At 36.1% G+C, this 64,548-nt stretch overlaps 1 protein-coding gene across 1 annotated transcript; it reads right to left on the minus strand.

The window, feature by feature from the left end:
• Nucleotides 1-32,238: 32,238 nt before the first annotated feature.
• Nucleotides 32,239-40,382, minus strand: LOC136226869 (peroxidase P7-like). Its single transcript, XM_066015543.1, has 4 exons — nucleotides 40,148-40,382; nucleotides 39,180-39,371; nucleotides 38,929-39,094; nucleotides 32,239-32,779 (listed from the first exon to the last, which is right to left on the minus strand). Exons 1-4 carry the CDS (start codon nucleotides 40,355-40,357, stop codon nucleotides 32,370-32,372), a joined length of 978 nt encoding a protein of 325 aa, XP_065871615.1. The 5' UTR covers nucleotides 40,358-40,382; the 3' UTR covers nucleotides 32,239-32,369.
• Between the last annotated feature and the right edge of the window lie 24,166 nt (nucleotides 40,383-64,548).

Raw genomic sequence — 64,548 nt, forward strand, 5'->3', positions numbered from 1 at the left:
TGGTTCGACACTCGTTGGACTCTTCGTCTTTTAATTAAAGCTTTATGTATATGTTAGGATTTGAACTCGAGATCTAATTTAAGCGACTTGAAACCTTTAACCACTTAGTCTAATTTTAATTGGTATTGAAGGTAAGAGGGTGTTTGGTTGCTACTGTTTGCCTTTTCATTTTGAAAATAAGAGTTTTAGGGCCCGTTTGGCTACTTGTTGTTTGTTGTTCTTGTTTGCTTTTTGAAAATGATACTTTTACATAAAAAGTAGAGATTCTCTGCTTTTGTAAAAAGTTGCTTTTCAGCTCTAAAAGGTAAATAGCAAGTATCTAACCAAACACCTAAAACTCTGCCTTTTAGAGCGAAAAGGCAAACCGGAGGTGAAAAGTAGGTAACCAAACACTCTCTTAGGTGTTTGGTTAGACACCTCATGTTTGCCTTTTATAGTTGAAAAGTAGTTTTTTTTATAAAAGTCAAGAATCTCTCCTTTTTGAAAAAACAATATTTTCAAACAGCAAACTGTAACAGGAAACAGGAAACAACAACAGCAATCATAAACAACAGGTAAAACAAACGGGCCCCAGATAGTTAAGTTAGAGACTTTGGGGGGTAAATTTCAATAAAGAAACTATTGGGTAAATTACATCTACGACTTTTTAACTTTTTCGGTTACTTTTATTATGGTCTTAAACTTTAAAATTCGACATCGTGGTCCCTGAACTTTGCCCTTACTAATAGCAGATAACATTCCATTCTAAAGCTGGCAGAAAAGATATTTTAAACAATTTTAATTTTTGAAATTTTGGGGTTTGATGTTATTTATATATTTTTTGGTTATGGGGGAGAAGTTATTTGTTTTGAGAGAGAAATATTTGAAAATACTTATTGAAAATCGAAATCGGTAGTTCCACTGAAAATGTGGTTGTTACCAATTTTAACTCTTCAACTTTTTCATTTTGAGATTGTTATATGTCATTTTGACTTACTCAACTGGAAAAAATGAATCATTGTATTAGTAAAGTGTAAATTTTAGAGATCTTTAATGTTGGATTTTAAATTTCAAAGATCATAATGAAGTTAGAGGCCATAAGTGCAATTTACACTTTTTATTTTGATGAAGATAGCAACTTATATTACCCAGAAATATCAGTTTCAATACAAGAAGCCAAGAAAGCTGGAAAATCATCAACAATAATTTGAGGACAAAGTAAAGTGAGTCCCCATTTTGCCAATTCATGAGCAGCATCATTAAAGCAACGACCCTCGAATACGAATCGCACAACAGAAAAGGAACTAGCTACTGTCAGAATCTGTTGAATCACCACATCATTGTAACTCACATCTCTAGCAACCCGAATTGCCTCAATAGCCAATTTACAATCAGACGCAACCACCAAATTTGCAAATCCACACTCCTTCGCAAAAATTAAACCATTCAAAATGGCTAAAATCTCCACATGAGTCACAGACCAACACGCCCCTAACGGACACGCCCCGCTCATCAAAACATTACCAACAGTATCACGCACCAGAAAACCAGCCGCCCCAGAACCACGATGAGAAGAGAAAGATGCATCACAATTTAATTTGACAAAACCAAGAGGAGGAGGATCCCATTTACCCAAACCATGACTAACAGTAATTAAAGAAGGGGGATGAAGACATACCGATCCAGATGCCTGTTTCACCCCCATTAACAAAAGCCCGATCATCAAGAGATTTTTCTCCATGCGTGATCAGATTATGATCGTACCAAATCATCCAAATGAAACAACAAAAGAGAGAAAATTCAGAATTTGGTAATATTAAAGAAACCTTTTCCATCCATTCCAAACATGACATCCCTTTAACCGAATACACCTTCACAGAGAATCCTCCACACTTCTATCGATCTCTCGTTCGTCGACATAATTTCATCAAATGTATCAGAGAACTACCATCATGTCCGCAAAATGGGCAATAAGGAGCAACATGGATTTTTTTCCGAATGAGATTAGCAGCACACGGTAAAAAATTATGACAACATGCCCACAATAGATGAAGAATCTTCAAAGGTAATTTGAGTTTCCACAACCGTCCAAGCCTAGATGACGAACCCGGAATATCATTGAAAATTCTATTTACCTCAATCGCCATTCTGTAGCCAGATTTTACCTCATAACAGCCATTACGGGAGCCAGGCCAATAGAATCGATCGATAGCAAGTGGTCGTAAAGGAAGACCCAAAATAGAATCAGCCACATCCTCAAAGAATCAATCCTTCACCACTCTAGAATTCCAAAGCCTAGTGCCTGCAATAATTAATGACTCAACAAACTCCGAAGGAGCAGTGCACTTAACAGATAAAAGACAACCACAAGGTAATGAGGGAATCCATCTATCCGACATAATCTGAATAGAAGATCCATTGCCTACACGCCATAGGCCACCCTGCAATAAAACAGGCCTAACGCTTAACAAGCTTCTCCACAAATAACTATTAATAGGTCTCCCTGAAATCTCAAGCCAAGACAGGTTCCTCAAATATTTTCTTCTGGACACTTGAGCACAAAGATAAATGTTGATCAATAATCCTCCAAAGTTGTTTAGCCAATAATGCTTGATTGAAAGAGAATAAGTGCCGGAATCCAAGACCACCAACAGCCTTAAGAGAACACAAAATATCCCATCTAGCCCAGTGAATAATCCGCTTACCATTACAGTCACCCCACCAATAGCCTGCAATCATAGCTTGCATCTCCTCACATAGAGTCTTGGGCAATAGAAAACAACTCATAACATATTGAGGAATAGCAACCGCAACCGTCTTAATAAGCACTTCTTTACCACCCCTAGATAGAAATCTTTCATTCCATCCACTAATTCGCTTAAGAAGACGATCCCTTAAAAATTTGAAAATGAGCTTCTTAGACCTTCCTAATATCGTAGGAAGATCCAAATACTTCGGAAAAGCATCAACAACATTAACCCCCATAAAGCGTCTCAAACTCTCTTTGAATTCCACCGGTAGATTAGAACTAAAGCTGATCTCAGATTTGTCAAAATTCACACATTGTCCTGAAGTCTGCCCATAAAGTGCAATAATCTCTTTAACCACAACCATCTCCTCAAATGATGCTCTGAAAAAAATAAGAGAGTCGCCAGCAAAAAATAAATGAGTAATCATAGGACCACCAGGACCCGGAATAATCCCATATAAACATCTGTCAACTACTGCTTTCTTAATTAAAGATGAAAACTTCTGCGCACAACAAAAAGTAATAGATTTGAAAACATCTAGCCAATAATATAATAATAATAGAAGAAGGAATTACACATCAAGTTAGTTGAATTTCATTAATTTTATTATAAATCAGAAACAATCATTTTCATTTTTCTGGTTGAGAAAATAGATAAATTTGGTCTAACTCACAACTTTAAAGAAAAAAAAAATTGCATCATGCTTATAATTAATTCCATAAAGCTAATGTGAAATATATAATACACCATTTTACATTAGGATTAAATATCTGGAGCATGAAATTTACTGGATTAAATATTCACGGATATGTGGATAATGGATGTTTCAATTTTGGGGCAAAATTAGAGGTTTTGACTAGTCAAACATCTAATAGTTGTGTTTAGTGTAAAGAAGTTTGAAACAATGTTGTTAAACTCGGATCAGGCCGGACGGTCGGATCGGGCACCAGAATTGAGTCCGGTCCGAGCTAAAGGATCCCATTTTGAAGTGGCATTCACGTCGCCTACGTTGTAGGGGTGCACCCCTAACCCGATGATGATTCATGTGCACCTCCCTACGCGTGAGAGAGCCCTTTCTTCCCTAGTAATTTGTTAAAGGCTTATAAATGTCATTTACTTATATACTAGTTAAGATTCTTATGTGGGATGGGAATTCTTAGTTTACTTTTATCTTATTTCAAACTATTTCAAGTGGTCACTTTGAGGATCAATTTCTCCTATTCTCACTTGTCCGTTTTGAGTTATAGTATACCATTTAAAAGATTTCACAGCATAGAATATGTTGACATATTTCAAGTTATTCTAAACTTCATTTATCCGTTATATAATTAAGCCTGAGGTTGACAAAAAAATAACAAATCAAAAGTTGTTTATAATTTATTTTGGATCATTTATAAAAATAATTTTAATTAATTATATATATTTAATATATATATATATATATATTATTTAATATAGGGGAGGGATCAAGTGAGAAACCTCCCCTAGGTGAGAACCACCCAAAACTACGTAGTTTTGAGTAGAGAAATTTTAAAAAAATGCTACTGTATAAGGGATTCAAACCTCGCACTCCTCAACTACACTTCACATTGCTTACCACTAAGCCATTTGCTTTCCTTGTGTATATTGTCACGCGCTGTTTAATATACCAGTGCCTTTTAGCTTCTATTGTTTAATATTTGACACATGCACTTCTTAATATCGATTAAATATGCAAAATAATGAATTATTAATAGAAAAAAATAAATTTGTATAATATGAATTATTAATAGAATAATAATGAATTACTAATAGAAAAAAATTCAAGAATATGCTCTAATTTCTTATTTATTTTATTCCTTTATATTTTTATAATTTATGTTATATAAGAAAATATATTTTTTAAAACATACGTTAGAACATATATTTTAACTTTTAAAACACGAACTATGAAGTTTAGAACGTATGACATATTTTTTAGAGCATACGTTATGTTTTTTTAGAACATGCGTTATGTTTTTTCGAACATGAGTTATAAATTATATTATAGAACAAATGAAAAAACGATCCAGATATCTACTGATTGTTTTAGAACATTATACTTAAGTTTTGGAACACAAACTATATATTTTTTAAAACAAACGTTAGAACATATATTTTAACTTTTAAAACACGAACTATGAAGTTTAGAACATACGACATATTTTTTAGAACATACGTTATGTTTTTTTAGAACATGCGTTATGTTTTTTCGAACATGAGTTATAAATTATATTATAGAACAAATGAAAAAACGATTCAGATATTTACCGATTTTTTTCAGAACATTATACTTAATTTTTGGAACAGAAACTATATATTTTTTTAAAACAAACTTTAGAACATATATGTTAACTTTTAAAACATGAACTATGAAGTTTAGAACGTACGGCATATTTTTTAGAACATCCGTTATGTTCTTTAGAACATGTGTTATGTCTTTTAGAACATGTGTTATGTTTTTTCGAACATTAGTTATAAATTATATTATAGAACAAATAGAAAACGATCGAGATATCTACTAATTTTTTTGGAACATTATACTTAATTTTTGGAACACAAAATATAAACTTTAGAACATACGTTATGTTTTTTAGAACATACGGTATGTTATTTAGAATATGTGTTATAAATTATATTATAGAACAAATGAAAAAATGGTACGTATATTTATTATTTTTTTAAAAACACTATATTTAATTTTTAGAACACAAATTATAAAGTTTAAAACATATGTAACAATATTTAGAACATCGTCCTTAACATTTTAAAATATAAATTACAAAAATATAGAGGAATTAAAGAAATAAGAAATTAGAGTATGTTCTTGGATTTTTTTCTATTAATAATTCATTATTATGTACATTTTTTTTCTATTAATAAATTTAGGTGTTCGCTATGGTTACTTTGTTTTTTACAAAGTACCGTTACTTGGCCAAGTAACGGTACTTTGTAAAAAACAAAGTAACCATAGCGGGCACCATTTAATTTATTATTATGCATATTTAATCGATATTAATAAGCGCATGCATCAAATATTAAAAAATAGAAGCTAAAAGGAACTGGTATATTAAACAACGCGTGACAATATACACAAGGAAATCAATTGGCTCAGTGGTAAGCAGTGTGAAGTGTAGTTGAGGAGTGCCAGGTTTGAATCCCCCCTATGCAGCAGCGTTTTTTTAAATTTTCTTACTCAAAACTACGTAGTTTTGGGTGGTTCTCACCTAAGGCGAGTTCTCACAAGAGTCCTCTCCATTTAATATATATATAAATATTATTTAATATATATAAATATTATTTATTTATTACATCATCCGGTTCGACCAATCCAAGCCATTTGGTCCGACCAAATGACCCGTGACCCAGTTACCAATCGGGTTTGATGTCCTGTCCAGTTCTGATAACTTTGGTTTGAAAGAACTTATTGGGTCCAAAAAGCTCATTTTATGAGTTTTTTCAATTAGTTTATTACTTCAGCTTTTTTGAAGGACATGTTTACCTCTATTTATTACCATATAACCTCAAATAAAGACTTTACTATATCCTTATTTGTCATTTTAGACAAACAACTATTAACAATCTGCTAAGTTTTACCAAACAAGTTTACACAATCATCTAGTCAAATCAGCTAACAGCTAATGTAATCAGCTATCACCTAATAACTATTTGCTAAATAGGACCATCATTATAAGACTCTGGTGTTATTTTAAGGCCTAATACTTTTCCAGCCCCCTTAACTTGTCCAAATTGATCATTTTACCACCTCAACTCATTGAATGTCCTATTTACCTTCTTAACTCCATAAAAGTGATATTTCTCATCCCCTCAACTTGTCCATTTCTCCCCCAACTCATAGAATGTTCTATTTACCCTCTTAATTCCATAAAAGTGATATTTTTCACCCCTTACAATCTGTGATTGAAGCCTAAATTGATAAATTTTTTAAACGTTAAACCTATATTTATGCTATTTTGTAAGTGGAACCTAAATTGATACTTCCCCAAAAATCATAGGCCTATTTTGGTACATTATCCCTACATATAATGTATTTAACTTGTTTATATTAATGTGCTTGTTATTTGTATTTTTTATTCGTTCTTTCTCTTTTCAACTTTTTTGACTACTATAAAGGGATAAGAAATACCATTTTTATGGAGTTAAGATGGTAAATAGGATCATAAGTGGTGAGAAATACCCGTTTTATGGAGTTAAGAGGGTAAATAGGATATTCGATGAGTTGAGAAGGGGTAAAATGACAAATTTGGACAAGTTAAGGGGTGAGAAATACTATTTTTATGGAGTTAAGGGGGTAAATAGAACATTCAATGAGTTGGAGGGGTAAAATGACCAATTTGGACAAGTTAAAGGGACTGGAAAAGCATTAAGTCTTATTTTATACTTAAATCAATCCAAGAGGCATTCATCTTAAATGGGAAGATTGTCTCATATGTATATAAAGTCATATAACTCTCATATTAAATAATGTGAGATATTTAATACACTCGCCTCACACTTAGAGCTATATAAAATGTGAAACATCTATTCATTTGTAACATAACATTAAATACAAGATTCTAAATGTAATGACCTGATTCTAAAAAGATGATACCAAAGTAGAAAGACAATGTTGGAGTTAGAGATAGATTGGATTAGGCGTAATACATTACCCGCTTCCTGAACTTGTCTATAAAAGTATATTGGTTTCCTGAACTTTGTTAGTGTTTCACTAGCTCTCTAAACTTGCTTATTTCGTATCACCAACTCCTTAAACTTATCCATAAAAGTAGATTATATCCATGCACTTTGTAAAGTCTCACCAACTTCATGAACTTGCTTATTCCGTACCAACTAAATACAAAAACGATACTACTAACTCTCGATCCTCATCCATTCGAATAGATTGAAGGGTAGGATAAGAGAAAAATTACCTCTCGAATAGATGAAGATGTATTGTTAGAATTTAGATTTAATAAGTTTTTGTGTTTAGTTGTTATGGAATAATTAAGTTTAGGAAGCTGGTGAGACACTTTCAAAGTTCAGAGAGCTAATCTACTTTTATAGACAAGTTTAAGGTGTTGGTGATACGAAATAAGTAAACTTAAGGAGCTGTTGAGACACTAACAAAGTTCAGGAAACCAATATACTTTTATGGATAAGTTCAGGGAGTTGTTGATATATTATGTCATTGGAATACAAATTAGACGAGTTTGAATATTCATGAATTGTGTATTTCGCTTAATTAGGGTTTGATGAAGGTAAAAATGAATTCAATTTCATGTTGGAAACGAAGATGGAGTGACTAAGCTAAATTCGTAAGATGTGTTTCTAATATATATATATATATATAGATGTATGCGTTTTAAAATCGTGGGGTCTAATAAATGAGACTTGGACCAAAGTGGGTAATATCTATATGGTATTAAACTTTGCTGTTATAATTAGTATCAGAGCTGACTCCTGATGTACAATGTGTTCATTCGAAGATGAACTAAGAGAAATCTAGTGGGCTTTTAATGATCTGGTCCTGACATGGCGGCGTTGGAAACAAAGGTATAAGCAAGGAGGATCTTAAAAAGTGACGATGAGAACAAGAATAAATTGAATTCCAGATAAAAGAAATATAAATAAATATGATTGAGTTGTATTAGTGAAGTATATTTCCAATACATGTAGATACATTTTAAAACCGATAAAATCTAAAGAATGAGATTTAGGTCAAGGTGAATAACATCATAAATGATATAGACAGACATTGAAAACAAAAAGATTTTGAATTAAGTCAAATCCATATTTTCAATTAATTCAAAATGAATTAAAAATGGGTAAATAATTTATTAATTCCATACTTTTTTTTTTATGTAAAACACTGTTTAGTCTTTTAGTTTGAAAAGTACATTATAAAGTTTCTATCTTTTACCAATATATATCCTTTGGTCATTTTGTCTATTTTTTTTTAGATTTTTAACTGAATATATTTTAGCTTTTAGTATAACCATAGTATAATACAAAATGATCATGTTTGTTATGTTATATTTGTCTTTTTATATTAAATATAACATTTAAAAGTCTAAAAAAATAGATAAAATGATCAAAAGGTTAATATTGATAAAAGATAGAGATTTTTGATAACCCGCGAAGTCCAAAACGGGTTATATTCATTTCGCAAGCCCAACCCATATTAAAGCCCCATGGGCTAAGATTGGACGGGACCCGAATGAAGGAAGCGGGCGCAGCGAGTAAACCGCCCCGAATTCCTAAACGGAGCGCCAAGACTCCCACTCAGAACCACGTTCGTTGCCATGAAAACCACGAAAGGGACATGGCCTAAAAAGGGGTAACCGCCCTCAGAACGTGGCCCACTAAGGAGTAACCGCCCTCGGCGGTTACCCAAAAAACACCTATAAAAGGCCCTAAGAATAAGGGGGGAGGTACGTTCACATTTTTTCCCACAAAGCTATTGCTAAATTATAGGCTCATCCTTACAAAAACTGACTTGATCGTCGGAGAGTTTTTCCGGAGATCCTGTCTCCGGTTTTGTTTTGCAGGTAACTCCGGCAAAGAACATCAAAGCGGATCCAGCAAGTTATCATTGGTGCGGTGAAGGTGGGCCTTTTTTACCAACATTTGGTTAAAGGTACATGAAGAACATGTCAGAACCATCACGAACGACCGGCGTTACCACTAGATCAACCAGTATGAACTCCAGGGGACCACGGATTGCGAATTCGCAACCTGCAAGTACACAGCCTGTGGTGCCTAGCTCATCGGGTCCTTCGGGACAATTGAGTCCGTTATTGGAGGTCCAAGTGCAAACTGAGATAGAAATGTCCAATAATGATTTCGTACAGATGGCTGGACAAGTCTTGGCTTCGAACATGAGCCAGACGGCTGGAGATCGAATGATTAATTTACTAACGGCCCTCGCCGAACACAATACCGTCGTGGCGGCTGCTCCTCAAGAACCTGTGGTTATCTCAACACAATCACCGACTATCCCTGTCATGTCGGCCCTCCCGCAGCCATCTCAGGCGCCAAATCAAGTGGGCCAGAGTAGTCGCACAAACCCACACAGCCACCCGAGCAACTACTCGCACCCAGATCTCATTACGACGATACATCCGACCTGGCAGCCATCCCAACCGTTGCCAGGAGTACAAGGCACTCTTCCGCAACAGCAAGTGGAACCTTTTCCTCACAGACATTCAGAGTTGATGACTCCTGGGTGGGAGCACACATGGAACTTTGATCCTATAACGGGACAGCGGTTGGTCCCCCAACAGGCACACGTCTCAACACCGATGGGCGGGTGGATGCCACCCAGAATTCACCAGCAGCGGATGGAAGAAGTCCGACGAATACCCGATATTGACTTAGAAGATCAATTACGAAGCATGATGGAGCGAATGGGGTACTCGCCTAGGCCGAGAGCAGAGGTCCAGAGCGATTCACCTTTTGCCCCTTCGTTGCGGGAATTCATTCCAGATCACAGAATCAAAGCACCTGCCATACCAAAATACTATGGGGATCCAAATTCTGACCCTGAGGCTCATGTCAGGAACTACAGAGAGTTAATGGATGTTGCAGGGGCAAGCGAAAGCATAATTTGCAGGTTATTCTCGACAACTTTGGGCGGTGCGGCATCTGATTGGTTTCGATCTTTACCGGCAGAATCTATTCACAATTGGCAACAATATAGTCGGGATTTCTGTGCGAAATTCGTGGGCTGTAAAGCGGCAGATGTGACAGATAGGCGGCTGAAGGAGATCAAACAGAGAAACTATAATTCCCTAAGGGAATTTGTTGTCGCCTTTAACGATATCCTGGTGCGATTGCAGAACCCGGATATCGTGAGTATTCGCAATATCATGGCGGATGGAACCACAGATTGGAGCATGCGGGAAGAAATCATCCGTAACAAACCACGCACTGTAGCCGAGCTTATGAAGATAGCAAAGGAATTCATGGAAGTGGATGATGTCAATAGGGAACATAGGGCCCAAACTCGGCGAGAAAGAGATGCCGCTAGAACCACTTCGGACAGTCGGCGTCAGACCCAGTCCAAAAGTAATTTTGTTCGAAGAGGTGATCATCCCTTTTAAGGTGGAGGACATCACACACCACTAAACACGACTCGCCAAGAGGTGTTACTTTGGATCGAAAAGAGCCCATTGAAGAAGGATGTGCGGTTCTCCGAGGTGAAAGGCCGAACCAGTTTGGGGCGCTATCCCAGTAAGTATTGCAGGTTCCACAGGTTGAATGGCCATGACACAGATGATTGCTACGAACTGAAGAAGGAAATAGAAAAACTGATCGAGAGAGGCAAGCTGAGTCAATTTGTAAGAAAAGAAACAGCTGATGAGAAAACAACGCTCCCGCATGAGGGAGAAACACGGCCAGAAAAGAAGCAGAAGAAAGGGGTGATAAACGTGATAGCAGGCGGAATCTACGAGCCTCCAACAAAAAGAACTCGCCGTGAACGGTGAAAGAGCAACACACATAGGGGGGATGCCCTCAATTACTCATTTGCGAGAATCACGGAGCCACATGCGGATGCCCTGGTGATCACGATGGCCGTTGAAGGATGGGACGTCAAGCGGGTCCTTATCGACACAGGCAGTTCTTGCAACGTCATTACCCGGACAGCATTCAACAAGTTGGGAATCAACGACGAGCGGGTGGAACACACCTTCATGGATGTAACTGGTTTTAGGGGTCAATCCTCCCAAACAAGTGGGCAGGTGGTGTTGGAGGCAGAAATGGGCGATAAGAATCTAAAATGGCGAGGTGATTTAGAATTCGCAATTGTTGATCTCCCACTGGCCTACAACATAATTCTGGGACGGCCATTCCTGTCGGAGACGGAGTCGCTCATCTCAATGAAGCATTTGACGTTACATTTGCCAACACACCAAGGGCGAGTCATAGTTGAAGGTGATCAACTTGTATCTCAACAGGCCTATACATTATCACTTGAACCAAAACCGGAAGAGGAGGATAAAGTCGAAGAGAAGCTGCCGGCGGAAGCATTGGGAGAAACGGAACTATTCGCCATCTCGAATGACAAGAACGTGCGAATAGCGGCTGGACTCTCAGAAGAAACAAAGAAAGCCATTACCGAGGTATTGATCCAATGTGAGTCGGCATTTGCCGCCCCAAATGAAGTGCTAAAAGGAATAAGCCCAGACGTAGCAACCCATCGGTTGAATGTAGACAAAGGGGCAACCCCAGTGCGGCAAAAGAAGAGGGGACATGCTCCTGAGCGGCAAAGGGCGATTGAAAAAGCAGTGGCGGACTTGCTAAGGTCGGATGCGATTCGAGAAGTCACCTATCCGGAATGGCTAGCCAATGTGGTGCTAGTCAAAAAGCCAAATGGAACGTACAGAATGTGCGTCGACTTCAAAGATCTGAACAAGGCATGTCCGAAGGATATGTATCCGCTTCCTAACATTGATATATTGGTAAATGGAACTGCAGGATATGAAGCCTTATCATTCACCAACGTGAAATCCAGTTACCATCAGATACCCATGGAGAAGGCGGATGAAATCAAAACATCGTTCATAACTCACCAGGCGACTTATTGCTTCAAGGTGATGCCCTTTGGATTGAAAAACGTGGGAGCAACATACTAGAGGATGATGAACAAGATATTTTCAGACAAATCCGACGAGAACTTCTCGATCTATGTTGATGACATGATCATCAAAAGCAAGAAAATGCAAGACCACCCGCGGGATATCAAAGAAATCCTAGAAGTGTTGATCAAATATGGCCTCAAATTGAACCCAGAGAAATGCACATTCGGAGCAAGAGCGGGAAAGTTCCTGGGTTTCATTGTTAGCGGCAAAGGGGTTGAGGCGAATCCTGAGAAGGTTAAAGCAGTAATGGAGATGAAGACGCCAAGGAACATAAGGGAAGTACAGAGACTGAACGGGCGGTTGGTGGCATTAGGGCGATTCATATCATGCTCAGCTAGGCGATGTCTACCTTTCTACAATGCCATCAAAAAATCCAAGTCCTTTGAATGGACGCCGGATTGTCAAGAAGCATTTGAGGGGATAAAGCGATTACTATGTTATCCGCCCTTAATGAGCAGGCCGGAAGACGGAGAAGATTTGTTTCTTTATGTATCCATCACCAGCATGGCGATATGCACTGTGATGGTGCGAGAAGAAGAAGGGCAACAATATCCAGTGTACTACGTGAGCAAAGTCCTGAAGGATGCAGAACTCCGGTATTCGAAGTTGGACAAAATGGCCCTCGCAGTGATAACCACGGCGGCTAGATTGAAACCATACTTTCAGGCGCATACTATCATTGTGAGAACTGGCATCCCAATGCGAAAGGTACTGCAGAAACCTGACGCATCCGGCCGGTTGATGGAATGGTCAATTCGCCTGGGCGAATTCGATATCCGCTATGAAGGAAGACCAGCGCTAAAGAGCCAAGTGCTCGCCGACTTCGTGAACGAATTCACCTAGGATGATGATGAATGTCCAAACGCACAAAAAGAAGAGTGGAGCATGTACACAGATGGGGCCTTATCTGCAGACGGAGCTGGGCTAGGATTCGTCATCAAGGGCCCGGAGGTTATTCGCCTGTGCTATGCAGCAAAATTAACTTTCAAAACTACCAATAATGCCGCAGAGTATGAAGCAATGATATGCGGATTGAAGTTGCTCAATGAACTCACCCCAGAAAGAGTGGTAATCTACAGCGATTCCAAACTCATGATAAACCAGATCACAAAAAATTATCTGGTGAAACAGGAGGAGCTCGTAAAATACCATCAGGTAGTCGGCCGATTGACACAAGAGTTAACGCACAAGGGAGTCGTTTGGGAGATGGTGCATGTTCCGCGAGGCCAAAATGCAAAAGCTGACGAATTGGCAAAGGCTGCGGCAAGTAGAGAACCATGGAGTCAAAAAGCATGCAGCTTGGAAATAAAATCGGCACCAGCATTCGAGGTTGATCAGATTATGATCATCGAGGAACTGGAAGACGATGAAGATTGGCGGATGCCAATCTGTCAATATCTGGAGCAGGGAGATTTTCCGGTTGATAAGAGCTTGGCCAGAAAAATAATTGGGCAGTCGGCACGATACTCAATGCGGGATGGAACTTTGTATCGGAAATCGTACACATGTCCATGGTTGAAATGCGTTAATCGCAATGAAGGAGACTATGTGCTGCGAGAACTACACGAAGGAATTTGTGGCGCGCATGAAGCTTCGGCGGCATTGGCAAGAAAGGTCAAACTGATGGGATACTACTGGCCCAAGGTGGTGGAGGATTCCCAGAAGATGGTTGCGGAATGTCACAACTGTCAAATCCATGCGAATGAAAAGCATGTTCCCGGAGCTGAACAAATCACTATAATGACGGCGTGGCCATTCGCAACATGGGGAATTGATATAGTGGGTCCATTCCCAGAAACAACAAAGAAAAGGAAGTATTTGATAGTCGCAGTGGACCACTTCAGCAAATGGGTAGAAGCGGAGGCAGTAACCGCACAAACACCTGAGCGAATGATCGAGTTCTTACGAGAGAACATTATCATGCGAGTTGGGATCCCGCAGAAGCTTATAACCGACAATGGCACCCAGTTCAACTGTGCCAAGTTCAAAACATACTGCGAAAGCATGGGAATCAAGAATCATTTTTCTTCTGTAAACCATCCCCAATCAAATGGTATGACAGAAGTTACCAACAGGGCCATGGTTCAAGGCATCAAGAAGCGGCTAGGTGACAAAAAAACAGGTTGGGCGGATGAGATACCCCATATGTTGTGGGCATACAGAACCTCTGTAAAGGCAGCAACAGGCGAAACACCTTTCTCGCTAGTTTATGGAGCCGAAGCAGTCCTACCTGTTGAAATCAAGTCGCCCACAGATCGGACAATTTATTATTGCGACACATAAAATCCTATCAACATCAGAGATACTTTGGATTCTGTGGAGGAACGAAGAGAGAAAGCTTACATGCGAATGGCAATGTACCGCAATAGAATCAAGAAATACCATGACAGAAGAATGCGAAAAGTAATAATCAACGAAAACGACTTGCTCTTGAAAAAAGCGGATAAAATACAATCCAGAGATGGCAAAGGCAAGCTGGGCGTCAACTGGATCGGACCATACAAAGTATCCAAGAAGCTGGGACCAGCCACTTTTGAAATAGAAGAAATGAGCGGAAAGAAGCTCCCGTGCACCTGGAATCTAGAGAATCTACGCCTATATAGAAAGGCCGAGTAGTTCGAGGAAATGACGAGTACTCTTTTTCCTTTTATGAGTTTTTCCCACTGGGTTTTCTGATAAAAGGTTTTAATGAGGCTTCGATCCCGCACAATTGGTGTACATATGTAATAAACTTTTTCTCGTCATCAATAAAAGTTATTACATTCACTCAGTATGTTACAACAAAATGCGGATTCTTTACAAAAACACATAAATGTGTTGCCTGTTAAAGAAAGGCGGATGCATGATTACGCATCACTCGCAAAAAAACCTTAGGGTTAAAATCAATAACACATAAATGTGTTGCCTCTTAAAGAAAGGCGGATGCATGATTACGCATCACTCGCAAAACCTTATGATTAAAACTTATGATTATTTTCGAAAGAAGAATTATAAGTTAAGGCATAAAATTAAGCGAATAAACGAGTACTCAAAATTGCAAAAAGGGTCTGGCCACCCTAGCTATGAAGAAACACAAATATGGAGTCGGCAAAAAGACAAAGGGCACATATAAAGGGCAAAAAAGTGACAATCACACACATATGAAAAGCAACAACCGAAAGAAAATATTTATATCAGAACGGTTTGTTACATGGTTTTTATATACAAAAGTCCAAATATAAGTTAAGCTATGCTACAGCTTCCTCTCCTTCGCCCCTAATGCCCTCCTGGACTACAGCGACTCCCTCATCTCCTCCGATAGGAGGATCTACTTCAAGGGAATCCTCAACCCTTGAATCGGTAACCGCTTCAGTAACCTCTTCGGCGAGAGGTACCTCTTGCACAGGCTGAGAAACGGCTTGGGGTGCCTCTCCTTTCGCGGGCTGAATAGGGATCTCGCAGCCAATCGGAGGATCCTGAAGACTCTTCCAATCTAAGAAGAGTACCTCATCCATATCAGCATCCTCGGCTTCCAGCTTATCCCACTCCCCAGTTAAATCCTTTTCAGGGATGGGAACTTTGGGGCGGTTAAGTACTAGACCCTGATGCCCGTGCTCATAAGCCGCATGAATCCGCTCCCCATACCAGTAGATGCGGGCGCCATCTTCAGCCAAAATCTCCTCAACCCTCTTCTTTTGGGCCTCCTTGAAAGCAGCTAGGTCGTCGAGGGCTTTTTGCAGTTCATCGGACTTGGCCTGAAGGGATTTAAGGGCCTCCTCCTTCTCGCCCACGGCCTTCTGACAGGTGCCCTCTAGGACCTTCACCTTCCCTTGGACATCATCATAAAGCGACTTCTGAGTCGCCAATTCCGTACCAAGACTTTCCAACTCCTTGGCTCGCTCTGCATCCCTTCGGAGAATGCAGATTATCAATTTCGCTGAGGGCATTCTCCGAAGGGATGCAGAGCGAGCCAAGGAGTTGGAAAGTCTTGGTACGAAATTGGCGACTCAGAAGTCGCTTTATGATGATGTCCAAGGGAAGGTGAAGGTCCTAGAGGGCACCTGTCAGAAGGCCGTGGGCGAGAAGGAGGAGGCCCTTAAATCCCTTCAGGCCAAGTCCGATGAACTGCAAAAAGCCCTCGACGACCTAGCTGCTTTCAAGGAGGCCCAAAAGAAGAGGGTTGAGGAGATTTTGGCTGAAGATGGCGCCCGCATCTACTGGTATGGGGAGCGGATTCATGCGGCTTATGAGCACGGGCATCAGGGTCTAGTACTTAACCGCCCTAAAGTTCCCATCCCTGAAAAGGATTTAACTAGGGAGTGGGATAAGCTGGAAGCCGAGGATGCTGATATGGATGAGGTACTCTTCTTAGATTGGAAGAGTCTTCAGGATCCTCCGATTGGCTGCGAGATCCCTATTCAGCCCGCGGAAGGAGAGGCACCCCAAGCCGTTTCTCAGCCTGTGCAAGAGGTACCTCTCGCCGAAGAGGTTACTGAAGCGGTTACCGATTCAAGGGTTGAGGATTCGCTTGAAGTAGATCCTCCTATCGGAGGAGATGAGGGAGTCGCCGCAGTCCAGGAGGGAATTAGGGGCGAAGGAGAGGAAGCTGTAGCATAGCTTAACTTATATTTGGACTTTTGTATGTAAAAACCATGTAACAAACCGTTCTGATATATATATTTTCTTTCGGTTGTTGCTTTTCATATGTGTGTGATTGTCACTTTTTTGCCCTTTATATGTGCCCTTTGTCTTTTTGCCGACTCCATATTTGTGTTTCTTCATAGCTAGGGTGGCCAGACCCTTTTTGCAATTTTGAGTACTCGTTTATTCGCTTAATCTTATGCCTTAACTTATAATTCTTCTTTCGAAAATAATCATAAGTTTTGATCATAAGGTTTTGCGAGTGATGCGTAATCATGCATCCGCCTTTCTTTAAGAGGCAACACATTTATGTGTTATTGATTTTAACCCTAAGGTTTTTTTGCGAGTGATGCGTAATCATGCATCCGCCTTTCTTTAACAGGCAACACATTTATGTGTTTTTGTAAAGAATCTGCATTTTGTTGTAACATACTGAGTGAATGTAATAACTTTTATTGATGACGAGAAAAAGTTTATTACATATGTACACCAATTGTGCGGGATCGAAGCCCCATTAAAACCTTTTATCAGAAAACCCAGTGGGAAAAACTCATAAAAGGAAAAAGAGTACTCGTCATTTCCTCGAACTACTCGGCCTTTCTATATAGGCATAGATTCTCTAGATTCCAGGTGCGCGGGAGCTTCTTTCCGCTCATTTCTTCTATTTCAAAAGTGGCTGGTCCCAGCTTCTTGGATACTTTGTATGGTCCGATCCAGTTGACGCCCAGCTTGCCTTTGCCATCTCTGGATTGTATTTTTATCCGCTTTTTTCAAGACCAAGTCGTTTTCGTTGATTATTACTTTTCGCATTCTTCTGTCATGGTATTTCTTGATTCTATTGCGGTACATTGCCATTCGCATGTAAGCTTTCTCTCTTCGTTCCTCCACAGAATCCAAAGCATCTCTGATGTTGATAGGATTTTGTGTGTCGCAATAATAAATTGTCCGATCTGTGGGCGACTTGATTTCAACAGGTAGGACTGCTTCGGCTCCATAAACTAGCGAGAAAGGTGTTTCGCCTGTTGCTGCCTTTACAGAGGTTCTGTATGCCCACAACATATGGGGTATCTCATCCGCCCAACCTGTTTTTTTGTCACCTAGCCGCTTCTTGATGCCTTGAACCATGGCCCTGTTGGTAACTTCTGTCATACCATTTGATTGGGGATGGTTTACAGAAGAAAAATGATTCTTGATTCCCATGCTTTCGCAGTATGTTTTGAACTTGGCACAGTTGAACTGGGTGCCATTGTCGGTTATAAGCTTCTGCGGGATCCCAAATCGCATGATAATGTTCTCTCGTAAGAACTCGATCATTCGCTCAGGTGTTTGTGCGGTTACTGCCTCCGCTTCTACCCATTAGCTGAAGTTGTCCACTGCGACTATCAAATACTTCCTTTTCTTTGTTGTTTCTGGGAATGGACCCACTATATCAATTCCCCATGTTGCGAATGGCCACGCCGTCATTATAGTGATTTGTTCAGCTCCGGGAACATGCTTTTCATTCGCATGGATTTGACAGTTGTGACATTCCGCAACCATCTTCTGGGAATCCTCCACCACCTTGGGCCAGTAGTATCCCAGCAGTTTGACCTTTCTTGCCAATGCCGCCGAAGCTTCATGCGCGCCACAAATTCCTTCGTGTAGTTCTCGCAGCACATAGTCTCCTTCATTGCGATTAACGCATTTCAACCATGGACATGTGTACGATTTCCGATACAAAGTTCCATCCCGCATTGAGTATCGTGCCGACTGCCCAATTATTTTTCTGGCCAAGCTCTTATCAACCGGCAAATCTCCCTGCTCCAGATATTGACGGATTGGCATCCGCCAATCTTCATCGTCTTCCAGTTCCTCGATGATCATAATCTGATCAACCTCGAATGCTGGTGCCGATTTTATTTCCAAGCTGCATGCTTTTTGACTCCATGATTCTCTACTTGCCGCTGCCTTTGCCAATTCGTCAGCTTTTGCATTTTGGCCTCGCGGAACATGCACCATCTCCCAAACGACTCCCTTGTGCGTTAACTCTTGTGTCAATCGGCCGACTACCTGATGGTATTTTACGAGCTCCTCCTGTTTCACCAGATAATTTTTTGTGATCTGGTTTATCATGAGTTTGGAATCGCTGTAGATTACTACTCTTTCTGGGGTGAGTTCATTGAGCAACTTCAATCCGCATATCATTGCTTCATACTCTGCGGCATTATTGGTAGTTTTGAAAGTTAATTTTGCTGCATAGCACAGGCGAATAACCTCCGGGCCCTTGATGACGACTCCTAGCCCAGCTCCGGCCCCATCTGTGTACATGCTGCACTCTTCTTTTTGTGCGTTTGGACATTCATCATCATCCCAGGTGAATTCGTTCACGAAGTCGGCGAGCACTTGGCTCTTTAGCGCTGGTCTTCCTTCATAGCGGATATCGAATTCGCCCAGGCGAATTGACCATTCCATCAACCGGCCGGATGCGTCAGGTTTCTGCAGTACCTTTCGCATTGGGATGCCAGTTCTCACAATGATAGTATGCGCCTGAAAGTATGGTTTCAATCTAGCCGCCGTGGTTATCACTGCGAGGGCCATTTTGTCCAACTTCGAATACCGGAGTTCTGCATCCTTCAGGACTTTGCTCACGTAGTACACTGGATATTGTTGCCCTTCTTCTTCTCGCACCATCACAGTGCATATCGCCATGCTGGTGATGGATACATAAAGAAACAAATCTTCTCCGTCTTCCGGCCTGCTCATTAAGGGCGGATAACATAGTAATCGCTTTATCCCCTCAAATGCTTCTTGACAATCCGGCGTCCATTCAAAGGACTTGGATTTTTTGATGGCATTGTAGAAAGGTAGACATCGCCTAGCTGAGCATGATATGAATCGCCCTAATGCCACCAACCGCCCGTTCAGTCTCTGTACTTCCCTTATGTTCCTTGGCGTCTTCATCTCCATTACTGCTTTAACCTTCTCAGGATTCGCCTCAACCCCTTTACCGCTAACAATGAAACCCAAGAACTTTCCCGCTCTTGCTCCGAATGTGCATTTCTCTGGGTTCAATTTGAGGCCATATTTGATCAACACTTCTAGGATTTCTTTGATATCCCGCGGGTGGTCTTGCATTTTCTTGCTTTTGATGATCATGTCATCAACATAGATCGAGAAGTTCTCACCGGATTTGTCTGAAAATATCTTGTTCATCATCCTCTGGTATGTTGCTCCCGCGTTTTTCAATCCAAAGGGCATCACCTTGAAGCAATAAGTCGCCTGGTGAGTTATGAACGATGTTTTGATTTCATCCGCCTTCTCCATGGGTATCTGATGGTAACTGGATTTCACGTCGGTGAATGATAAGGCTTCATATCCTGCAGTTCCATCTACCAATATATCAATGTTAGGAAGCGGATACATATCCTTCGGACATGCCTTGTTCAGATCTTTGAAGTCGACGCACATTCTGTACGTTCCATTTGGCTTTTTGACTAGCACCACATTGGCTAGCCATTCCGGATAGGTGACTTCTCGAATCGCATCCGACCTTAGCAAGTCCGCCACTGCTTTTTCAATCGCCCTTTGCCGCTCTGGAGCATGTCCCCTCTTCTTTTGCCGCACTGGGGTTGCCCCTTTGTCTACATTCAACCGATGGGTTGCTACGTCTGGGCTTATTCCTTTTAGCACTTCATTTGGGGCGGAAAATGCCGACTCACATTGGATCAATACCTCGGTAATGGCTTTCTTTGTTTCTTCTGAGAGTCCAGCCGCTATTCGCACGTTCTTGTCATTCGAGATGGCGAATAGTTCCGTTTCTCCCAATGCTTCCGCCGGCAGCTTCTCTTCGACTTTATCCTCCTCTTCCGGTTTTGGTTCAAGTGATAATGTATAGGCCTGTTGAGATACAAGTTGATCACCTTCAACTATGACTCGCCCTTGGTGTGTTGGCAAATGTAACGTCAAATGCTTCATTGAGATGAGCGACTCCGTCTCCGACAGGAATGGCCGTCCCAGAATTATGTTGTAGGCCAGTGGGAGATCAACAATTGTGAATTCTAAATCACCTCGCCATTTTAGATTCTTATCGCCCATTTCTGCCTCCAACACCACCTGCCCACTTGTTTGGGAGGATTGACCCCCAAAACCAGTTACATCCATGAAGGTGTGTTCCACCCGCTCGTCGTTGATTCCCAACTTGTTGAATGCTGTCCGGGTAATGACATTGCAAGAACTGCCTGTGTCGATAAGGACCCGTTTGACGTCCCATCCTTCAACGGCCATCGTGATCACCAGGGCATCCGCATGTGGCTCCGTGATTCTCGCAAATGAGTAATTGAGGGCATCCCCCCTATGTGTATTGCTCTTTCGCCGTTCACGGCGAGTTTCTCCCTCATGCGGGAGCGTTGTTTTCTCATCAGCTGTATCTTTTCTTACAAATTGACTCAGCTTGCCTCTCTCGATCAGTTTTTCTATTTCCTTCTTCAGTTCGTAGCAATCATCTGTGTCATGGCCATTCAACCTGTGGAACCTGCAATATTTGTTAGGATGTCGCCCCAAACTGGTTCGACCTTTTACCTCGGGGAACCGCACATCCTTCTTCAGGGGGCTCTTTTCGATCCAAAGTAACACCTCCTGACGAGTCGTGTTTAGTGGCGTGTGATATCCTCCACCTTGAAAGGGACGATCGCCTCTTCGAACAAAATTACTTTTGGACTGGGTCTGACGCCGACTGTCCGAAGTGGTTCTAGCGACATCTCTTTCTCGCCGAGTTTGGGCCCTATGTTTCCTGTTGACATCATCCACTTCCATGAATTCCTTTGCTATCTTCATGAGCTCGGCTACAGTGCGTGGTTTGTTACGGATGATTTCTTCCCGCATGCTCCAATCTGTGGTTCCATCCGCCATGATGTTGCGAATACTCACGATATCTGGGTTCTGCAATCGCACTAGGATATCGTTAAAGGCGACAACAAATTCCCTTAGGGAATTATAGTTCCTCTGTTTGATCTCCTTCAGCTGCCTATCTGTCACATCTGCTGCTTTACAGCCCACGAACTTCGCACAGAAATCCCGACTATATTGTTGCCAATTGTGAATAGATTCTGCCGGTAAAGATCGAAACCAATTAGATGCCGCACCGCCCAAAGTTGTCGAGAATAACCTGCAAATTATGCTTTCGCTTGCCCCTGCAACATCCATTAACTCTCTGTAGTTCCTGACATGAGCCTCAGGGTCAGAATTTGGATCCCCATAGTATTTTGGTATGGCAGGCGCTTTGATTCTATGATCTGGAATGAATTCCCGCAACGAAGGGGCAAAAGGTGAATCGCTATGGATCTCTGCTCTCGGCCTAGGCGAGTACCCCATTCGCTCCATCATGCTTCGTAATTGATCTTCTAAGTTAATATCGGGTATTCGCCGGACTTCTTCCATCCGCTGCTGGTGAATTCTGGGTGGCATCCATCCGCCCATCGGTGTTGAGACGTGTGCCTGTTGGGGGACTAACCGCTGTCCCGTTATAGGATCAAAGTTCCATGTGTGCTCTCGCCCAGGAGTCATCAACTCCGAATGTCTGTGAGGAAAAGGTTCCACTTGCTGTAGCGGAAGAGTGCCTTGCACTCCTGGCAACGGTTGGGATGGCTGCCAGGTCGGATGTATCGTCGTAATGAGATCTGGGTGCGAGTAGTTGCTCGGGTGGCTGTGTGGGTTTGTGCGACTACTCTGGCCCACTTGATTTGGCGCCTGAGATGGCTGCGAGAGGGCCGACATGACAGGGATAGTCGGTGATTGTGTTGAGATAACCACAGGTTCTTGAGGAGCAGCCGCCACGGCGGTATTGTGTTCGGCGAGGGCCGTTAGTAAATTAATCATTCGATCTCCAGCCGCCTGGCTCATGTTCGAAGCCAAGACTTGTCCAGCCATCTGTACGAAATCACTATTGGACATTTCCATCTCAGTTTGCACTTTGACCTCCAATAACGGACTCAATTGTCCCGAAGGACCCGATGAGCTAGGCACCACAAATTCGCAATCCGTGGTCCCCTAGAGTTCATACTGGTTGATCTAGTGGTAACGCCGGTCGTTCGTGATGGTTCTGACATGTTCTTCATGTACCTTTAACCAAATGTTGGTAAAAAAGTCCACGCTCACCGCACCAATGATAACTTGCTGGATCCGCTTTAATGTTCTTTGCCGGAGTTACCTGCAAAACAAAACCGGAGACAGGATCTTCGGGAAAACTCTCCGACGATCAAGTCAGTTTTTGTAAGGATGAGTCTATAATTTAGCAATAGCTTTGTAGGAAAAAATGTGAACGTACCTCCCCCCTTATTCTTAAGGACTTTTATAGGTGTTTTTTTGGGTAACCGCCGAAGGCGGTTACTCCTTAGTGGGCCACGTTCTGAGGGCGGTTACCCCTTTTTAGGCCATGTCCCTTTCGTGGTTTTCATGGCAAAACGTGGTTCTGAGTGGGAGTCTTGGCGCTCCGTTTAGGAATTCGGGGCGGTTTACTCGCTGCGCCCGCTTCCTTCATTCGGGTCCTGTCCAATCTTAGCCCATGGGGCTTTAATATGGGCTGGGCTTGCGAAATGAATATAACCCGTTTTGGGCTTCGCGGATTATCAAGGTTAGATTAAGGAGATGAATTAAATGTTTGCCATAATGCAGGGGATATAAATTAACTTAGATTTACTGGGGATCATATTTGAATTTGACGAATTCGAAGAGTATAGATGTAGTTTAGGAGAGGATTAACTGAATTTATTTTTAGACAATTTAGGCCTAATTAGAGTTAAACGGATAAACCTAATTGAATAAGCAAGGTTAGGTTTGTGAATTAATTAAAAACAGTAAGAGAATTTCGGATTTCGTAAGCAGGAATGAGATAAGTTTAACACGAAAAATAAAACCGATTGGTACTGCCGTAATATGATAAGCTATAGCGGACACTTCATGCTTATTTAAATAGCCTACTCTAAACCGCCACAGCTCACAATTAATTTTGGAACGAGTATATTTAATTAATCATTCTTAATTTATCCGTTGAATTGATGCAAAGGTAACGACCACGCTAAATTAATCGACCCGCGGTGTTCATACTCAAAATAACGCGGTTATCGTTGATATAGGCTCAATTGAGCCAATTGGGCCTTTACCAAAACCTCCTAATTTCTAACCCGTAACCACAAGGCTTAAAGCCCATAACCTAATTAACTAACGGGTTACTCATCTTTAGTTAACTATTTACAGTTATGCTATAATTCAAAAAGAAACTCACAAAATGTCAAATTCTTATTAATTAAAACTGTTTTTAGCATTCAACCGTAGTATTTCTTTTCTTTCTAAAAAAAAAGGAATATTTAATAGTTAGAACACATTTCTGAAACTAACCCTTGGATCTCTAGTTTTGGAAGAAATTCATAGTGATAAGTCAGAAATTATACCATTCTCAAATCTTAGAATTTCATAAAACACCTAAAACACAAGGACATGGTTGTAGAAGTGTGAAATCTTTTGATATTTGCACTATAACATTCTACCATTCTCAAATCTTTGAATTTCAAAAACGAAATTGCAGATAAGAGCAAAACTCCATGAATGAAGGTGAATATTCAAGCTTGAATCAAGTTTTCTCTGCAAAACTTGATATACTCTTTTTGCAAATCCTTATAAGATCATATTTAATACTATATTTCAACTTTTAATTTTTGGAGATACTCTGTTTTCTGCAAAACTATCAAATGAAGAACACAAAACAGGATAACATTGGTTGTCACTGCAAATGCCCACTTTAGACCATAAAATTGTATTTAATAAAAAATCGTTTTTCTCTACATTGAATGAGAACATTTTGATTATATTTAAGAATTTAAAGGATAACAATGAAAAACTGGGTAGAAAGTAGATAAAGATGAGTAATTATTAGGATTTGGAATTGAAACAACTTTCCCTTCTCTACTCATTCAGAAAAAATTGTTTGCATTTAACATGAAATTTGCAAAAACCAAATTCAAAAATAAGAAATTCCTAAAAGGAAGGTAGGCATGCATAAAATGGTGGCAAAAGCATGAAATCCGCAAGGTGAAGAAAGTTTGAAACAAATTATTTAATTAAAAGTAAGTAAAAAATAGAAAGGTAACTGAATTTTTGACAAAAGCAAAAATAAAAATTGATATTATGATATGTTATTAATTAAAAATGTGAAGTGATAAAAAACAGAAAAATGAGTTAGATAAATGTAAAATAAAATTCAAATTTGCTTTTAGATGTAATTTCCTCTTAACTAAACCTATCCCCCCTTTTCTTTTTCTTCTCAAGGAATTCATTCCCTTCCCCTTTACGGCTTCTTCCCTTTTTACCCACAAAAGAAAAGCTCTCTCATCTCCCATGGCCGATCCTCTCTCCTCGGTGCGAAATCCGACCGCCTCACCTGCCGCTCACGCCATCACTCTCTCTCGGGTTCCCCTAACTATCTCCTGTAATTTCCGCCGATTTTCAGACCCTTTGGGTCTCGTCGGAAGAAGTTCGGGAATGGCGAGGATTCTCGCCTCCGATGAGGAACTCCGAGTTCCTGAGGAGGTTTAGTCGGTGCGCGATTTACATGCAGAGGTGAGTTTCTTGGGTTTGTGGTTTTTTTTCCTTTTGGCCCTCTCTCTCTCTCTCTCTCTCTCTCATCTCCGGCCCCGTTTTCCTTTGGGTTTGGCACGGGTTCTGGGAATTTTTGTTCTTCGTTGAGATAAATGCTTGTTGTGTTGGTTCAAATGCTAGACAAATGTTTAGGCTATTCGTGTTCGACTCGGTGTTCTTCGGTTCCTAAAGTTCAAATGTGGGATGTATGTTTAGCTGTTCCTGTTTTGGATCGGTACTTTCGATCTCTTGAGTTTCTAGAGCTCAAATGCTAGATGAATGCTTGGCTATTCCTGTTTGTCCTGATTTCAGACGGCTATGATTTCGTTTGCCGTATTGTTTGTTGCTGGGGTTGTGATCGTTGTTTTTTATGATTCTGGTATTTCCTATGGTTCTGAGCTTGAGTTATGTATAAGGGATAAACTTCCGTGCCATTCTAACGGTTCCGAAGACGCAACCAGAGCCGTGGTCGGCTCTGGAGGGTGCTTCGGTTCTCCGTTTGACGTATTCGGAAGTGAACACGGGTCTTAGTTATTGTCTGGTTAATTCCTTATGGCAAAATGAGAAAGGTAAAAGAATGGTAATGATATGGCAATATATATATATATATACACGTATATATATCTGTATGTATGAATGAATTGGGCAAATGAATTACCCTTGCTTTGATTGATTATCTGGCTGTTACAGTGTTTGAGGAAGAACTTCTTCCTGCTTTCCCTCGAGCTCACTCTCTTCTTCTTACAATGCTCTCTATTACAGTGTTGCTGTGTTTTTTTTACTAAGAAGTTGCTCCCCCCTTTTTACAGTAACAGAAACTTCCTATTTATAGTAAGAAGATTCACTGTGAATCATTGCTCATCATTTTTCACTATTGCCTACTGTACCCCTGAGGTCTGTTTCGTCAATCTTCTTGCCTCCATTTTCTCTGCACTTTGAAATTTCTGGATGCCTGCTGGATGAGATCATCTTGTTGAATTATTGATTTTTTTGGTAAAAATGCCAATTGGTCCCTGTAGTTGTGATTTTTGCAGACGGACGCTGTGTTTGATCCGAGTCGGTAAGCTTGTTGTGAGTCGACGGCATTAGTTCCGAATTGAATCGCCTATTTGAACTCCGGGTCCCTGTTGGACTATTGCCGCTCCGGTTTAATTTTGTTTGATTTACCGCAGTTTAATTTGGTAGCCCCGGGTTAAATCTGACGATTCTCGTCTGTCCCGTGTGAATTTAGTTGCCTCGGATGAATTTTGGTTGCCTCGGATATTCGGTTGCCTCGGATGAATTTCGGTTGCCTCGGATTAATTTTGGTTGCCTCGGATATTCGGTTGCCTCGGATTAATTTTGGTTGCCTCGGGTATTCGGTTGCCTCGGATGAATTTTGGTTGCCTCGGGGGACGACATTCTAAAAGCGAATAGGCGCTCCTGGATCGAATGTGGGCTTCGACCCTGCCTTTCGGGGGCGCCAGGTTGCCTCGGTATTCAAAGTGGGGTACAGAATCCCCCGACATTATAAGGCGGGCCTCCGGGTCCGCTACATTTATCCCGCTTTATTTTTATTTATTTATTTTTTTTTTGCTTCCTGCGAACGATGTAATTAGAAAACAAACATTTGTACCAAAATTCGATTGTACTTGTATATTATTACTTTTATTAATAAAAGCTCAATTGTTTTTTTTTTCATACTATTACCTCCATTTTTATTTAATGTAATTAGCCTAATCAGCACGCGATGAGTTGAATAACTAATAAACACGACTCGAGTTACAATAACTTGTGACCGTGAAATTTTACAACAAAATAATTTGAACTCGACTAATCTAAAAAAAAGAAGAATATAGCAATCACCGACTTATTTAATAAAGATACACTTTGGACTGTGACGACGGCTAACATTTTAAGGAAACGTTCAATTTGTTAATTTATTAACTTTTCAATTTTTGGATCCATTTGTCATAATTTGCTATTTAGAAATCAATTATATTCTGAACGTTTAATTATAATATAAATCGTAATCAAAGTCAAAATTAACTCTAACTTTGATATACGATGTCACATTATTATTCGCAATTCAGACTATAGCCGTTTCTAAATATATTTTACGACAAATAAATACGCATTGAAATGTTAATTTGATTGATTGACATTTAAACTTTAATTAATAAATTATAACTCGAATTCAAGCAAATTCAATTTTATTCAAAATATGATGAATATATCTCGAATAAAATTCATAATAGGTCAAAATTATACCTTAATTCTATTAAGTCGCATTTTGAATATAAGTCGATATTTTTACTTATTTATACCGAAATATGACAAAATAGCCTTAATAGCATAATTTTTTTCCAAATAAATTATTTTCGAGATAATACCATATATTCTTAGGAGCGGCCTCTTGCCAATTAAATTGGCAAGGGAAGGCTTGCCCCCAATACACCCTTGTGGTGGGACCCCTCCCCGGACCCTCGCTCAGCGGGGACGCGTAATGCGACCGGGCTGCTTTGAATACCATATATTCTGGATAATTCATGAATTGTTCAAATTTTGAGTGAAATTTATTAAAAACTTAAAAATTGGTCCGGACAAAAATGGATATCTACAGTCAACAGAGCTAGAATTTATTGCATCAATCACTTGTTTAGCATCGGACTCGAATACCACATTCCTTATTCCATCAGCTTCTAACCACTGCATAGCCTGTAATAGAGCTTTAACCTCACATTCTCGTGTTGTTGGACAGTACAACAATCCCGCATACCTTCTTATTACAAACTGCTCATTTGCATCTCGTACTACTGCTCCCATCCCTGCACGCCCATCATCGTTAAAACATGCGGCATCAACACAACACGAGAGAAATCCTTCTGGTGGCGTATGCCACTCCGTGCAAACATCATATGAAATATTTTCTGCTGATGTATTTCCAATCTGTTGTTCTCTCGTACCAGTCTGATTCCTCAAGGCATTAGCTTCTGTCCAATCTTTCAATACAGTGCAAGCTTGAGTCACTATTTGATCTGTTGTGCGAATCTCATACTCCCAAAGACGAATATTTCTTGCTTACCATAAACTCCAGAGGTGCATCAAAAATGTTTTCACAATTTGTTCCGGGGTTGCTCTAATCATATTATGAAACCATGCTGCCAAGTTCTCAGCCACCGCCGCCTCTGCATTACTTCGTTCCAGAAGTCCCGCCTTCTGCCACACTCTTATAGATCCTGCACATTCAATAAACAGATGCCATCCATCCTCCCAAGGTTCATTACATATCACGCAATTACTACATACATGTAACCCGCAGAATTGCAAATTTACCCGTGTTGGAAGACAATTACGTGCTAATTGCCAACCAAAGTGTCGGACCTTGTGTGGAATTTCAGCATACCACAATTTTTTCCAGGCTCCCTGAACATGAAACCTCTCTCCCGCTTCCAACTTTGTAGCCAGTCGGTAAGCGCTTTTCACTGCATATCTTCCTGAAGAATGGAATTGCCATATTAACCGATCCTCACTCCTCAAAGTACCAACAGACAGTTTATGAATTTCTGTAATATCTCTATGCTCGAAAAGTTCCTCCAACAGCTCTTCATCCCAATCCCTGTAATTATGGATAAACAAATCATTTACTTTCAAATACTCCAACCCTTCCACCATAAGAGTTCTTATATAGTCACCCTCTTCATCACGCAACCATCTCTCATTCCACATATTTATTGACTGACCGTTTCCATTTTCCATCTAACTCCTTCTTCATTTACTAAGTTTTATTAATACCTTTTTCCAAATTTTTTTATTGATAATTAATTATACTGTACCTTAAACCTAAAAAAAAAAAAATATTAGTGTACATTTTGATGTATTTCTGGTATATACCGATTTTTTTTCTTTTTTTTGGTAGGAAATTTTTTTTTTTTTTAATTAAAAGGTATATACCGAAATTTTATATATAAATTTTAAAAATTTAAGGTGAATTTTTAATAGGGTAAATTTCAAATAAAACTTCTGTAGTTTCACTAATTTTCAGATAAAAGATTGTGGTTTACTTTTTCTCAAATCGAGATTGAAGTTTCACACTTTTAATAAAACAATGACATTTTGAATTAATGCTATTAAAACCATATTTAACGACCTGAAAATGAAAATTTTCAAGAATTAAAGTTGTTCAATATCATATTTACTATGGAACTACATTTTCGATTTTCAAAAATCTTTTTTAGACTTTCTTTCTCTAAACATTAACTTTTTCTCTTTTTACCAAACATCATCTAAATAATCTCAAAATAAAAAAGTTGAAGAATTAAAGTTGCTTAGAATATTAGTAGTTTTTAAAATATGTCATTTTTGAAGTCGACAATTGTGATTTTAATAATATCAATCGAAAAAGTCCTTATAATAATAATAAAAAATACATTAATTTCTATAATTGATCTTAGGAATCACAAAAGTAACCCTAAATTTAAAATTACACGCCCAATCAAAACTTACACATTTTAATTATTCACAGAATAAAAGTCAATTTCATCCTAAAACTTATTAGAAAAATTCATTTTATCCTTATTACGATAAAGATAAAACTAACCTCTCCTAATAATTTTAGCGACAAATTTAAATCATATCCCATTATTTATTAAATCTGTACTTCTCACTTATACTCTAATTAAACCCCAAACTAATTAGGTCTTCTGCAATTTTCTAATCTCTCATTGAGATCCAGTAAGAGGGCTAATATCACCCAACTGAATCATGGTACAAACAAAGTCAGAAAAGAATGTGTTTTGACCATTGTTGTATGAGCTCACAATGGAACTAGTGGATCCTGATCCAGTGAATAATTGCTGATCAGAGTGAAGAAGACATTTTCGATTGACAAGATTATTAAAATATTTGTGGTCAAATGATGTGTCTATTGTTGTTTCCAATCGACCTGCTAAGCAACATCAGAAACTTAAGAGAGCTGTTTTTATTTTCAATCATTGTAGCTATCGGGAAATCGTTTCGTTAAAAAACAAGTCACTAAGAGCATTTATTTACCACTTTACCCTTTTGAGAACTAATTTCTGTGGCACGTCCGCATTATTTTCACAAATTTTAACTCCACTAACATATCAAAGTTGAAAATTGTAATATTTCGAAAATACCACCAACAAAATCACAAAACCCAAAATAACATCTAAAACAAAAACTTCTATATATATTTGATAATAATTGAAAAAAGATACATTAATTTCTATAATTGATCTTAAGAATCACAAAAGTAATCCTAAATTCAAAATTACACACCCAATCAAAACTGGCACATTTTAATTATGCACAGAATAAAGGCCAATTTTACCCTAAAATTTATTAGAAAATTTTTATTTCATCCTTATTATACAAAATTATTCAATTTTTAAACCCATGTAAAATTCTAACTCAATCACACCCTTTTCCAATAAATTTGGTCCAAAGGAATAAAATTGAGCTAAATTTCCACCATGCGGGCATAAATTTAAACTATTTTATACGATAACAATAAAACGAACCTCCTCTAATAATTTTAGCGACAAATTTAACCGGTATCCCATTAGGATAAAAGCCAATTTTACACTAAAACTTATTAGAAAAATTCAATTTTATCCTTATTGTACAAAACAACTCACCCATGATAGAAATTCCAACTCAATCTAAATTTCCTCGGAAGCAATAAAATTGAGCTAAATTTCCACCACAGCATAAATTTGAACTATTTTCTACGATAAAAAAAAATAACTAACCCCTCCTAACAATTTTAGCGACAAACTTAACCCGTATCCCATTCTTTATTAAATTCTTAATTCTTAATTATATTCCAATTAAACCCCAAATTAATTAGGCCTTCTACGATTTCTTCTAATCTCGTCTTGTGAGCCAGTAAGAGGGCTAATATCAGTCATCTTAATCATGGCAGAAACAAAGTCTGAAAAGAAGGAGTTTTAACCATTGATGTATGAGCTCACAATGGAACTAGTGGATCCCGATCCACTGAATAATTGCTGGTCAGAGTGAAGAAAACTCTTTTGGTTGACAAGATTGTTAAAAATATTTGTTGTAAAATGATGTGTCTATTGTTGTTTCCAATCGACCTGCTAAGCAACATCGGGGACCTAAGAGAACTGTTTTTATTTCCAATCCTTGTAGCTATCGTGCAACCGTTTCGTTAGAAATTAAGTCATTAAGAGCATTTATTTACAACTTTATCCCTTTGAAAACCAGCTTGCGTGTCCGTATTATTTTTATAATTTTTAACTCCATTAACATATGAAAGTTGAAAATTAGGATATTTCGAGAATATCGCCAATAAGATCATAAACCCCAAAATAACATCTAAAACAAAAACTTCTATATATATTTGATAATAATCGGAAAAAAATACATTAATTTCTACAATTGATTTTAGGAATCACAAAAGTAACCCTAAATTCAAAATTACACACCCAATCAAAACTTGCACATTTTAATTATTCATGGAATTAAAGTCAATTTCATCCTAAAACTTATTAGAAAAATTCAATTTCAACCTTATCATACAAAACCACTCAATTTTTCACCCATGGTAAAAAAAATTCTAACTCAATCACACCCTTTAGAGTAAAATTGAGCTAAATTTTCACCGCGGGCACAAAATTTGAACTATTTTATACGATAAAGATAAAACTAACCTCTCCTAATAATCTTAGCGACAAATTTAACCCGTATCCATTATTTATTAAATTCATACTTCTTAATTATACTCCAATTAAAGATCATAAACCCCAAATTTATTAAGCATTCTGCAATTTCTTCTAATCTCTCCTTGAGATCCCGTAAGAGGGCTAATATCACCCATCTTAATCATGGCAGAAATAAAGTCAGAAAAGAAGGTGTTTTGACAATTGCTGTATGAGCTCACAATGGAACTGGTAGATCCTGATCCAGTGAATAATTGCTGGTCAGAATGAAGAAGACCTTTTTGGTTGACTAGATTGTTAAAATATTTGTTGTCAAATGAAGTTGGTGTCTGTAAATCAAGTGGGGATAAGTTGTTGTCTCCTCCCGTTGTAGGACAGTTTGATCTTCTTGTTTGTGCAAATGATGTGTCTATTGTTGTTTCATTGTATATTCTTGCTCTGATGTTTGCGCACCTTGCTTGTCCAATTGTATGTGCTCCTAAAAAAATGAAAATGAATTATATTATCGGTGTTAAAATGAGTTGTCGTGTTATTAATAGTGGATTCAGAAATTTTCGAAAGGGTAACATCTGTAAGAAAAAGCACAAGAAGAGGATTTTTGTAAAATTTGGAGACGAATATGACAATTTAACAAATTTAGAGGTTAAGATGACGCTTTAAACAAATTCAGATGACCAATTTAGGATCCGTTTTAAACAAATTTAAGGGTTAACCGAAACACGGGACAAATGACATTTTAACAGTAAGGGAACCATAGAGGCTGGGCAGCTGGCCCATGCCATATTCTATATCAGCCACTCGGTGTGTTATGCTTGTGTTGTGTTATGTGATCTGTATACTCATTATGATACTAATGATATAAATATTTCCAAATCTTTATCTTATTTAACACTTATGACTCTACGGTTCTATGGGAATGGAATCTGAGATTTCTTTCCACAAAAATTAGTTGACATTATCAAGTAGACATGTTCATGAGTTGGGTTCTGTTTGGGCTGAACCGAGCTTAATAATTACCATATTGAAGCTCATGCCAATAAATTTATGTTTACATTGGACGCGGATTGGATCAAACTAGATTAAATGAAATTCTCAAATTGTTCGATTAAAAAATAAATTAAAATTAAAATTAAACTATGATTAAGAATTATATATATATATATATAAAATGTCGGGTTGGGCTGAATACAATTTTGAAGACAAATTTGAAACCTAATCCATTTTAAATGTGGATTTCAGCGGATCTAAACTGGAAATATTAAATATACGTATCTCAGCCCAACTCATAAAAGATGGGCTTGCACGGTAAGACGAATGATTAATTCATGAACATGTTTATCAAGTGAGCTATAAGTTATAGGTCAATCAAGCCATTTCTTCATGCAAAAATCACAATTTTCTCCTTACAACGTTTTCTCACTTACATCGTAAATAACACTATGCATCCGTTTATTTTCATTTTTTGGAATTGTTTTTTCTCTTTTAATTCTAATCAGGAGATAAAAAGTATTTGGTAAAAATTCAAAACCATTGTTTTTAACAAAAAAAGCAACCAATATCTGATAAGGTAGAATCCTTGCCTTTTCATTCATTGATAATGTGATATATATACACAAGATATATGTGTGAACATGATAATTACAAATCAATTATATTCCTAAATTACAGCAGAAATATCCATATCTAATACACCCCCGTAGTCGAAACGGGAGGTGGTCGAACGTTGAGACTAGAGCGGAAGTCGTCGAAAAGAATTTGTGGTAGACCTTTGGTGAAAATATCTGCAATTTGATGACGAGAAGGAACATGAAGTACCCTAACCTCTCCTTTAGCAACCTTTTCTCGAACAAAATGTATATCCATCTCAATATGCTTGGTACGTTGGTGTTGTACAGGATTACCAGTGAGGTAAACTGCACTCACATTGTCACAATATACCAAGGTGGATTTACTAATAGGGCAATGAAGTTCAAGAAGAAGATTTCTAATCCAGCAAGTTTCAGATACGACATTAGCAACACCACGATACTCTGCTTCAGCACTAGAACGAGATAAAGTGGGTTGCCGCTTAGCAGACCAAGACAGAAGATTGTCACCAAGGAAAACACAATATCCTGAAGTAGAACGTCGAGTGTCAGGACATCCCCCCCAATCTGCATCTGTATAGGAGACCAAGGAATCTAGTGAAGAGGTTGTGAATGTAAGTCCGAACTCCAGGGTTCCTTTAACATATCGAAGAATCCGCTTGATAGCTGCCATATGAGACGTTTTGGGATCGTGCATGAATAAACAGACTTGCTGAACAGCATAACTGATGTCTGGGCGAGTGAGAGTCAAATACTGTAATGCACCAGCTAAACTTCGATACTCAGATGGATCATGATAAGCAGAACCAGATGAAGCACTCAGTTTTTGCTTAGTGTCAACAGGTGTTGTACATGAATTTGCTGAAGAAAGACCGGCTTTAGAAATGATCTCAGTAGCATACTTCTTTTGAGACAGAAAAAGAGAGCCGGCGCTCCGAGTGACAGATATCCCTAAAAAATAACTCAATGGGCCAAGATCTTTCATAGCAAATTCGGAACTCAATTTGTTGATAATTGACTCTCGTAGAGCAGTGGAAGAAGTAGCTAGAACGATGTCATCCACATATAAGAGTAGATATGCCATCTCTGCTCCCCGACGAAAGACAAACAGTGAATGATCAGATTTACTGTGAGAAAAACCCATGGTAGACAAGAAAGAGGCAAACCGTTGGTACCACGCCCGTGGTGCCTGTTTGAGACCATAAAGAGACTTTTGAAGAAGGCATACATGATCTGGATAGTTGGGATCCCGAAATCCCAGTGGTTGATGCATATAAACAGTCTCATGAAGATCCCCATGAAGAAAAGCATTTTTTACATCCAGCTGATGTAGTGGCCAACCTTTAGAAAGTGCAATACTTAATACAGCTCGAATTGTTGCTGGCTTAACAACTGGACTGAAAGTATCACCACAGTCTACCCCAACAAGTTGATTCGCCCCATTTCCAACAAGTCTTGCTTTGTATCTTTCAAAAGATCCATCTGCATTAAATTTGTGCCTGAGAATCCACCAACTACGAAGAACATTAGCATTAGAAGGACGGGGTACGAGGACCCACGTCTTATTTTCAATAAGAGCCTTATATTCTTCAGTCATGGCTTGTTTCCAATTAGGGTCTTGTAAAGCAAGTGAGGGATTAGAAGGAATAGGAGAAATAGTGGTGGTGTGTAAGTTGAGCTTTCTTTGGGGTTTGAAAATTCCAAGTTTAGCTCGGGTTGTCATAGGGTGAGTCGGTTGGGTTGGGTTGGCGTGTATAGGATCGGGAGAAGGCGGGGAAGTGGGCTGTTGTGGGGAGGTGAGCTGTTGTGGGGAATTTGTGTTTGGGCCGTGTTGAATTGGAGAAGGAAAGGGACTGTCGAGAGGAGAAGGGGGAAGTGCTGGGCTGTTTTGGGAAGATGGGTTGGGACTGTTGGGTCGTGGTGAAACTGGGCTTTGGTTAGGAGTGGACGCATTAGTGGGGAAGGGAATAATGGGTTGGGTTGTTTGTGTAGGTGAGTTGGAAATAGAAGAAATGGGAGGGGAGGCCGAGACATGTTGAGTGGAAAATGGAAATTTGCTTTCATTGAAAATAACGTGACGAGATATAATTATTTTCCGCGCGGAGATGTCGTAACACTTATAGCCTCGATGATTGGATGGATATCCAAGAAACACACATGGAGAGGACCTAGGTTGAAGTTTATTTCTAGAGGAAGAAGGGACAAGTGGGTAACAAAGACAACCGAAAGTGCGTAAGTGAGTATAAGAAGGAGTACGATTGTAGAGAATTTGAGTCGGTGAAAGAAGACTAAGATTTTTGTGAGGGAGAATATTTAAAAGATAGGTCGCATGAGCAAGAGCATGAGGCCAGAAAGAATGAGAGCAAGAAGCATGTGTTAGAAGAGTGCGAATTATATTATTGATTGTTCGAATCGTTCGTTCAGATTTACCGTTTTGGGAGGAAGTATGTGGACATGAAAAACGGAATTGCATACCATTATTGTTAAAAAAATCATGAAAATGACTATTGTTATACTCACCACCATTATCACACTGAAAAGTTTTGATATCTTTTTCAAATTGAGTACGTACGTAATTTCGGAATGTGAGGAACACAGAAAAAACTTGAGATTTATTTGCTAAGGGAAAAGTCCACAGAAAATTAGAATAATCATCTAGGAAAAGAACATAATATCTATAGCCACTAGAACTTAGAACAGGAGATGTCCATATATCACTATGAATAATATCAAACGGCATTGATGACATATTTTTAGAAGCATAAAAAGGCAATTTAATATGTTTCCCAAGCACACAAGAATTGCAAATAGAAAAATCAACATTTTTAGGACAAGAAATAAAATTATTAGTTCGAAGATTGTCTAAAATTTGAGGACCAGGATGGCCCAATCTATTGTGCCAAACTGAAGGAGATAAAACAGAAGCATTTAAAGCATAAGAAGACTCTGAAGAGGAGGATGTGACTGGATATAAATCACCGGTGCTATTACATCTCATAATAGGGATCCCCGTGCGCAAGTCCTTCACAGAGAAACCAACAGGATCAAATTCAACGGACACATTATTATCAATAGCAAATTTCCGCACAGATATAAGGTTTTTGATTAATCTAGGGGCATGTAAAACATTGTTCAATTCTAGGGTTTTGTTGTTTGTTTTTAAGGATGCATTACCAAGACCGATAACAGGAATACAAGTGCCATTACCTACTACGATACTCGTGTTAGGACTCTTATTTAAATAAGATGTGAGTTTACCTCCATCCCCGCTCATGTGAGAAGTGGCGCCGGTGTCCATATGCCAAGGTTCTGCAGGTGGTGTGATTGTCAAGGTGTGCATAGCCGCCTCAATGTTTGTTGGAGTGTAATACTGGGCCAGATGGGCCTGCGGATGGGCTCCCAATATGCCTGGCTGGACTGCAGAAGAATTGTTATTAAAAACAGGCCCGCGAGTTGCACCATGAGTTGCACCATGTGAAGAATTGGGCCAAGAAGGATAAGGACATGGGGGATAGGCCCATTGGGGCGCCTGTCCAGTCCATGGCCCGTACCCCCATGGCTGTTGTAAAGAAACAGCCCCTGACCAGCGAGGACCGCTATTTTGCTGCCATCGTCCGCCTCTGCCCCGTCCGCCTCTACCACGGTGATAATAACCCCGGCCACCGCGAGCAGCGCCAGAATTTTGAGGGAAAGAAGGCCGAACATGATTTGAATATGGAGGAGCTTGATTCGACGGGGACTGTTGGGCGATAGTAACGGCGGCAATTTCAGATCCGACGGTGGCGGCTGTGCGTTTTTTACGGGCAGATTCTTCCAATAATAACATGGACCTTGCCTTTGTGAAATTGGGCAGAATGTCATTGTGGCGAATTTGTGTTCCGATTGTCTCGTAGGCGTCAGTGAGCCCCGAAATTAATTGAAGAACGAGACGATCGTTGGATACGGCAGCCCCGACGTTGCTTAATTGGTCCGAGAGGGACTTCAAATGTTGGCAGTAGGCAGAGATATCATCAAAATTTTCAAGTTTAGCATTGGACAGTTCTTGTTGTAAATAAAGGGCTCTTGAATTTTTATTATCGGAGAATTGTTGTTCTAGGAGTTTCCAAGCGTCGGCGGCTGTTAAATTTGGTCCGATGATACTGTTGAGAAGGTCTGAAGATATGGTTCCATAAATCCATTGCAACACGATGGCATCAACACGAGACCATAAACCTGGATTCTTTGCTTTCATAACCGAAGAAGAGGTTTCCGATTTATCGTCGGTTTCAGGAAGGATATGATCAAGAACTTGAAAAGCACGGGCATGTGTTTTAAAAAGTTCAGCCCAAGTGGTATAGAGGCCTTTGCCGGATTCGAGAGGATCACGAATAAAGGAGGTAATGTTGATAATGGAGAGGGCCGGATGAGTTGGTGCGGCGGCGGCACCATTGTTTTGTTCATTGTTTGGCATGGTGGCAGTAGAGTTTTTAGGGATGAAGAACGGCAGAATGAGGAAGAGAGAAAGAAGAGATTTGGGTGGGATTAGGGAGAGAAATTTTAGGAGAGAGTTTTTAGGAAAGAAATTAGGCTCATGATACCATGATAAGGTAGAATCCTTGCCTTTCCATTCATTGATAATGTGATATATATACACAAGATATATGTGTGAACATGATAATTACAAATCAATTATATTCCTAAATTACAGCAGAAATATCCATATCTAATAATATCCGATACCTATCAATAACAACAAATAGCTAACATGAACAACAAAAGTGAACTAAACGTGTCTATGAGAGTGTTCGGTAACTCTATTTTCTCCTCATGTTTGCCTTTTCACTCCGAAATTGAGACTTTTAAGTATTTGGTTAGACAATTCCAATTTGTCTTTCATAACTGAAAATTAGTTTTTCACAAAAGTGGAGAATTCTGCTTTCTGAAAAAACAGCATTTTCCAAAAACAACCGCAACTCATAATAGCAAATAGCAAAAAGTAACCGCAAACAACTTATACCAAACCGATCCTGTGAATAGAGAGAGAGGGAGTAGAGGGGCTAACCAGAAAGAGCAACCAAATCTCTAGTAGAAAGACCAAGAGCACTGAATCTTGAAATAAGTTGATTCAAGTTATCAGTTGGAGCTGGAATATCATTATTAGCAGCTGAAAGACTTGCACTTCTTGCATCTCTTCTTCCTACTTTTACATTCCAACTTGGTCCTCCAAGCTATAATTTAATTCATTAATTACAACTTCTTAATCTCTCATTAACTATCTAATTGAAATTAATTAACTAAAGATTAAGAACTTACAATAGCAGTGGAGTCTCTAGCAGCAATGGCTAAAATATCAGCACAAGAAACAACACCTGGACATGCCTTCTCTACTGCTGTTTTTATGCTATCAATTACTTCAAATCCTCTTACTGAATTTCTATTTGGATTTGCACTTTTCTCTCCTCTGAATGATGATGTGTCGTCTAGTAGAATTGATCCATCACATCCCTGTCATTAAATTAATTAATTGATTATCCAAATTAGATCATCATTTTAATATATGTTTCTATATTTAAATAAACAAAACAAGTCAAGGTTGGTCCAATTCAGGAAAAAAGAAATCATTATTATATATGTCAAGGAACATTTCACAAGGGTCTAATAAGCCAAAATGAATTAGAATTTGGATTCAACAACGGTCTAACAGAATTTGACAAGGGTCTAACAGTTAAAAAAAATTAGAATTTTAGATTTAAAAATGACCCAACATATAAAAAGATAAAATTTTGGATTTAGAAATAATCTAACAGAATCTCGACACCAATTTTATGGTTCTAATTTAACACTGGATCATTATTTTTTAAAAACATAGGCTAAAACCAACAACCTCAAATTTTGTGGAGATAGAAGTCGAAACTAGTCATAGTCATTATGGTTCCGGTGGCCCGAAGGGCCTGGCCTCTATCTCCGCGAGTGATTATAATATATGTTTCTATGTTTAAAAATACAAAACAAGTCAAGGTGGGTCCAATTCAGTAAAAACGAAATCATTATTATATATGTCAAGGAACATTTCACAAGCTTAAAGTTTTATATATTACATTTGGAATAAATCATCAATGGTTAGTAGAATTAAATAATTATTAGTCTAAATATCAATTTAGTTCTTAAACTTATCTATGTATCAATATAGTGTTACTTTCTTATACTTACACATGTATGTGTAACATTTTGGGCTAATTTGATCACCAGACATACTTATAAATATAAAGAGAATTACGTACATTGACAAAGCAGTCGTGGAAGAACAAACGAACGATGGATGCACCAATACGTTTCTCTTTATTAATAGCGGATTGAATAATAGGTTTCACCGTCGAGGAAAGGTTCGGGCAAGATTTGGAGTAAAAACTAGTTGAAAGTTGAGCATTGGTAGAGCTAACAAGAAGGAGACACAAAGCTACAAAAGCTTTCAAAGAAGAAGAAGAAGCCATGGATACAAAAACTAAAAAAACACAAGTGAAATTAGAAATTAGAGTTTGTATGTTGATATTAGAAGTGCAGAGAAATTAGTTATTTATAGAAAGAATATATATTTAGGTTACCTAATACGTAGAAAATAATGGTGTTAAATATGTGATTTTTATTTTTTGGTTCATTGAGTCATTGATCTTTTATTTAGATATATTAAATTTGTGAAGATAGGAGGGCTGAACCACCCCTCTTGAGGTGTTTCTCGGAGATAAGGGTGCTATGGAATACTGAGTCTCTCCTATCTCCTAGAGGATTTGAACAATCACTGATCATCAGAAAACTCTGTTGTTTGGAGTTTTCATTTATATAGTTAATGATCATATAACATAATAACATGGACGGATCTAGAGAGCTCCAGAGCAAGCTAGGTGCAAATTTACACTCGAGCAGCCTCTTTTATGAAGACAGGAGGGCTGAACCACCCTTCTTAAGGCGTTTCTCAGAGGCTGGGGTACTCCAGAACCCGAGTCTCCCCCTATCTAATAACATGGACGGATCTAGATGGATCCAGAGCAAACTATAGGTGCAAATTTACACCCCATCAGTCTCTTTTATGAAGACAGGAGGGCTGAACCACCCCTCTTAAAGGTGTTTCTCGGTGGCTGGGGGTGCTCCGAATCCCGAGTCTCCCCTGGAATGATAACTTGTCACCGAAAAACTCCATTGAACTCTTGTATATACAATAAAAATACTAAAAAATTTCAATTGAGCACACGTCGAAGAATCCTGGATCCGTTACAGATAATAAGAAAAAGGAAAATAAAGAATGAGATGGTAGTTAAAAAAAAAAGACCTTTCTCTGGACATTCAGGCCTGCTATATCTGTAGGAATAAATTTAGAGAGAAAGAGAGAAAAGAAAAGAATGGAGAAAAATGGAAATATAAAGAAAGAAAGAATAAGAAGAGAGTGTGCTTAAAAAGGCAAAATAAAACAGCAAAGACTAAATGGACCTGTGATTTTTATTTTTATTTTTTAATTTTATTTTTAAAAGAAAAGGAATTGAATAGACAGACAGAAAGTAAAATAAATTTTGTTTGTTTATGAATAAAAAGTGTACGATGAATTGTTTTTCTGATAGTTTAGTTTTTTTTTTTCCAGCAGCTCAGAGAGGGTAAAAAAGAAAATATTAATGGACCCATTTATGGTTTGCTGTTAAAAAATTGTTTTTCTAAGAAGATAGATTTTTTGTTTTTGGAAAATACTACTTTTCAGATGTAAAAGACAGATATAATGTCATTAACCAAACACCTAATAATGCGGTATGGTTACAGTTTGCTGTTTATTGTTAGAAATATATGTTTTTACAAGAAATAGAATTTCTGTTTTTTTTTTTAAAGACTTATAATATACTCCTACCAAAAAAAAGACTTATAATATATGCTCAGCTTTCAAGTTGTCCCAATACTGCAAACCTCCTCCAAACTTAGATTTGTGACAACTAACCCCCAACTTATTTATTTGGAACAAATAAACTCCCCAAATAGGTTAATATTTATGATTTAAGGAGTTTTTTTTTCCGTTTAGTTAATGTATCAGTAGATTAGATGTAGCAGCCGATATTTTAAAAATATTTTATTTCTGATATAATATTATGTTTAAATGTTTTTTTTTGGGTTTTGAGGTTATTAGTTCCAAATAAGTAACCTGATGAGTTATTTGTTCCAAATAAACAAGTTGAGGGATTAGTTGTTACAAGTCTAAGTTCGGAAGGTCAGTTGCAATATTAGAACAACTTGAAGGGTTGGAAAGGTATTAAGCCTTTTAAAAATTATTTTCCATGCATGTGTAAAAGGGAACCGTAATTCTATAGATAAACGTCTAAAACTTTAATTTTTAATATGAAATGACAAACAATAAGAAAAAGAGAGAATAAAAATAATTTCAATGCATAAACTCAATCCGTAGTAATTTAGTTATTAGGTAAAGTAAAAAGTAAAAATAAATAAATATAAATACGTGTGACAATACATATTTATAAGAGGTAAATATTTTTAAGTATTGTATCAGTCTTTATGTTTTGAAGAAATTTATATAACCTTACTTAATATAAAAGTTTTATTTCTTATTGTTTTTTTTTTGTAATTATTTTTATTGTTTTCGTGTTATTATTGTATTTGTATTGTCAAATAAAAATAATATATATATATATATATATATATATATATATATATATATATATATATATATATATAGAGATAGATAGATAGATTTCAACCTTTATTTTCTTTACTCTTACCATTTTTCACCCGTTTTTTCACATTTTCTCTGTTTTGTTTTTGCATTTTCAAATTTTGTCTGTATTCACTTTTTCACATTTTCCAATTTTAGTCTTTCAATTTTTTCGTTTTTCACATTTTTCAGTTTTTTACATTTGTCATTTTTGCACGTTTTGTGTGTTCTTATTGTTTTACCTATTTTTACTGTTCTTTATATTTTTTACTTTTTTTTGTTTCATGTTTTTACCTTTTTTCCATTTTCCACGTTTTACCGTATTTTGCGTTTTTCTCACTTTTTTGTTTCTATTATTTTTCACATTTTTTCTATTTTTCACTTTTTTATTTTTTTTATTTTTTTACGTTTTTCTGTTTTATGGGTTTTCACCTTTTTGTGGTTTTCTCTTTTTCCACAGTTTTCGCGTTTTCACTGTTTTCACAATTTTACTATTTTATGTACTCATATTTCTCCTCTTTGTTGTTTCATGTTAAAATGGAGAGTTTGATATATTTGATTAGGAAACTACTTTTATTGTTTTATATATGAACAACTATTTTTTTTTTCCAACAGCAAGTATTCCTACTTTTTTGTGCTCATGTGAACGGTTTCGAAGTCCCTTAAACCTTTTTGCTTGGCTCTTATGAACAGTTTCTTCTCCTCTTATGTCTGATTGTGTTGCTTGGTTCTTCTACGAACGGTTTCTTCTCCTCCTATGTTTTCTTCTGATTGCATCGTTCTTCTATTTATATCAGTTGCAAGATTGGTTCTTGTTTCACCCGTATTTTAATTTGGCCAATTTCATAATTAATTACTCAATTCGGTCTAAATTATGTAAGTTGATGGGATTTATGCTAATTGGGTAATTTTAGCAATTATTCTAGCTTGAATTTATAATTATTTTATTAATTATTTATTTTCATCAAAATTTATGCAAAATATGAAGTTTTGGACTGATTTGATAATTTACGAAAAGTTCTGACTGAAATGTGTAATTGTCAATCAAATACGCCAAATAAATAGCAACAATTTCGTGAAAGTTTGGGCAGGAATTAGTGGCATTGAAACATGGGTTAGTGAGGGAGAGCAGTTAGGAGTAATTGCTTAACCGTTATGGAACTTTCTTGCTGAAACGTGGATCTTTCTTGCTAAAACGAGGAACTTTCTAGCTGGGCAGTTTGCTGCATATTTTCTACAGCAGAAAAAGATAATTCAGCAGCAAAAATAGTTAGTGGATGAGAGCCGTTATAGAACTTTCTTACTAAAGACTAGCATCACACTCACCACGTTCTTCGTTATCTTAAGGGATCAATTGGCCTAGGATTGTTCTTCCCAGCACGAAACAAACTTCAATTATAAGCATATTCTAACTCTGATTGGGATACATGTCCAGATACTCAACGTTATTTGACAGGATATGTTGTTTTCTTGGTAACAACAACAATATCTTGGAGATCCAAGAAACAAAACACTGTCTCTCGTTCCTCTTCCGAGGTAGAATATAGAGCCATGACATCCGCATCTTGCGAACTCCACTGATTGGCAAACTTTCTTCACGATCTCGGAGCTGCCTCAAACACTTCAACTTTGCTTTTCTGCAACAACACATATGCACTTCATATTGCTCAAAATCCAGTCTTCCATGAGCGTATGACATCGATTGTCATGTCATTCAAGAATGGCTAGTCAGGTCTCATAAGATTGATGATAATTGCTTCAGCTATAAATTGGCGTATCTCTTCACTAATGCACAACATGCACCTCATTTATGATTTTTGTTGAGCAAACTCGGATTGTTCAATCTGTACCAATCCAAGTTTGGGGGGGGGGGGGGGGGGGGGGGGGGCTCATGAGTTTTTTACCTCAAACGGTAACTTTTGGGATCCAAATTCCTAATTTCCCACTTTCCCCAAATTTCAATTACAACGGTCTTCTCCCTCACGCCAGAAATGATGTCGTTTTCTTTTCCTGTGACTCAACAGTACCTGATCTTATCTTCTATAATCACTCACTGTTCATCACGCTTCATACAAGCCCTTCATCATCAGCTCCTGGATTACCGTTGATTGCAGTCCAGCGTATCATTCTGATATTCTTATTGTTGCAACAATTTTTGTCGTTTTTCTCTATCCCTAACTGTAAACGTTGCGCTTGTTTCCTTTATGTGTGTTCCAAGTTATTCTTTTGTTTGCAATGAGAAATTAATATAACTAAATCAATTCTCAAGCTCATTCAATTATTAAGAAGATCAGTTAAATAATTTCCACAGGTTTATTGTATGAATACAACTACAACTAAGAGTACATGATGTAATTACTATGTGGAATAATATATAGACAAAAAGCATCCTGAGGCCCCTGATCTTTTATTGTTTGGTGCATTAAGCCCTTGATCTTTCATTTAGACACATTGAGCCTCTGATCTTTCATTATTTGGTTCATTAGGCCCTCGATCTTTCATTTAGACACATTGAGCCCTTGATCTTTCATATATGGGTGTATTAGGTCCTTTTGTAAATCAATTCATATATGAGTGTATTAAGGGCCTGTTTGGTTCAACTGTTAGCTAGTAGATGTTGCTGTTGATGTTAACTGTTGTAGTAAGCTGTTTGTTGTTGTTGTTGGTTGTTTGTTATTAATTGTTTAATTATTAGTGTTTGGTAAAATTATACTGACCTCTTATTGTTAGTATATATTTATTTCTAATATGGACATGTTTTAAATTAATCTACAAATAAATTATAAAATAAAAAATATATTATATAAATTATATAAAGAATAAAAAATAAAAATTTTATTGAACGCAACAAAACTTTGTTTTTCGATAATTTTGTTTTAGAAATAAAAATAATGTCAAAAAAGAAACACGTTTTGTGGAAATAAGAAGGATAATTTTGTCAATAACAAGTAACTACAAACAACTATCCATGAAAAGCTCTAAAAAAGAGCTTTTCGTGAAAAGCTCCAAAATGCTGCAGTGTCCAGAGAAAATACTAAACGCTGCAGTTATATAAATCTAACCAATCGCTATGTTTCATGCGGTTTGAAGTAAAACGCTAATAATTAAACAACTAATAACAAACATCTTACTACAACCGCAAACAGCTAACAACAACAGCAACATTTATTAGCTAACAGTTAAACCAAACAGACCCTTAATACACTCATATATGAATTGATTTACAAAAGGACCTAATACACCCATATATTAAAGATCGATGGCTTAATGCACCAAACAATGAAAGATCAGGGGCTCAATGTATCTAAATGAAAGATCGAGGGCTTAATGCACCAAACAATGAAAGATTAGGGCCTCAAGATGCTTTTTGCCTAATATATATTATAAAACTTCTTAATTGGAAGTTCTTCAATTCTCTCTATTCTATGATTGAAATTGAATCAATAAATGTTGGTTAAGACTCAAATTCTACCATCTATATATTTTGCTTTTGCACTTAACTCAAAAAATAAACTCTTTAAGTAAGATTAATAAACTCTTAAGTAAGAGTATCTCTAATGCATGGAAATTGATTGTTACTTTCATATATGGAGTTATAATCCACCATTAAAGCATTTGTTACTTTTTATGGTTTGTTAAAAAAAAAAAAAGTTACAAACTCTTTCTTTTCCGTATAACAACAAAAACAAAGAGATTGTCCATCACAAAGGCAACAGATGCGCTGCATATGGCGCGTGTCATACACGTGCCAGGTGAGGTGCGTCTGACGTCTCCCAAAAGCAACAATTATGTTGCTTTTGTTTCCTGAATATTTACAATTCTAATCCCTACATATTAATTAAACTATTTTTTTACTCCCTACAATTTTCAAATAACAACCTATTTTAATGGATTGTTACCTTCCATCTCTTACTTTCCTATGTGTCATAGCATAAGTTACAAACTTTCTTATTTAATACTAGAAATGTTCTAAGACATCAAAAAAAAAAATAACTATTAATTAAAAGAAATTTATTTGAAGAATTAATTAATAAAGTGGTAATTAGAGCCGACATTAGTAGGAGATAGCAATTGATGTGAATAGAAAAAGAAAGGACACCTTAAAGAAAAGCTAATTGTTACTCCACCTAAATAACCAAAAAAAAAAATTAAAAATAACTTTGTTGATAGCAATTTTGCATCTATCAATCTGTCATTCAGATAATAACCCATTAATAAATTAATAAAAACAACCTAAGTAACTAAAAAAATTTAAAAATAATAATTTATTGAACAGAAAAAAAAACCTTATTTTTTTAACAATAGTATTCTAAAACTATGAAAAACATAAAAAAAAATATATTTTCCAAAAATAAGAAGAATAATTGTATAAATAAAACATAAAATATTATGAAATGTTACAAAATGCTATTCTTTCCATAAAAACCTAACCAAGCAATATATTTTCAATGATTTGGAGTTAAAATCTATTCCAAAAAAACTAAAATAAACACCCTTATATTTCTATATGGTTTCCCTCTATATAACTCTTTTTCGTTATTTTATTATTCATAATAATTATTTTGAATTAAAATTAGCTACTAGAAAGAAAAGAAAAACATTAAACAACTAAAAAGAAGTTTAATTTTAGCCTAATGCATCACCACCTTTCGGAACATGTCCATAAAAGTAGATTAACTCCCTGAACTTTACAAGTGACTCGTTAGTTCCCTAAACTTATTTATTTCGTAACAACTAAATATAAAAAACAAAATATTAACTCTCAATCCTCATTCATTTGATCTCTCAAATCTGCAATACTAACTCTTATAATAGGTTGAAAGGTAGGAAAAGAGAAAAAATTACCTCTCGAATAGATTAAGATGTATTTTTAGAATTTAAGTTTAATATGTTTTTTTATTTAGTTGTTACGGAATAAATAAGTTTAAAGAGTTAGTGAGACACTTATAAAGTTCAGAGAGCTAATATACTTTTATAGACAAGTTCATGGATTTCATGATATGAAATAATTAAATTCAATTAGCTGATGAGAAACTTACCAAATTTAAGCAGCGAATCTATTTCTATGGGTAACTGATGATGATGTATCAGGGATTTAATTTTTATTTATAGTCCATATGATGAATAGTTGATCATGATAACATAGTTTATGCATACAATTTTTTTTTTTGGTTAATTTCCACCTTCAAACTTGGTACGTTTTGTTTATTGACATCCTAAATTTTTAAAATAATTTATTACATATTTATAGTTGGCTTTTAAAAACCTATCACACATTTATAGTTGATTTTAAAAACATATTGCATACCCATAATTAACTCATTCGGACCTCATGCACACAAAATCGTTGATCAGTCATTTTTTATTGATGCAACGACATACAGAACGGACTCACACACTTTTCTTTTTTTTATAGCACGCATATACAACCTCATTTGTTAAAGATGATAGATCGATGATTTTGTGTGTAGATGGTCCAAATGACTCAACTATAGGTCTATGATAGATTTTTAAAGTTAATTATATATGTGTGATATGTTATTTTAAAAATTCAGATATAAATAGATAAAAATTGCTAAGTTTGGAGGTAAATATGCATTAAACCTTTTTTTTTTCTTTTTTTAGAGAATTATATATATATGTCACCTTCGACTCTAAATGACCTCAATCGGCATCGGATGTGAAATAGAAAGATCATAATCAATACTTAGGAGTCTCCAATTTATCCCAATATCATAATATCATATTATATTACAAGTGAAATACCAAAGTTCTAACAATAAGCAGCCAACTTCCAAACCTCGCCTAATCGGTCGGTAACCTTCTCTATATCCTGTACGTTCTCACCTAAAAACATTAAAACATTTAATAACGTGAGACAAAAATCTTAGTAAGAAACTATCAGCCATAAAAACCAATATACTTAACATAGCTACATATATACATTTATAAAGGGATTTAATCAAAACCTTATAAAATATACTCAAAACGTAAGTTCATAATATAGTCAAAGTAGTAAACCAAAACCATAAAAATATATAATCTTGTATGCATTCTTGAGTTCAAAACCTTATAAAATATTGTAATCAAATAAGTGTTTTATCAAACCAACTCGTATTTAATCAAACGTAAAACCTTATATCAAAATCAATCATAACCGAAAACATAATCCAAATGAACTTAAAACATTGTATCCATCCTCGAGTTTCTCCCCTTAAGTTCAATCCATAACCACATATATAGTCGAGACGTCTCTTAACATTGCCTATCCCATATGGTCTTACCCAACACTTCGTTGACATACCCAATAGGTCTTCAAACTGTGTACACAGGTCATGTCCCTCACTGAACATGGTCTTCAAATATAAAACCACCGATCCGGATAACTCTCGATGGATATAAAATCATAAAATCATAACGTGCTCAAAATATTCTTTCACTATCAAATTCCAAACTATTTCATAACCATAAATCATTTGGCTTCAATTAGCCCCTTTGTATCATAAAAATCATATTTGGACTTCAATCCAAAATAATAACAACAATAACCGCAACAGATTTCTCAATCCAAAAACAATTCGTAAGAAATCATCAAATTCATTTTGTTCAATATCTATATACATTGAAACCAAAAACATATATGTATATATGTAAACCAACCAAATTAAGCCTTAAATCAACATAATCAAGTAAAATCTGAAATTCACATAGAAGTATAGTCAATAGCTTCATTTGAACCATAATTTCACAATAAAAAGCAAAATCGTGAAAAACTTCAATTTTATAAAAATCCTGCATAACTCTAAAATATCAATTTCTGAAAATTGCTTGATTATATATATCTAAATATAGTTGATAGTTACTTACTTTGGCTACTAATTGAAAAAAATACACCCGATCAATTCTCCTCTAAATTCTGTCTAAAACGTTACCTTCAAACACTTTTGAAACTCAAAAACTCTTCGGTTAGGACTTAGAACTATGTATAAGGATGCTATGGTTTCAATTTCGAGTGATTCGGACGGTCGAATCTCCATAAATCAAAGAAACGGTGGAGAAACGGTTCAGAGAAAACTGATGAATTTATAAAAGAAAAAAGAAAAAGAAATGGATGAAGATGATGATCACCGTCCGTAACATATCTGAGATATATATCCAAAATATGGAAAACATCAGGTTTGATCCTCCATCTTTTTATAATCTTTTAAAAATTATCCTAACTTTTAATTTACACATAAAACCATTGAATTAACTCCAAACTTTTCCTATAACACCGAATTAACTTCACACACCCAATAATTATAATATATACTAATATCAAAATATAAATTTTAGAAATTTAGACACGGACGTGACAATTCTCCCCAGCTTAAGAAATTTCGTCCTCGAAATTCACATTCTCTAATCTATCTTAATTTCCTTCCGAAACCATTTTCAAGATTACGAAGTTATTTCAAATCATCAAGATTCCTCATAATCATCATAAGACCACAAATTCTAATGTTTTCTTCCATTAACTCCATGATCTAACAATATCAATAGAACTCTTAGTAACTCTAAACTTCAATCACCATAATCAACAATAAAACTTCAAATATCATATATTCAAGTTTATATAATATGATATACTTTATATTCATATCTTCCTAACATACACCAAATCTCACTGTAATAAAGTGAAATCACAATTTCACCTATCTCCAAGTTCTACAGACTTCAAAAATATCACTTTTGAACCGTTAATATGTATGATATTATATTTTTCTTAAAAAATCAAATATTTCGAATCACTGATTTGCATCAGCATATAATCTTACTTCATCATAATAATAATACTTATATCTATAATTTTTCACTTCAATCAGTATTTTTATTATAATCTTCAATCATTAGCATCAACATCAACATCACTCTTATAAGAGTCATTTCATAAACATCAATATCAACATCACCAATATAAACCTCGTTATAATGATAGAATTTCCTATTAATAAGAGTCATTCCATAAACTCTTAATATTAACACCACTCTTATAATTCTCAATTTAACTCCTCAAAATCAATTAAGCGAACATGCTATTTTTTTCTTCTTATAATCACCACTATATATACCACCAATCCAACCCAAATAAACTTCAATCGTTTCTTCAAATTATATAATCAAGAAATATAGAGTACCTAAATTACGACAATTAATGTTTTTCTTTTTTGTCTTCTCCAAACTCCAAATAATATCTTTACACCCATAAAAGTCAATAAATCTATCTATAATATCATTCAATTTTCTTATTTGAACTATAAACACTCAATGTGATCCTTATATAAACTTAAACCATAATCACACAAACTTCAACTAAAAATAACTTCTATTAACAATATATGTCCTACAAAAGTTCAATTATCAACATATATATCATCTTATATCATATTTATCTCTTAATTCCTACATCAAACTGTGCTTAAAATCAGCAAAATTTGTCCTCAAAATTCATATCTTAATTATTTCCTTAATTTTCTATATTCCTAAGAAGACTAACTTATCATGTAAACCAGTAGCAGTGTCTCTCAAATAAAGAGAGAAAAATCAAAACAAAAACCAAATTCTGGTTGATAGCTAGAAAGACCAACATATATCATTTCCGGCCTAACTTCTTCATACGGAGCCTGATTAAGGCGATTCAAAAACCTCTGGAAACGTAAGACAAAAATAAAGAACTTTTCTTTCGGACTCTATGACAGATTCGGCCTATATCTGGTCGAAAAATGCATCATAAGATTAAGATACGGATCTGATTCTCCCGCAACACCTATATAGACAATTCTCTATTATCTCTAGATGTTCATACACCCAATATTTTGCTAACCATCAAATCTCATTTCTATCCCTCATTAGCTAGTTACTCAATCCTCGAAAAATTCCAAATTATTTCTTAGCTTTCACCAAATATTCATATTCCTCAATTACTATCGATTATTTCTTAGATATCACCAAATATTCATATTCCTCAATTATTATCAACCTTAGGTCCGAAGAATTTAACCTAGAGCTCTGATACCAAACTGTCACACCCGACAATAAATGACCTCAATCAGCATCGAGCGTGAAATAGAAAGATCATAATCAATACTTAGGAGTCTCCAATTTATCTCAATATCATAATATCATATTATATTACAAGTGAAATACCAAAGTTCTAACCATAATTCTAACAATAAGCAGCCAACTTCCAAACATCGCCTAATCGGTCGGTAACCTTCTCTATATCCTGTACTTTCTCACCTAAAAACATTAAAACATTTAGGATAATTAATTTATTAGTCCCTATATTTTGATAAAACATACTGTTTAGTCCCTGTATTTTCAAAAACACATGGTAAGGTCCCTAACTTTTTTCTCAGTGAACTGTTTAGTCCTTCCGTCTGTTTGTTAGATTTTTTTACCGTTTATGACTTCAGAAATGACGAAATTACCCTTTACTATTTACCTTCAAACTTCAGAAGAGGAAATCCAATTTAGAAGAAGAAGCTATTTGTATGGAGAATAAGAAAAAGAACCGATACAATGCTTACGAATTTGAACGATTAAGAAGAAAATCAAGAAAAAGAACATTCAAAATTGATTTCAGATGCATTAGAGTTTAAAGGAAAGGAAAATAAAGGAAAAGAAGAACGCAAATCCAAATTGACTAACAGAATCTTCATGAGAGTCTAACGGCAGGGACTAAACAGTTCACTGAGAAAAACGTTAGGGACTAAACAGTTCACTGAGAAAAACGTTAGGGACTTTACCATGTGTTTTTGAAAATATAGGGACTAAACAGTGTGTTTTATCAAAATATAGGGACTAATAAATTAATTACCCAAACATTTAAACGTGAGACAAAAATCTTAGTAAGAAACTATCAGCCATAAAAACCAATATACTTAACATAGCTACATATATACATTTATAAAGGGATTTAATCAAAACCTTATAAAATATGCTCAAAACGTAAGTTCATAATATAGTCAAAGTAGTAAACCAAAACCATAAAAATATATAATCTTGTATCTATTCTTGAGTTCAAAACCTTATAAAATATTGTAATCAAATAAATGTTTTATCAAACCAACTCGTATTTAATCAAACGTAAAACCTTATATCAAAATCAATCATAACCGAAAACATAATCCAAATGAACTTAAAACATTGTATCCATCCTCGAGTTTCTCCCCTTAAGTATCAATCCATAACCACATATATAGTCGAGACGTCTCTTAACATTGCCTATCCCATATGGTCTTACCCAACACTTTGTTGCCATATCCAATAGGTCTTCAAACTGTGTACACAGGCCATGTCCCTCACTGAACATGGTTTTCAAATTTAAAACCACCGATCCGGATAACTCTCGATGGATATAAAATCATAAAATCATAACGTGCTCAAAATATCCTTTCACAATCAAATTCCAAACTATTTCATAACCATAAATCATTTGGCTTCAATCAGCCCATTTGTATCATAAAAATCATATTTGGACTTCAATTCAAAATAATAACAACAATAACCGCAACAGATTTCTCAATCCAAAAACAATTCGTAAGAAATCATCAAATTCATTTTGTTCAATATCTATATACATTGAAACCAAAAACATATATGTGTATATATATAAATCAACCAAATTAAGCCTTAAATCAACATAATTAAGTAAAATCTGAAATTCACATAGAAGTATAGTCAATAGCTTCATTTGAACCATAATTTCACAATAAAAAAGAAAAATCGTGAAAAACTTCAATTTTACAAAAATCCTGCATAACTCTAAAATATCAATTTCTGAAAATTCTTTGATTATATATATCTAAATATAATTGATAGTTACTTACCTTGGCTACTAATTGAAGAAAATACACCCGATCAATTCTCCTCTAAATTTTGTCTAAGATGTTTCCCTCCAAACACTTTCGAAACTCAAAAACTCTTCGGTTAGGACTTAGAACTATGTATAAGGATGCTATGGTTTCAATTTCGAGTGATTTGGATGGTCGAATCTCCGTAAATAAAAAAAAACGGTGGAGAAACGGTTCAACGAAAACTGATGAATTTATAAAAGAAAAAAGAAAAAGAAACGGATGAACATGATGATCACCACCAGTAACATATCTGAGATATATATCCAAAATATGGAAAACATTAGATTTGATCCTCCATCTTTCTATAATCTTTTAAAAATTATCCTAACTTTTAATTTACACATAAAACCATTGAATTAACTCCAAACTTTTCCTATAACACCGAATTAACTTCACACACCCAATAATTATAATATATACTAATATCAAAATATAAATGTTAGAAATTTAGGCACGGACGTGACAATACACGTGCATTTGTTGTGAACGCATAGCCGCATCTTTGAATTAATATAATCATAAAATTGGGTAAATTACACCCATGGCCACTGAGCTTTATCCATTTTCACATTATGGCCACTGAACTTCATTTCTTTATGGTATGGCCATTGAACTTTACACTTTTTAACACCGGTGACCACTTAACGTCTCAAAACGACCGTTAACGGGTAAAAATAAAAAATCCAAAATGTTAATGATATTCTAAGGAACTTTAATTCTTGAATTTTTTTGTTTTGAGGTCATTTGGGTGTTGTTTGGTTAGGAAAGAGAAAGTGAATTTTTAGGGAGAGAAAGATCTAAAAAATGTGATTTTTGAAAAAAAATGTGATTTCATGGTAAATGTCGTTCTTAACAACTTTAATTCTTGAATATTTTCATTTTGAGGCCGTTAACGGTCATTTTGAGAAGTTAGTTAAATTTGAGTGGCTACCGGTGTTAAAAAGTGTAAAGTTTAGTGGTAATACCGGAAAGAAATGAAGTTCAACGGCCATAATGAGAACCCTCCCTTAGATGATGACACTTTAATAGGTGAGAACTAGATGAAACGACGTAGTTTTGGTGCTTTTAATTAAAGATTAAATAAGAAAATGAGGGTGGAGGGATTCAAACCTGGGACTAGGGTATAGAGAGAGACAAACGCGCACACCATCTACCACTAGGCCACTTATTTAGCATGTTCATTGTATAATTCCTTTATTTATATTATTAAGTAGCTCTGATACTAAAAAAAATCCAATACTATATTTTTTAAATAAAAATACACTTGCTTTAGTTTGTTTATTATACAATTCTTTTATTTATATATTATTAAGTACTTTTGATGCTAAAAAAAAATCTAATACTATAATTTTTAAATAAAAATACGTTTGCTTTAGTTTGTTCGTTATATAATTCTTATTTATATATTATTAAGTGCATCTGATGCTAAAAAAAATCCAATACTATATTTTTTAAATAAAAATATATTATATATTTTAAAAAAATTTTATATTACTATTTTATTTATATAAGAAAATATATTTTTTAAACATACGTTAGAACATATATTTTAACTTTTAAAACACGAACTATGAAGTTTAGAACATACGACATATTTTTTAGAACATACGTTATGTTTTTTAGAACATGCGTTATGTTTTTTCGAACATGAATTATAAATTATATTATAGAACAAATGCAAAAATGATCCAGATATCTACTAATTTTTTTTAGAACATCATACTTAATTTTTAGAACACAAACTATAAACTTTAGAACATACGCTATGTTGTTTAGAATATGAGTTATAAATTATATTATAAAACAAATGCAAAAATGGTCCATATAATATTTTTTAAGTAAAAATATATTATATATTTTAATAAAATTTCATGTTAATATTTTATTTATATAAGAAAATATATTTTTTTAAACATACAGTAAAACCTCTATAAATTAATAATATTGGGACCATGAAATTTTATTAATTTATAGAGGTTATTAATTTATCGAGTATAAAATTAGTGATTTGGTCCAAGTTGAGACTAGAAGAAATTATTAATTTAAAGAGGTTATTAATTTATCGAGTATTAATTTATGAAGGTTTGACGGTATATTTTAACTTTTAAAACACGAACTATGAAGTTTAGAACATACGATATATTTTTTAGAACATACGTTATATTTTTGACAACACGCGTCATATTTTTTCGAACATTAGTTATAAATTATATTATAGAACAAATGCAAAAATGATCCAGATATCTACTTTTTTTTTTTTTAGAACATTATACTTAATTTTTAGAATACAAACTATAAACTTTAGAACATACGTTATGTTATTTAGAATATGAGTTATAAATTATATTATAGAACAAATGTAAAAATGGTCCATATATTTACTGATTTTTTTAAAACACTATACTTAATTTTTAGAACACAAATTATAAAGGTTAGAACGTATGTAACAATATTTAGAACATCGTCCTTAACATTTAAAAACATAAATTACAAAAAAAAAAATATAGAGGAATTAAATAAATAAAAAATTGGAGCATGTTTTTGGATTTTTTTCCATTAATAATTCATTATCATGCACATTTTTTTTCTATTCATAATTTATTATTATGCACATTTAATCGATATTAATAAATGCATGTGTCAAATATTAAACAATAGAAGCTACATGGATGATGCTATATTAATCAGCGCGCTCCATAATAACCAAATGAAACAATTAGCTTAATGGTAAGTAACATGGAGTATGTGTGAAATGGCTAGGGTTTAAACCCCACCAACAGCATTCTGTTTTTTTTTAATTTTTTTACTCAAAACGACGTAGTTTTGAGTGGTTCTCACCTAAGGAAGTGTCCTCACCTAAAAAAGGGTTCTCACAAGAGCCCTCCTATATATATATTTGGAAAGATGCAACCTATATTTATTCCATATGTTTATTTACTAATTACAACCATGGTTTAAGTAATGATTATTTATTTACTTTAAAAAACTAATGATTGTTTATCTATTATTTCCAAAAGGGTAGGTAATGATTATTTTTGATAGATAAAATGTTATATTAATTAAATAAAGTGTATTAGATAATTATACTCCCTCCATCCCTAAAAAGTATATTTTTATATATAAATCTTTTGTATAATAATTAAGAAAACTTTTTTTGGTGACATAATAATTAAGAAAACTACTACAATATATTAATAATATGTTACTTAACTAAATAGTCAATACTCCTATACTAAAATAATAATACTCCTATAAATATATATATATATATATATATATATATATATATATATATATTTCAAAAATATGAAGCGTTTTGTTAATTTTATAATAATCAATATTAATGATAAACTAAAAAAATATTAAGAATATGTTTGATTCAACTGTTATTTGCTATTGTTTGTTATTTTGTTAGCTGTTTGCAGGATCAGTGTCGACATTTTATGAACTCCTAGGATAAATAAGAGATAAGGCGCCATTAATAAAACAAAATAGGATAAGGCCAAATTTAACCCCCTAACGTTTCAAGCGAAGTTCAGATTTAGCCATAACATATGAAATAGTGTAAATTTAACTCTAATATTTCCAAAGAAAATCAATTTTTGCCATACGCTATCAAAATTTTGAAAACATTGGTTTGACTGTTATTTAACTGTCACATCAGACATTCCAAACAAGTTTGACGATAAATTGAAGTAGTTTCGTATAATTTTTGTAGCTATATTAATAACACAGTAATATTTTCGAGAATTTGATAAAAAAAAATTGTAATTAAATTTAGTTTTAGCATTTTAATAGAATTTTTATAATTTTGTTAGTAATACACTGAATATCTTATATATAATTGATATTTAGAATGTATGAAGTTAGAGTTATATACCAGTCAAACCAGTTTTTTCTAATTTCTATAACGTATACGTAAAATTTATCTTGTTTGGAAACATAAGGGTTAAATTTGCACCATTTGATACTTTAAAACTAATTATACACTTTAATTAAAACGTTAGACTTAAAGTTGGTCTTTATCTGTTAAAAAAAATTGTACTTAAAAGCTTAAAATAAAAATTTGGCCCAATTTTAAGATTAATAATATCATATTATTTGATTTTCTTTTAAGCCTGAATGAGTTATAACTAAATTTACAATAAAAAAAAATCACTATATATATATATAATAAAATTTGGGCCTCTTTTGGCCTTGGTCCTGTGCGGCCGCAGTCCTGGCTTTTGCATAGGGCCGACCCTGAGCGGTCGCACTCCTGGTCTATCCCCAGGACCGGTCCTGACTATTTGTTGTTTCTCGTTGCTGATAGATAATAAATATTAGTTTTTTTAGAATTAAAAAACAAAAAAGTGATTTCAAAAAACGGAACCAAACAGACACTAAGTATTCCCTTAGTTTTTTAAAATGATAAATATTTCAAAATATATGAAAAGGTATACTAATCTAACTTCCAATTAATATGATAAAATTAATCCAGACGAAGAATATAACTAACTTAATAATAAAAAGGTTCATTTTTTGATGGAAATGAGGAGGGAGCGAATGCTCCGACCCGATTTATTAAAAGGAAAGTAAAAAAATTACAGAGCTCAACGGAATAAAGAATGATGACAAAAATTAGTTGAACCTATAAGAGGCTCGACCAAAGCTGTTGTCTGCCAGTAGAAATTTACAAAAATCTAGAGGAACATCCCACCGACGCTCTCCTGTACTGTTGCGGGCGTAGTTCGCTAAACGGTCGGCAACTTGATTACCTTCCCGGTAAGTGTGGGAGAAGGACACTTGCATTTCCTTCAATTTCTTGTTACAATCTGACCATGCAGTAATTAACTCCCACGGAACCCAGCTCGTGCGTAACCGCATGATCGTAACGATATATGACGAGTCGCTTTCAATCCAAAGCCGATTCCAACCCTGATTATAAGCGTAAGAGATTGCCGCGATTGCCGCCTTTAGCTCTGCAATGTGTGCAAGAGGCGCTGCTGTTGGAAAAGTGAAAGCTCCCAGCATCATCCCTGAGCTGTCCCTGAATATTCCCCCACATCCGGCCGTTGTGTTCATGACCGAGGCATCAGTATTCGCCTTTATCCAGCCCGTTGGTGGCGGTTGCCATTTGACCGGAATGATCTTCGAAGCTTCTGAAGTCTAGGCTTGAGGGCCAACGAGCAAAGAATCTTCCTCTCGATCGTTGCGTTCCAAACAGAGCCTTTCTCAAAGTGATCGGCGTGCCTTATTTGATACCATAGAGATCAGAACATTACATGAATATTGGGTATAACATTGTTAAAGAAACAGTCGTTCCTAACTCTCCATATGACCCAAACTACATGAACAATCGCGCTTATCCAGAGGTTTTTTATCTGCGGGCTGAACCTCATCTTCAGTGCCTGATCCACAAATTCACGAAAATCATCGTCATATCGAAGCCGTCTCCCAAACAGTGTAGCAATGCTCTGCCAAAGCTGCTGTGCGTATTTACATCTTATCATTAAATGCTCAAGGCTTTCCTCCTGCACCAAACAGTAACAGCAGCGAGAAACGATCACCATTCCCCTTGATTTCAAACTGTCATGCGTGGGGAACCTCCCCATGTAAGCTCGCCAAAGAGTTAAAGAGTGCGATGGGGGGATAGTCGGTTGCCATATCAGATTAACCGTACGGTTCTGTGGCGGGTTCTGCAGCCATTTATAGAAGAGCTTAACCGTGAAAATACCATCTGAGGCAGGTCGCCAATAACACTTATCTTTGTGATCTCCACTTCCGCTAATCAGATTTACCGCCTATGCGGTTTCCGTGCTTAAATATTTTAAAAAGGTTCATTAAAAAAAGGAAAATTTATACAAAAATTCATATTTTAAAAACTATTTACAACTATATCAAGTCACAATTTTGGATTATGTTAAACTAGTAAAATCAGTACTTTTAATATATCTTAAGGATTAGAATTTTGGATTATGTCATAAATTTGGATTATGTCAAACTAGTAAAATCAGTACTTTTAATATATCTTAAGGATTAGAATTTATAATTTAGAAGTCTATAATATATTTTATAGGGTTTATGATTTATGAATTGGAGTCTAGATTTTTTAAATTATGGTGTAAAATCATAATATATAGAGAATAATGACATATTAAGAATTAAGTTTGGTGATATGACTTAGGGCCCGTTTGTTTTACCTACTGTTTGCTTGCTGTTTGCTGTTATGGTTTGCTGTTAGCTGTTCCTATTTGTTGTTTGCTGTTATGGTTTACTGTTTGCTGTTGGAAAAAACTGCTTTTCCAAAAAGCAGAGATTCTCTGGTTTTGTAAAAGGCTGCTTTGCAGGTGTAAAAAGCAAACAGGAGGTCACTAACCAAACACCTAATACTGCTTTTCAAGTGTAAAAGGCAAACAGGAATGTCACTAATCAAACACCTAAAACTCTCCATTTCGAACCGAAAAGGCAAACAGAAGCACGAAAATGAGCACCCAAACACCTGTTAGTTGTAATTTTGTATTTTTAATATTCTTATATTTGGCCCTTAAAAAAAGTGTTGATATCCAACTAATTACAAGTTCTTGTTGAAACTATATATATAAAGCTAGAATTAATTATGTGCACCCTAATATAAACAAAACAAAATTATAATCTCTTCCTCCCATTATATAAGTCGTTTTAGAAAATAAATTTTTTTCCAAAATATAAACCATTTTGGTTTTCTAAGAATTTGATCTATGTGTGTTTTTAACATTCCAATGCTTATTGCCCAACCATTACATGAAAAAGAATTTTTTTTTTGTAAGTTAATCAATATAAATTCATTAATTTAACTCTACATTAATTGTATTTTTTTTTTTAGGAAAGAGAAAGAAAAACAAACAAAACACAAGCCAAAAGCCTAACCCGAGATTAGCCTAGGAAAGCTAATCCCCACAACATCATCTAAAAGAAGCGAAGACAGGAACTCAGGAGGTGAAGAGAAGGTTGAGACTCCCAATATCCTCACATGGCCCTCGGATGCAAGACGGTCCGCCACCCGATTCTGCTCCCTGAAGACATGGCAGAAGCTAATGGTATCAAAGGAAGAACAAACCCTTTTGATCCCTTTGATTAAATTCTGGCTATTTAAACAAATAGCATTATTGTCTGAGATCATTTTGACAGCTTCGAGGTTATCAGATTCCACAAGGAGTTTTTTCAAGCCCAGATTCATAGCAAGCCTGAGACCAGATAGGATCCCCCCTAGAGCTCCATAGAAAATGAAGAACCCATACCCAGATTCTGAGCAAACCCAGATACCCAAGCACCACCAGCATCCCTCAGAACCCCTCCAGCAGCAATTTTACCGTCCTTTAGATAAGAGCCATCGGTATTTAACTTTATCACCCGTTCACCAGGCCTACTCCAGCCAAAAAGATGAACATCCTTCCTCTGGATAGTCCTAGCAAAACTATCCTCTTTAAAGATATCAACAATAGTAAAAATATTTTTAGAGAAGAAATCAAACAGATTAGGAATAACAACAGTTTCTCCTCCAAAAATCTCATCGTTCCTCCACTTCCAAATCTGGTGACAGACAACCACAAAAAGGATAGCACCATGCTCCAGATCAGCCAACAGCTTTCCACTAACACCATCCACAAACCAATCAAGATCAGAATGGGACAAGAAATCAGACAGCAACTGGTTAGGGAGAACTTTCCTCCAAACATCTTTACTCTTAGCTCAATCTCTAAGAGCATGGCAAATGGTTTTCTCATGCCCTCTACATCTACCACACGCACCAGAGTCCACCAAATGACGCCTTTTCCTATCAATATTTGTGAGCAACCAATTTTTGACACCAAGCCACAGGAAACTCCTAATACGATACGGAACTTTCAAGGCCAAATATCTTTCCAAAAAACTGAGTGCGGAGCCTCCGGGATCTGATTGAAGGCCTCGAAGGTAGATTTACAAGAATAGGCACCGCTATTTGTCAAAGACCAACAATGACTATCCCCATCTTCCTCCATACAACTAATTTTCACTCCCCTAATTCTCAGGAGCGTTTCCAGATTGAGGTAAGAATCGAACCTCGACCAAATCCAATCACCCTTCGAATCCACAATATCAGCAATCCTCCAATTCCGAATCTCAAGAGGCGGCGGGGAGTTACATTCCTCTAATAAGGGCTTTTTACCAATCCAGAGATCATTCCAAAAGCTAATAGATTTATTATTACCCACCGACCAACCAATCCTAGAGCAAAACTCTGAAAAAACAGCACTAAGACCTTTCCATAAAAAAGAACAATTAACAACTCTCTCTTTAGGTCCCCCAAAAATCTTATCTTTTCTATATTTTTTTGCACAATAACCGAACCCAAAGAGAAGACGGAAGCTGCCACATCCTCCAAAGAAGTTTCATTAATAAAACTTTATTATTGTCCCTGACATGTCTTATCCTCAGGCCACCCAAATTTTTAGGTTGACAAACCTCTTTCCAAGGAACAAGATGGATTTCCTTCCCCTCCTCAGCGTCCCCCCATAGGAAATGACGATTGATTTTATCAAGATCATTAAGAACAGGCTCAGGCAGTCGGCAAGCTTGCATAATATGATTAGGAACCGCACAATTGACCTACTGAATCAAAGTAAGACGACCCACAAGAGAAAGGGTTTTAGCTTTCCAATTGGCACATTTGCTATTAGTTTTGTCGAAGATCTCTTTAAAAGAAGCTTTAGAGACACTATCACTATGGAGGGGAACCCCCAGATATGTTAGAGATTAAAGCCAGTTAATCAACTGTAGCGCAGCGGAATTGCGGTTTAAAATTTATTTCTAATCCCTTTGAGTTTGATCTTTGTCCGTTAACCGTTGATTAAATAAAACCTTTTGATCCGTTTAAGGATATAGACATACCCAGACTGTCTCTTCTAGAGACGGCTGAAGAATCCACAAGGTAGTAAGATCTCCGTAGTCAGGTGCACGAACAGCTATTGAGTCAGAACCGGTGCTAGCCGAAGAACGGAGAAGAACTGGAGAGGAAAGGAAATTTTTCAATAAAATCCCACTTTCTCAATTTTAGTGGAGGTTTGCCGAAAATCCTATGCTTAGGATTAGTGGTGGCCGAAATATTGTGTTGGTTAATTAGGATTTTAGTGTTTTAATTTATATATATATAGTGTATTCCTAAACCTAATTGGTTTAGGGTTAATTGGTTAATTACAAAACTAATCCAATCCTAATATAATTACATAAATAAATACCAATAATATTTATTCTATGCAATTAATTATGATTAGATTAAATTTAATTACCCGAATTAAACAAACGACACTAATTAATAAATTAACGTATTAGTTTAATTAATTATCTACCGAATGCAACTTCATTAATTTACAAATTAATTAATTACATCCCGTAAACTAATTAATCAATTAAACACTTAACACTTAAGACCATTAATCAATTACCTTGATACAAAGTATCAATTAATCAATTAATTACCACCAATTAATTACCTTGATATTTTACTATCAATCAATTAATTAATTTCATCTCTCCAATGTACCGTTCTATAAGTTCTAACTCAGATGTTCGATGTGCACGATCCTATGGGACTGTCCTTAGCTAGCAGTGGGCTCACGGCCCACAGACAGTAAGTGGGTTCTAGCAAACCATTACTGTCCCTAACCAAGACAGAGTTTCAGCAGTCTAAAAATACAGAGACCCTGTAGTTATCTCTTAACTTCTTTTACCATTTGATATCGATATTATAAACTAGAGGCATGGCGGCTGTCATCCTCTCTGATGTTTATGATATTTCTTGATCTTAAGTAGATTGATGAAACAGATAAGTAAACTACTTATCAGGGTGTGGCCACACACTTATCAATCTCACTTATCAAGTGGCCTGTGATATCATCTCACTATTACATGAGTGGTAATTCCATCACTTCAATATCAATACCAACGTGTTCACTTGTTCACCCAATCATACCCGTATTTAGCATCCTGTTACAGACCTGTTAGGCGTATCTCAAAGTGAACCGGATCCCATATTGATATTATAATGAAATCTGGTCTGAAGATAGTTAGAGACCTACTTAAGAAAACTAATGACACAACCACCATGTAGTTTTCTCGGGTGGATCGATCCAGTCACATGTATACAACATGTACCCATATTCACAACTGACTTATCAAGTGCTATGGCTAGTATCAATTACTACCATACAGTCGTCGAATATACAAGTCTGTGGTCCTAATCATTCCCATGATAGAATAGACTTGGGATATGGTTTTACGATTGTCAATCAATGGATTCTCTATTCATATTATAGCACAAGATATAAATGAACTAGATTAATGCCTTTATTAATGTAACACAAATAGTGTATCTATGCAAGAATAATCAAAAAGCATAATACAATATACATGAACCAATGCCTAAGTACTAGGGCACACCAACAAGATATTTACCCAGAGACTGAGTCAAAAGAATACTAGAAATATTACTCAACCTTTTGCAAACTCTTGGATCCATATTTTTAGAACATAACATCTGAGACTTTTGGATATTAATCTTATTACCAGAGGCAGAGCAAAAACAATTAAGGATATCCATAATCACACCAATTTGCTCCTCACTTCCTTCCACAAAAATCATAACATCATCTGCAGATAACAAATGAGTAACCGGGGGACATAATTTGTTGATGGAAATAGGATGGAGATTCCCAGAGCAGACAGCTTCTTAGATAAGGTGAGTCAATCAATCCATTGCAATAACAAATAAGAAAGGACTCATAGGGTCCCCTTGACGGATGCCCCGGGACGGAGAGAACTCCTCCGACATATCCCCATTAATTAAGACTTGAAACATAGGAGAAGAAATACAAACCTCAATTAAACTCCTCCAAGAATCCGGAATCCCAGCTTTTTTCAGACTATCAAGGAGAAAACTCCAGTTAAGACGATCATAAGTTTTTTCCAGATCCAGTTTAAGAGCCACAATACCCCTCTTACCCTTCTTGACTTTCATAGAGTGAACCATCTCCTGAGCAATAACCACATTATCCATCATCTGTCGCCCTGGGACAAAGCTGCCTTG

The sequence above is a fragment of the Euphorbia lathyris genome, chromosome 4 (assembly GCF_963576675.1).
Source record: "Euphorbia lathyris chromosome 4, ddEupLath1.1, whole genome shotgun sequence".
Lineage (NCBI taxonomy): Eukaryota > Viridiplantae > Streptophyta > Magnoliopsida > Malpighiales > Euphorbiaceae > Euphorbia > Euphorbia lathyris.

What these genes read in the sequence shown, in the direction of transcription:
- LOC136226869 (XM_066015543.1), bottom strand. Translation starts at nt 40,357, where the DNA reads ATGGCTTCTTCTTCTTCTTTGAAAGCTTTTGTAGCTTTGTGTCTCCTT. An exon ending in TCCACGACTGCTTTGTCAAT is followed by an intron (nt 39,372 to 40,147) that starts GTACGTAATTCT and finishes ATTTAATGACAG; the next exon opens with GGATGTGATGGATCAATTCT. An exon ending in AGATTTGGTTGCTCTTTCTG is followed by an intron (nt 32,780 to 38,928) that starts GTTAGCCCCTCT and finishes TCATTTTTTTAG; the next exon opens with GAGCACATACAATTGGACAA.